Genomic DNA, 72089 nt, shown 5'->3' on the forward strand with positions numbered 1-72089 from the left:
ACGTCGGCAAGGGAGCACGGCCAAGGTGGCCGTGCGGACCCAATGAACCTCGACCTGGAGGTTGTGGTTGTCGAGGACGGCACCCTAGCATGGACCGACGTGGTCGAGCGGGAGGGGCCGATGGAGGCAGCGGCGATGCCGTCTTGGAGGAGGCGGAGCGGGTGGCACCGGAGGGGGGCCCCCGGGCGTCAGCGGACGAGGCATCGCTGGTGGTGGAGCCTCAAGCCGCTCCGCCCACCAAGCCGGCGTCAGTGCCGGGGAGGGCGCTGGAGAAGGCGCCGGCTCCAGGGGCGGCCAGCGGAGGGCACGCCCTGGCGATCAGGGCCGAAGAACACCGGGCTGCCGAGCCGCGGGCGTCACGGAGTGGGACCAGTGAGGTCCCTTTCGGACCTCTGACCCAGGAGGAGGCGGTAATGGTCGCCTTAACCCGTCGCCTGTGAGGGTGGACGGACCAGATCCAGGCCTTCGCCCAGGCCGAGGTTGAGGCAACGCATGATCTAGAGCGCGCCATCTTCGTAAGTTTCCGTCTGCACTCTATTTTTTCTTTTTCCGTTGTTTTCCTCTTCGTGGGGGCGCGTCAGTGCACCCACTGGTTGTAGCCCCCGAGATCCGGGCCAACTGCTTGGCAGTTGGGCTGAATCTTATCTTGTGCTGATTGTTTCTTCTTATAGCAACTTGACTCCTTCCGGGTCAATGAATTCAACCGGCTCCTTGAGACGCATCGGCGTCTCAAGGAGGGGCTCGCCGCCAAGGAGGAGGAGCTCCGTGTCATGAAAGGTATTTCTTCTTCACACTCTTTTTTAGTGGGGGCGTGCTAGCGCACCCACTAGGTGTATCCTCCGAGATTCGGGCCAACTGCGTGGCAGTTGGGTCGAATCTTAATACAGTACTTTGTCGCTGAGTTTTTTCTTCTGCAGCCGAGGTGCTGTCTTGGAGGACCTGGCTGATTCGGGCCAGTTTTCGCTATGACCGGCTTGTCATAGTCCAGTAAGTGCTTTTCTTTGGTTTTGTTGTTGCTGCCGGGTTGGTACTCCGGCCTCTCTTCCTTAGTAGTTTTCTTCTAACTTGCTTTTCTTCTTGACAGGGACCTTCCCGGAGAGCTCCCACTGGCGGAGGAGGATGTCCGCTTTCAGCGAGACGTGCAGGGAGTCGTGGGCTCCGGGACCGACCTGAATGTGGCCTGGACCTTCCCGGAGATCGTGACCGCCACCCAGACGGGGCTGCGGGTCCTGAGCGACCAGATGGGGCGGCTTTCTCAGGCCGGCGCGGCGATGATGGCGTCCCTCTAGACGGGTTCCATTGCGTCGGGCAGCTTCACGCGGCTGGCGCAGTGGTTGGAGGCGGGCCGGGACCGTCTTCACGAGTGGCAGGTCTCCGCTGCTCGCACCGACACAGAGATGGCGCTTCGGTTCGCGTTGTCGTGGCATCCGGACTTGGCACTGGATGCGTTGACGGGCAAATGAGCCGGCTCGGAGAGCCAGCTGCAGGCGGAGGCTGGACGGATCGCCGCCCGGGCCAGCTATATCGCCAGGTTCGCCTTCCACGACGAGTTCCAGTCGGAGCGGGCGGAGGATGGCGGCGTTGTGCTCGCTGAGGACTACGGCCTTCTTTTGGACGACCCGGAGGGTAGCTCCGAGGAGACGGGGGTCTACGCGGACGCCGAGGAGGAGGATACCGGCACCTCTGCGGACCCGGCGGCTGCGCGCTCTGGCGGAGGCGATGCCTAATTTCTTACTTGTATAAAATTTCTGTTAGGTAGCAGGTCCACCCCACCCACTGGGGGTTGATTGCGTGTAATGAATTCTGGCCTTAGGCCTGTTTAAATTTATGTTGTATGAGCTGTGTGAATGTTTGCGCCTTTGCTTCTCGTTTTTTGGAGCTGTTTTCCTGCAACTTCCTCCCTTTGGGTTTCACCCCCGCGAGTCTGACGGCCAGGTCTCTGGTCCGTGACAAGGGGTTCGACCTTTGAGAGGGACGCACAGTACTTGGGCTTTTGAAATGTTGGGCGTGAGCGAAACACCCACTGGGCCGGCTGGCGACAATCCTGCGGGCCGGGTTGGCGAGCAGCCGGTCGTGTGGTAGCTTAAAGTGGTGCAGCCGGGTCGAGCGATCCGGCGACATGCAGAAACTTCGTGGATGCCTGCGCTTTTGCTTTTCATTTTAGGGCCATTTTCTTGTAACTCTCCCTCTTTGCCCCCCCCCCCCCCCCCCGCGAGTCTGACGACCAAGGCTTTGGTTCATGACAAGGGGTTCGGTTTTTTGAAAGGAGCGTTCAATACTTTGTCTTTCAAAATGTTGAGCGCGAGCGAAACACCCACGGGGCCGGCTGGCGGCCATCCGGTGGGCCGGTTTGGCGGGCAGCCAGTCTTGCGGTAACTTAAGGCAGCGGGACCGGGTTGGGTGACCCGGCGGTTCTTGACTTAGTGTTCATGGCGTGTTGTTGCTTTTGTTCTCATGCGCTTGCCAGCCCGCAGTCGAAGCTGGATCTGCAGCTTAGGGTGAAGCGAGAAGCTATGGCGATCCAACGCGTTTGAGAACCGCTAAGAAAAAAATGGTGAGTGGCCAAGCCGGCCAACGCCCGAGCCCCCGGGTTGAGCGAATCGACCTGGCTGCCGGGTTCGGCTTAAATTTTTAAAGTGATGCGCAAATGTAGAGAAACAAAAGCTTGGTCGCAAAAGGGGCAGCTCCTGAGCGTCGTTCGGGGACCCCATAGTTTTGAGATGATTACAAAAGACGGTGGTACATACGTGTTTACAGCTAACTGTAAAATGGGAGGAGTAGCTCCGCGTTCCATGGCCGGGTTATTTCTTCGCCGGTTGTGTCTCTCTTGCGCTTGTTCGACTTGCGGGCATCGATGAGGTAGTAGGCGTTGCGATCGCATAGGGCCTTGATGACGACGAAGGGGCCCTCCCATGGAGAGGACAGCTTGTTCTGGCCCACCTGCTGCTGGACAAGTCAGACGACGAGGTCTCCCTCTCGGAAGGCGATGAGCTTGATCTTCTTGCTGTGGTAGTGCCTCAGACCTTGCTTGTAGATGGCTGAGCGAGTGAGCGCTAGGAGACGCGGTTCTTCGAGCAAGTCGATGTCGTCTTCGCGTGCTTCTTTTGCTTTGGCTTCTGTGTACATCCTGACGTGCGGCGAGTCGAACTCGACGTTGGTCGGGATGACGGCTTCTGCTCCATAGACGAGGAAGAACGGGGTGAACCCGGTCGACCGGTTAGGCGTGGTGCGGAGACTCCAGAGAACAGCCGGAACCCGTCGAGCCAGCTGCCGGGGGAACGGACGAGCGGCTCGACGAGCCGCGGCTTGATGCCAGATAGGATGAGGCCATTGGCCCGCTCGACCTGGCCGTTGGACTGCGGATGAGCAACGGAGGCCAGGTCGAGGCGGATGCCGGAGACGGAGCAGTACTGCGCGAGCGCGCCCTTGGTGAAATTGGTGCCGTTGTCCGTGATGATGCTGTTCGGCATGTCGTAGCGTACCATGATATCTTTGATAAATCGAATGGCCGTTGGACCGTCCAGCTTCTTGATCGGCCTTGCCTCCATCCACTTGGTGAATTTGTCCACCGCCACCCGTAAGTGCGTCATGGCGCCTCGATCGGTCGTCAAGGGTCCCACCATGTCGAGTCCCTAGACCGCGAAGGGCCAGGCGATCGGGATGGTCCGAAGTGCCGACGTTGGCCGGTGGTTGCGCTTGCTGAAGCGTTGGCATCGCTCGTACTTGAGGACGAGCGACTCTACATCTTCGAGGGCCGTGGGCCAGTAGAAATCATGGCGGAAAGCCTTGGCCACCAGGGACCACGAGGCGGCGTGGTGCCCGCACTCGCCCTGGTGTATGTCGAGGAGGATCTCAATGCCCTTGTCCTGCTCGACGCAGCACTGGAACACGCTGATGGAGCTACGCTTGATGAGCTCGTTGTTGATGATGTTGTAGGCGGACGCTCGGCGCTGTACTTGCCGAGCTTCGGTCTCGTCTATGGGGAGGACCTTGTTCTCCACGAACTCGGAAATGGGCAGGGCCCAGGATGGTGCCGCGACCCCGGTGAGGACGGCCATCATGACGGGTTCCGGGGTGGCAGCCCCCAAGCCGGGTTCAGTGGCCCCAGCGCTGGGTTGAGGTGTGGTCAGGATGGCTAGAGCAGCCCCCGGGCCGGGTTGAGGCGCGGCCGGGTCAGTTGGAGCAATCCCCGGGCCGGGTTGAGGCGCGGCCGGGTCGTCTGGGACATGGATGGACTCGGAGTCCGGAGACGGCTTGTGCAGGTGCTCGAGGGAGACGCTGGACGGAATGCGCTACAGGGACGAGGCAATATTGGCGAGCGTGTCGGCCGCCACATTCTCCGTGCGCGGGACGTGGAGGAACTCATAGTCCTCGAAAAATCCAGACAGCTTCTAGACGAGGAAGCGGTAGCTTGCCATGTTGGAGTCGTGGGCGTCCCACTCGTCGGAGCACTTCTGGACGACCTGGTCCGAGTCGCCGAAGCATAGGATTCGCCGGATGCCGAGTTCCTTGGCAAGCCGGAGGCCATGCACAAGGGCTTCATACTCGGTGACGTTGTTGGAGGCGGCGAAGTGGATCTGTAGTGCATACTTGAGCCGGTCGCCCTTGGGGGAGGATAGCACGATGCCGGCCCCTAGGCCGAGGCGCATCTTCGAGCCGTCGAAGTGCATGCGCTAATGCGTCGAGTCCGGCGGCGGCGGTAGGTACTGGGTCTCGGTCTAGTCAACGAGGAAGTTCGCCAAAGCTTGGGACTTGATCGTGGTGCGGGGCTCGTAGAGGATGGTGTGGCCGGCTAGCTCGAGCGCCCACTTGGCGACCCGGCTAGAGGCATCCCGGCACTCGATGATCTCGCCGAGAGGGGTCGTGCTGACCACGGTGACGACATGCTCTAGGGAGTATTGCTTCAGCTTCTTGGCGGTGAAGTATACGCCGTAACACATCTTCCGGTAGTGCGGGTAGTTCTGTTTCGAGGCGGACAACACCTCGCTCAAGTAGTAGATGGGACGTTGGACGGCTTCAACCTTGCCCTTCTCTGGTCGCTCGACCACCATCACCATGCTGACCGACCGTGAGGTCGCGGCAACATAGAGCAACAGCGGCTCCTTCTCGACCGGGGCGGCCAGGACAGGTGCGGTAGAGAGCATGCGCTTGAGATCGCGGAAGGCTTCGTCCGCCTGGTCGTTCCACTCGAACGGCATCGTCTTCTTCATAAGTTGATACAGGGGCAAGGCCCTCTCGCCCAGCCGGCTGAGAAACCGACTGACCGAGGCCAAGCAGCCGGTGAACTTCTGGGCATCGCATAGCCGAGCCGGCCTGCGCATGCGCTCGATGGCCTTGATCTTCTTCGGGTTCGCCTCAATGCCGCGCTCCGAGACGAGGAAGCCGAGTAGCTTTCCGGCCGGGACGCCAGAAACACATTTCTCTGGGTTGAGTTGGACCTTGTATTCGCGCAGGTTGGCGAAGGTTTCCTTCAAATCGTCGAGGAGCGTGAGGTGCTTCTTGGTCTTCACCACGATGTCGTCCACGTCGACGTGGATGTTGTGGCCGAGTTGCGGCAGCAGGCATTTCTGCATGCAGCGTTGGAAGGTGGCGCCGGCATTCTTCAAACCGAACGACATGGTGATGTAGCAATATGCCTCGAAAGGAATGATGAAGGACGTCTTAAGGGCGTCGCTTGGGTCTAGCTTGATCTGATGATAGCCGGAGTAAGCATCCAGGAAGGACAGGAGCTCGCACCCGGCGGTGGAGTCGATGACTTGGTCGATCCGCGAGAGGGCGAACAGGTCTTTGGGGCAGGCCTTATTCAGGCTGGTGTAATCGATACACATGCGCCAGGTCTTGTTCTTCTTCAGGACGAGGACTGGGTTGGCCAGCCACTCAAGGTGAAACACTTCCATGATGAAGCCGGCCGCCAAGAGTTTGGCGACCTCTTCACCGATGGTGCTTCTCTTCTCTTCGGAAAAGCGACACAAGGGTTGACGGACAGGCTTGGCGTCCTGGCGGACGTGGAGTTTGTGCTCGGCGTACTTCCTCGGGATACCCGGCATGTCCTTGGGGGTCCATGCAAAAATATCCCGATTCCCACGGAGGAAGTCGACGAGCTCGCCTTCCTATTTGTTGTCAAGGCAGGTGCCCATGAAAACGTACTTGCTGCAGCTGGGATTCTCCGGCTTCAGCTTCACCTTCTTGGTCTCTTTGGAGGGCTTGAACGTGGCCTCATCGGCCGGCTCCTCGGTCGGGATCTGGGTGGCCGACGCCTCCTGGTCCAAGGCGACGATTCGGTCGATTTGGTACCGCTCCTCGGCTACGACCAGCGACTCGGCTAGCTTGGCGCCGTCTTGGGCACAGTCTAGGGACTTGCGGTAGTCGCCGGTGATGGTGATGAGGCCATTTGGACCCGACAGCTTCATCTTCAGGTAGGTGTAGTGGGGGACCGCCATGAACTTGGTGAGCGCGGGCCTACCCAGCAGCGCATGGTACGCACTAGACAGGTCCACCACCTCGAACCAGATCTGCTCACGTCGGAAGTGGCTGCTGTCGCCGAACAGTACATTGAGCCGAATCCAGCCGATCGGGGAGCAGGAGAGGCCGGGAACGATGACGTGGAAGACCGTCCGGGTTGGCTCCAGGTCCTTGGCCTCGAGGCCGAGCTTGGTCATGGGGTCGTGGTAGAGAATGTTGATGCTGCTACCGCCGTCGACAAGAACCCAGGAGAACTTGCACGTGCGCCGGGGCACGACGATGGTGGGATCGAGGACGAGAGCGTAACCACCCGGGTTTGGCATGATGGTCGGGTGGTCTTCCCGGGTCCTGGTGACCGGGTTCTCCGGCCAATGCATGTACTCTGTCTTGGCTGGGACGACGGTGTTCACCTCCTGCCGAAGGAGGCGCTCGCTGTGCTTGTCGTCACCAAGGCTGGTGAAGACGACGTAGGTCGCGTTCTGGGCTGGGTAGGGGTCGTCGCGCATCGCACCGACGGCTGGAGGCGGTGGCGGCTGCCCTGCTACAGGAGCCGGAGCCGGAGGCGGTGGGATGTTGCCCCTGGCAATGCGCTTGGTGATGGCGCATTGTCGAAGCGTGTGCGTAGACGGTCTCGCGCCGCTATGGTGCTTGCAGGGAGCGTCGAGCATCTCCTCAAAACTGATGGCGGGCTGCCATGCCATTTTGCCGGTGTTCCGGTGTTTGGTGGCCGGGTCAGCCGTGGGCACCTGCTCAGCGGCCGCGACAAGTCGGTTGTCGTAGCTCTCAGCCGGTTGATCGGCTTTGCGCTTGTTCTGCTAGTTGTGCTGCTGCCGACTTCCCTCACCGGCCGACTTCGGAGGCGGCACCGGATTTGCCTTGCTGGCTTCATCCAATGCCACCTGGATCTTCATGGCGGAGTCGGCGTTGGCGTACTTGTCCGCCGTTACCATGAGCGTGGCCATAGTAGCCGGCTTGGAGCGCAAGAGCTTGTGCTTGAGGAGGGTGCCGTCTCGGCACCTATTAACGAAGTACTGGATGTCTTGAACTTCGTGGACGCCCTCGCAGCTGTTCCGGAGCTCGGTCCATTGTGCGAGGTACTCGCGGATGGTTTCCTCCGGCCCCTGCACGCACATGGCGAGCTGACTGGGGCGGCCGGCTCGCTTGTAGGTGTCGGTGAAGTTGCGCACGAAATCTTGCTCGAAGTCGACCCACGTGTTGATGCTGCCGGCCGGCAGACTGTTCAACCAGGTGCGGGCCGACCCCTGGAGCATGAGAGGCGTGTAGCGCACGGCGAGGCGGTGGTTGCCGGTGGCGGTGGTGTAGTCGGTGAGCTAGTCCTCCGGCTTCACAGTGTCGTTGTACTTGGGGGTGTCGGCGGGGAGCGTGAACCCTTTGGTGAAAGGCTCGCCCTGGATGCGTGGCCCAAGCACGCCGGTCTGACGGGGCCGGTCTCCTCCAGCTCCTGGGAGAGGGTGAGTCGGTCGAGGCGGTAACGAGCGTCGGTGTTGTCGATGTCGCGTGGGCCCAGCCGGTCAATGACCGCGCCGTAGGGGGCGGGTCGCCTGCAGCCGGACGCCGGCCGGGTTGGAGCAGGGGATCAAGGCGGCGCTGGGCCTTGGGGGCCGGCTCGTCCGCCAAGCCGCCAGCGGCTGACAAGGCAGGGTTGCGCCCGGTCCGGGTGCGGCCGGAGTGCGCCTGGCCGGGTGGTGAAGACGCCGTGTGCTGGAAATCACCGGGCCCAGCGACACGAGCGGAGCCGGATCCGGCTGGCTTAGCGAGTTGGTTGAGGCGGTCCTGCTGCGCGTTAGCCGCAGCGAGTAGGTCGTTCACCCTCTTGAGGTGATCCTGCAGCTCTTCGCCCGTGAGTTGATCCATGTCGACCGCGGCCGCCTGGGCGGTGCGCATGTTCTTCACGGGAGTCTCGAAGACGGGAGGGAGGGCGCCGAAAGCGCGCCCGATCGCACCACCCCGGGCTTGCACGTCGGCGACCCGACTCGGCTCAGGGGCGGCAGGCATGAAGCCGTAGGCGGCATTGCGCTCCAGGTGGGTGGAGTCGAGGCGACGCTGCGTGGCGACGAGTGTCTCTGTGAGGTCCAGCAGGCGCTGGCGATCGTCGTTGAGGCGAGTCTGGACCTCGGCGATGTTGGAGGCGTCAATGTCGGTGCCGATGGGAACACGGAGGCTCTGTATCATGGCACGCAGTGGGTTGGGCGAGCCGGCCCTATCCGCCATGGCCTTAGCTTCAGCGGCCTTCGTTTCCGCGCTCGACGATGAGGAGGCGTCGATGTCGGTGACGAAAACCTCCACGCAGAGGTCCATCGCGCCGGTGGGAGCGCTGTCGTTGATGGAGAGCGGGGAGTCGAAAAGGCTAAGTACCTTGCGGGGGTACTCGTCGTCCGTAGGCGCGTCGGAGATGCGCAGCATGGCGAAGGAGGCGGCGAGCACATCGATGACGTCGTCCGTCGGCGTGACGGGCTCGTCGGAGTCAGAGAAGATCCTCGTTTGAAGCATGCTCCCGTCCAGGACCTAGAGCTGCCCCACGGTGGGCACCAACTGTCATGGTCGACGCATGGCAGATGCCATGGGATGGCTAAAGAGAGGAGGAGGCTCGAGGGCACTGGTGGACTCTAGAGGCAAGGTCGGCATGAGCGAGCGCGGGACACAAGACATACCCAGGTTTGGGGCTCTCCAGAGAGATAACACCCCTAGTCCTGCCGACTGTGGTTTATGTGTAATAGTACAAAGTTGCTCCTAGAGCTGTATGGAGGGAGAAGGAGGTTTGGCCAAGGCTTAGGCTGCTCCCTCTCCTCGGGTGTTGCTTTGCTGGGTGTGTGTGATCGATTGTGTGAATGAAGTGGGTTCTGCCCGTATGCATGGGGGCTCCTGGGGGGTTTTATATGACAATCCCCCAGGGGTACAAGGGTATTACATGGCCGTAGGGCCGGGTTGTCAGTGTCCAGGAACCCGGTGCTGGGACCCGCTGGGTACCAGGGCTCACCGGGTTCTTCGAGCGCGGGCCCCATGCGCCTAGGGGGCACTGTGTGCCGTCTTGTCGATCGTCAGGGCATGGCCGGGTTGAGTCGGTTACAGTGGCGCTCCGTCAGGTCGCTGCTTGTGGGCGTCATTTGTCACGCCAGGACACTGTTGCCACGGTAGGCCTAGCAGTGGGTAGGCGTAGGGCACTGTAGCCACGCCAGCCCTAGTCAGCGGGTACGTGGAGGGCACTGTTGCCTTGTCCGACTGACCAGAGGCATGGGCGGGGTACTGTGACATTGATCATTAGCTGGCGGAGACTTGTCCATCGTATGTCTGGGAGTGGACGGCCACTGACCCTTGGCCGGGTTTGGAGAACACGCCAAGGGCGGTGCTAGCTTGTTGGAGAAGTCTTGAGTTTGGTTGTTGGGCCGAGTCGAGGAGCCTGGCCGGGTTGGCCTGCTTGCTTGGCCAGATCGAGCGACCTGGCCGAGTCGAGCAACTCGGCCAAGGTCGGGCCGGATTGAGGGGCGATGCTGGCCCCATTGTTTTTGAAAAGGATCCGGGTTCCGTTGCCTGCCTGGGGTTCATCCCCCCAACATCTCCCGAAGGTTTCATGTCGTTTGGATTTCGTTTGATATTCCTTTTATGCTAAACACTGAAATAGGCAAAAAAACAACAATTTGCACTGGGCCTTGGGTTAGTATGTTAGTCCTAAAAATAATATAGAAGTGTATAAATAATCCCATTAACATCCAAAACAGATAATATAATAGCATGGAACAATAAAAAAATATAGATATGTTGGTGACGTATCATTAGGTAGCATTCCACATCAAAAATTCTGTTTTTATCATTTACCTACTCGAGGACGAGCAGGAATTAAGCTTGGGGATGCTTGATACGTCTCCAATGTATCTATATTTTTTGATTGTTCCGTGTTATTATATTATCTGTTTTGGATGTTTTACATGCATTAATATGCTATTTTATATGATTTTTGGGACTAACCTATTAACCTAGAGCCAGTGTGAGTGCTAGTTTCTATTTTTTCTTGTTTTAGAGTTTCGCAGAAAAGGAATACCAAACGGAGTCCAAATGGAATAAAACTTTCGCCATGATTTTTCTTGGACCAGAAGACACCCAGGAGACTTGGAGTACAAGTCAGAGGAGCCTCGAGGCGGCCACAAGGGTGGAGGGCGCGCCCAGGGGGTGGGGCGTGCCCGCCGACATTGTGGGCCCCTCATAGCTTCCCTGACCTAATTCTTTCGCCTATATATACTCTTATACCCGAAAAACATCCACGGGAGCCACGAAACCACTTTTCCACCGTTGCAACCTCATGACTAGGAAAAGGGCTATAGATGATATGGCCACTAATGGCGCACCAGACATGTGGTGCGCCACTACTATATAGTAATGGCGCACCATGAGTTGGTGCGCCATTAGAGTGGTAGACACTAATGGCGCACCAGACACATGGTGCGCCATTAGTAACAATTTTTTTTCCAAAAATACTAATGGTGCACCAGAGAAGGGTGCGCCATTACTAGTTTAACTACTAATGGCGCACCACCAACGCAGTTCGCCAGTACTATTTTCTTTTGCAAAACTACTAATGGCGCACCACCAACGCAGTTCGCCAGTACTATTTTCTTTTGCAAAACTACTAATGGCGCACCTCAAGCTGGTGTGCCATTAGTAACCAGGGTTACTAATGGCGCATTTGTAGGTGGTGCGCCATTAGTAACCTGGGACCAGCTAGATATTTTGGACAGCCACACCTACACACTCACTTTCCCCACTTCATTCTCTCCACCTCCTCCTCCAAGCTTCTGTCGGCTGCCTCCTCCTCCTTGCCTCATTTGCACCATAGATTCACCAAAATTAAGTGGTGAAATTACCTTTTTTGATAGGTAAGTAAGGGGAAAGCTATCTTTATGTTGTAGATCTACTTTTTTCTCCCTAGCTCGCTCCAACAACATGCACATGCACTTTTTATGGCCTTGCTAGATCTATGTATGTTTGTGGTGTTGCATATATGTTTGTGTTTGCAGGTACCGGTATTTGAAATGCGATAGTTGCCAATATTTTGCCGGAATGTTGATTCATTTCCGTTTCGGCGAGAATTTTGGCACTATGCATTCTTTTTGGTCCTATTTTTAGGGAAAGTCATGCCAAATTTTTTCTTGGTTCTAAAATATCGTTTTGCTCTACCCCGCAGGCGACCATGGTCCGCACGATGACCGAAGGAATCGTGAATAGGTTTTTGAGCTTTGCGAAGGCCGAGATGCTTCAAAAGAACAAGATGGATATAGGATGTACATGTCGAAGATGCAAGCTGAAGAGCCTTATTGCGGACCCGGATTCCGGGCAGGTGCGGGACCACCTGCTCTTGTGTGGTTTCATGGATGGCTATCGGTGGCAAGGTGATGAAGATGAATATGAAGTCTTCCATGGGGGGCGGGCGAGAAATGAGGAAGGGAAGCAAGACAACCACCGCGGCGAGGGCGGGCGAGAAGATGAAGAATCTCCAGGACATGATCACGATGGTGATGCTGTACACAGCCATCATGTAGAAGATGCCGGACATGCTGATGAGGAAGATCAAGACGAAGGGCATGATCATGAAGATGAAGATGCCGGAGCAGACGATGATGGAGGCTGGGTGCAGGACCCTCATATTCAAGAGCTGCTTCTCAAGAAGACGGATAACGCAAGAGCTGCCGCCCGAGAGAAAGCCAAGCTGGATCAACTGGAGATAGACGCGGTTACTCCATTGTATGAAGGATGCAGGCCCGAGGATACCCGCCTGAAAGTAACGCTCATGGCTCTGGAGATGAAGGTAAAACACAAAATGACCGACACATGCTTCAACGAGAACATGTCATTCTGGCACGAACGTCTTCCCAAGGGGAACAAGTGCCCGACAAGTTTCGAGGAGGCGAAGAAAATCGTGTGTCCTCTGGATTTACCGCACGTGAAATACCATATGTGCATGAACAATTGCATCATTTATCGGGACGAGCACGCGGAGTCTACCATATGTCCGGTGTGCGGCGTCACTCGATACAAGAAGAGGAAGAAAGCTCCTCGAAAAGTGGTGTGGTACTTTCCGATCACTCCTCGTCTGCAGCGGTATTTCTCGGACCCTAAGGTAGCAAAGCTCCTGCGTTGGCATGCGGATGGGGAGGAGAAGAAGCGAGAAGATGACGGAAGTGATCCAGAGATAAATAAAAAAACAAGATGCTGAGTCACCCTAAGGATGCGAGCCAGTGGCAAGCGTTGAACTTCGAACACCCAGAATTTGGGGATGATCCAAGGAACATCGTGCTGGGTGTGAGCACCGATGGAGTCAATCCGTTTGGCGGCCATAGAAGCACACATAGCACCTGGCCTGTGTTTGTGTGGATGTACAACCTTCCCCCTGGTTGTGCATGAAGAGGAAGTACATTCACATGAGTATGCTAATTGAAGGGCCGAAACAACCAGGGAACGACATCAATCTGTATCTGGGGCAGCTGAAAGAGGAGCTAAACACGATGTGGAAAACGCCACCCAATACGTGGGACGCCACAGAGAAAGAATATTTCCCTATAAGAGTCGCACTGCTCACGACGGTGCACGACTATCTCGGTTACGGATATCTCACGGGGCAGGTGGTCCACGGATTTTCTGGATGCGTCAGGTGCATGGATGACACAACATAACACCAGCTAGATAGAGATCCCGTGTCCTCGAAAACCGTGTTCATGGGACATCGAAGGTGGCTTCGCGACGATGACCCGTGGAGAAAACGCAAGGATCTGTTCGATGGTGAAACCGAACCCCGAAGACGCCCGCGTACAAGGAGCGGCGAGGAAATAGACGAGCTGTTGAAAAATTGGAAAGATTGCCCACTGCCGGGAAAGAAGCAAAAGGCGCCAGAGCCGGGAAAGAAGCGAAAGGCGCCAGAGCCGCTGCTGATGGTATGAAAAACGAGGTCTGTTTTCTGGGACTTGCCATACTGGAAGATCCACCGTGTGCCTCACAGCCTTGATGTCATGCATATCACGAAGAACGTGTGCGAGAGTCTGCTTGGTACACTACTCAACATGCCAGAGAGGACCAAAGATGGGCCGAAAGCAAGGGCAGACTTGAAATTAATGGGCATCAGGGAGGAGCTTCACGCTAATGATGGTGATGATGAGGCGAAGCAGGACACAGAAAGTCGTTGGAAAGGCAAAAAGGCCAAGAAGACCGGAAATGACTACCCTCCCGCGTGCTGCACTCTAAGTCAGGAGGAGATCGAGCAGTTTTTCACCTGCCTTGTAGGAGTAAAACTTCCTTACGGTTACGCGGGGAAGATAAGCAGATACCTAGACCCAGCGAAGCAGAAGTTCAGCAGGATGAAGTCTCATGACTGTCACGTGCTGATGACGTAGATACTTCCAGTTGCAATCCGTGGGATCATGGACGCGCACGTCCATGAAACGCTATTTGGCCTATGCAACTTTTTCGACGTCATCTCTCGGAAGTCGGTTGGCGTGAGGCAACTCAGAAGGCTACAGGAAGAGATCGTGGTGATACTATGCGAGCTTGAGATGTACTTCCCGCCCGCATTCTTCAACGTTATGGTGCATCTGCTGGTCCATATCATGGAGGATATCATCCAACTCGGGCCGACATTCCTGCACAGCATGATGCCGTTCGAAAGGATGAATGGTGTCATCAAAGGATATGTTCGCAACATGTCACGTACAGAGGGAAACATAGCCACGGGCTTTCTGACCGAAGAGTGCATCTCCTACTGCACGAATTATCTAGGCATCGAGAACCCCGTTGGTATGCCCGTCAACAGGCACCTTGGTAGGCTCGCTGGATGGGGTCACCGTGAGGGTCGCCGCGAAATGCATGTCGACTTCGAGGGTCGACTCGCCGACTTTGAAAGAGCAAACCTAGTCGCGCTACAACACATAGATGTGGTCGATCCTTGGGTGGTAGAGCACAAAACCTTTATGGAGAAGACGTACAATGACCAAGGCCAACAGAGGATGGACGGAGATATAATCAAAGAGCACAACTCATGTTTCATGCGTTGGTTCAAGCAGAAGCTTCTGTCGTACCCTTTACATGAGGATTCTTCCGCGGAAGAACAACTCATATTCGCCTTGTCACAGGGTGCCGAGCACAACCTGATGACCTATGAGGCGTACGATATCAACGGCTACACATTCTACACCGAGGACAAGGACATGAAGAGCGATGGTTATCAGAACTCTGGGGTAACGATGGAATCATACACCGGTAACGACAATGATAGATACTACGGAAGGATCGAGGAGATCTGGGAGCTGAGCTACGCTGGAGAGAAGGTCCCAATGTTCCATGTCAGATGGGCCAAGAGCGTCCTAAAAGAAGACCGGTATTTCACCACCATGGTTATACCCGAAGCCAAATCCAAGACCGCGGGCGCAAATGTCACTGCGAAAAATGAGCCATGGGTACTGGCTTCCCAAGTGGACCAATGCTTCTTCATTACCGACCCGTCAAAGCCCAGTCGTGTTGTCGTGAGGAGAGGCAAAAGGAAGATCATCGGAATGGATGGAGTCGCCAATGAGCAAGACTTCGACAAGTACAGCGACCCGAAGATGGAACATGACGACGATGATGTAGTAGCAGCATACACCACAAGAAGAAGCAGTACCACCCTACCTAAAGGACGTCCATTCCACAGAAGAACTCCATTTGCAAAAAAGAAGGGCAAGAAGATTGTGAACAGATAGCTAGCTAAGATCGATTGTATTTAAATCGTAGTCTTCATTTCTCGATTGTATTACATGGGCACTTTTTGAACTCATGAATATTTTTAAATTTCATGGGCACTTTTTGAACTCATGAATATTTTAAAATTTCATGGGCAATTTTTGAATTCATGAATATTTTTTCAAATTTGATGATATTTGTTCATGTTCAATATGAAAAAATATTGAATATTCATGAGGACACTCGATCTCGACCCCCCTCCATCTCGATCGCTATCCCCCTCCATCTCGATATCGATCCCCCCCGCACCCTCCCCCACTAGCTCCACCACCGCCGATGACCCATCGCACCCTCCCCCGCTCCACCGCCGCCGCCGACCCACCGCACCCTCCCGGCCCGCTCCACCGCCACCGAGCACCCCCCGCACCCTCCCCCGCTCCACCGCCGCCTACGACCCACCGCACCCTCCCCCGCTCCACCGCCGCCACCGACCCCCCTCACCCTCCCCCGCTCCACCGTCACAAATGAATGCAACTAAAAATGCAAAAAAACAAATTTGATTATATTTTCAAATAAAAAATTTGATGATATTTTCAAATAATAAATTTGATGATATTTTTTTTATTCATAAATATTTTCAAATAAAAAATGTGATGATATTTTTAAAAAAATTATTACTGTTTTATAAAAAAATTATTACTGTTTCATATTCATATTCATTTTCAAAAAAATTATTAGATGCAACAAATAATAATAATAATAATTACTTATGGCGCACCTCTGGCTGGTGCACCATTGCTACGCAAAAAAAAGTTACTTATGGCGCATTGCTGGGTGGTGCGCCATTGCTATCTAAAAAAAGATTACTAATGGCGCACCGCTCGGGGGTGCACCATTGCTATCTAAAAAACATTCTAATGGTGCACCGTTAGGTGGTGCGCCATTGCTAAGCCTCCCCCACACTAAAATCCCCAATCTCTCACATTTCCCTCTAATCCCTCCCCTGCCTCATCTCACCCGCGCTCGACCACCACCGACCCCGTGCACGCCGTCCCCGGCCGTGCTCGCTGCCCCCGCCGCACCCGACCACCACCGCCCCCAACGCCCCCTCCCCGAGCCGAGCACTGCCTCCCTTGTCGTCCCCCCTCTACCTGCGCCCGCGCCCTCGACGTCCTCCCGCCCAAGCGCCCCCTCCCCCCGCGGCCCCGCCTGCGTCAACCTCGCGCTCGCCGTCCAACACCGCACGGCCTGCCCAGGAGGACCGCCACCGTCTTCCTCTTCGACTACGAGGACCCGGACGAGCTCGGACGCTAATTTCCTCCGCCTCGGCCACCATCGCCACCGCTCGACGCCGAATTCGCGCCGCCTCGACTAGCTCCGGCTACCCCAAGTCGCCCTTGACCTCCCCAGTGACCACCCGAGCCTCTTCCCCCTCTTCCCCCTCTTGATTTCCTTCTGATGTATTCTAGGGTTGGGGGTTGGAGAATTTTGGACAAGGAAAGGGGGTTGGAGAATTAAGTAGCTAGGGTTGGGGGTTTACAAGAGAAGAATCCCCAATCTCTCACTGATTGCTATGGCTGTGCAGCATTCTACTTCCAGGAATTCTCCTGATGAACCTGACATGATTTCTTGGTAGGGGTTCAGTATTCACTAGTCTACTAAGTCCAAGTATCAGTAGCATTTTCTTCTTCTTTTTCTCTGTCTATGTATAGATGTTGTAGGATCTCATTATAGAATGGATCTGGCATATGAAAATCCCTCTTAAGACTCAATGCTTACTAATCAGAAACAATTGACTGGCAATACTCTATGATCCTTGATTGAATTGAAACTGCTTAGATGGATGCTATCTTTTTCTATAGATGGATCCTCGGTCGGTCTTAGTTTGGTCTTGGCAAAGTAAGTGCAAGCAGATTTGAGGTGACTGTAGTTTGGCATCTTCAGAATTTCACAAAGGTGGATAACCTTCTAATCAGCACTCACCTATGATTAGGTACAATTAGGTACTGTCAAAAAATTCAGTTAGGTATAGTTAGCATCATGTAAGAAAATGGCCATAATTTGCCCTGATAATGATGTATTTTGTCATAAAAATATATAGTGGACTGCCATGATAATGACATGCTGCTAGTAGTTACTTCCATGAGATGTTTTATTGACATGGCACATTTGCAATGGAGTTTTATATATCTTTAGCCACTGTTCATTAACAGCAAGTCAGTTTAGTTTATAGTTGAAAGTAAGTGTGTGGTTTGAAATTTTGATCTGATTATGGCATCTAGAATTATGTCAATTTTGTTTTGTAACTAGAAGACCAAAGTGTGTTACTCACCTGGGATCTTAACTGTTGGGGGGTAGTATTGTAACTACAAGACCATGTATTTTCAGAATTGAGCTAAAGATTTGGGGGTAGTATTTCTGATTTCAGAGCACCTTTGCTGGATGTATTTTACAGTAGCTGTTGGAATCAAAACAATGCTTGTGGGTTGTCCTGTTAAGTTGAGTGAGTCATTAGAGGGCAGATAGAGTCACCCACACCAACTAATGTTTATGAAGAAGAAGAATAAACCTGCTAATGCTGTTATGCCTGTGTTCACTGCTGCTGCTGTACTTGTGATGATGTTGTACTTGTGATGATGCTACTTGTGATCTTCTGAAATGACCCATTGGCAACTTAATTACGCCAGGATAATGATTTTGCAGGTACCCCGAGAGGCCCTTGAGTTTGCCGGAATGTCGATTAACTTCCGTTTTGGCAAATTCGGGTACTCCATATGTCCTATTTTCAGCAAAGGTCATGCTGAAATTTTCCGTGAATTTTAGCATGACTTTGCTAAAAAATAGAACATATGGGGTACTTGCGACTAATGCATGGGCCGGGGTATCTTAGTACTTAATTAAGTAGGATCAACTGCCCCGCCATTCTTGCTGCATTAAACCATAGGTGGCAATAGAGCCAAGTGATTAGGCCCAACTTAGAATTCTCCTTCCCAGCTTAGCTTTTAGGGTGCCTCGGCGTCGACAAACCCTAAATGATAAAACCTTGGCTTTTAGGGTGCCTCGGTGTCGATAAGAACCTAAATGATGAAAGCTTAGGCTTTTAGGGTGCCTCGGTGTCGACAAACCCTAAATGATAAAAGCTTAGCTTTTAGGATGCCTCGGTGTCGACAAACCCTAAATGATGTGACCATGATCTTGTTGCTTGACAATAACCAACTTTTTGACCAAACTTTTTTCCTATTTAGAGCGAAACATGGCCCACAACGATGAGGCCGGCGGTTCGTGCGGCAAGCAATTCTGGGACCTGTCCTAGGAGATGGAGGAACAACCTCGCCGCTATGAGGACGCCGCGGAAGATACCGATCCTGACTATGCAACCCCTAGTGGCGTCGGGGATGACACGACTGATGGTGTCGTCGAGGATGCCACCACTGATGGTGCCACCGAGGATGCCACCACTGATGATGCCAGCGCACGCACAGATGGCAGCCAACCGAAGAGGCAACGGAAGGACCGGCGCCTGAACATGCTCCGCACCGTCAAGGAGGAATTTACTCAAGTGAACTCCGACAGGCATCCAACGACGCCCAAAGAATTAGTCAAGGGGTACTCGCTTCAGCTCGGGTGCATTCTCCGGAGCACCGTGACGCTCAACATCGAGAACCTAAGGCATAAGGACCAAGGGAATTTGTGCACCCTCCACTTCACAAAGCTGCACGAACGATACAAGTTCCCCGCTGAATTTGTAAACACATGCCTCTCAGGGAATAAAGTGAACAGTGTCGCCCTCACGATGATGAGCACGGCCCTATCTACTTGGAAAAGCGTGGTGAAGAGAATGATTGACAAAGGTGATAGTTATGAGAAGATCAAGGTGAAAAATCCTTCGATCAGCGAAGATGACTACAAGGAGTTCAAGATCAAGTGCGAGAGTAGCGCAACCTCCGAATCAAGTCAGTGGGGGAAAGAAATGCGGGAGTTGAACTTAGGGGAACGCAAACTCGGTCCCGACGGTTACAGAGTGGCGGAGCCTATATGGGACAAGGAGGACGCGGAGCGTGCCGAGCAAGGCCTACCACCCCGCTTCGAGAAATACCGTGACAAGCAGACCAGGAACTATGTCAGGGCCCGGTACAAGGAGGACCCGGTAACAAAGGAGCTTACCACGGATCCGAAGACCAGGGCGCTTGAGCTTATTCTGGCGCAAGAGACTGAAAGCAGTAGCGCGGGGTCGTCTCAGAGCACCCCTTGGGACAACACTCTAAATAGGGCGTTGAACATAATGAAAAACAAGGATAAGCTCAGTAAGCCGTCGTCAGCTGGTCATGTGGCCGGCAAAGGCTTGTCCATAAAATGGTCGTCATACTATAACGCTGGTGGGCGAAAGGAGAGAAAGACCAGGTCGGAAAGCCAGTCGCGCGAGGTTCAAGAACTCAAGGCACAAGTGGCGCATATTCTGGAGATTGTACAAGAGCAAGTGCAACAACAACTGGGATCGACGCTCACCGGCATTATGCCTACCTTGATTCATGGGCTGACGACGTGGATTGCAGGCGGCCAACAGGGGCCGCCCCCGATTCCCAGCTTCACAGCCAGCAACTCGCACAACGCACAGGCGGCGCCATTGGTGTCTCCGGCAGAGGCGGTATTGGTGTCTCCGATGTTGGCACGGGCATTGGAGCTTAATGCACCCGGGTGTATGCCGGCGGGCACCTCGGCAGCAAGCGGCCCCTCCGTCAGTTGCACGCCCGCCGTTGGCGGTGCCTCGACATTAGCCGAGCTCGATGCCATCATCACGGTGACTAATTAAGCCTCTCGGCCGAGGACTTCATCTCCTTGCCTTTGATTGGGCATCCCTGACGCCCTACATGTTTTCGCACGGCGCCGCCGATGTTCCGTGCACTCTCCTGCACTTCGTGAACGACAAGTTGGTCGATGTCGCCAAGGGCAAAATCGTTAAATCGGGCAACCCCGTGTTCCACGGTAATCCGATGCCACCCACCATGTATAGGGTTCAACTGGTTCGGGTGCTGCCAGGCTGCGACGAGTTGTTACCTCCGATTTGACCCGCCGGGGCCGACGAAGATGATCTAATGACCCTCAGCGCCTGCCTAAGCTGGCCCCTGCTTTGGCCGAAGAGCCAGATTCATTTGGGGGCGGGGGACACCACCCCAAATACAACACCGCCAGTCGTGTCAGCGCCAAGCCATGGCAAGACCGCCGCAACGCTATCGGACATGCCGGACATCCCAATGGCACATGATCTGGACGATGACGACAACGACGACGGTACGTTTACCAACGTCGATAAGTACTTTACCGAACATGGATACGGTGATGAATTCTTCGGGCCTCCTTCTCAAGAACCCAACCCTGAAAAAGACGACCGCGATCATGCTGGTACCGTGGAGAAACCAAATTGCAACAGGCGTCGTCTGGCATTCAGTTCTCAGGATACGCCTCCAGCTGCCGCCTTCACCGAGCCTCAGATAGCCGAGGTGCCAACTATTATTAGCCCCAACACACTCAAGAAGGCGGTCTGCGAGAAGAACTTGATCCCATTATAGCAGAAGAAGAAGGGACAGAAAAGAAAGAGTAACAAGGGTGCCAGCCAGCCGGCACCGAGTATGATCCATGCTCAGGATGGTCCACCTTCACCTAAGGATATCTCGAGGAGGGTGCATGTGGCGGGTAGGCCGATGCTACCGACTAATCTGCTCAATGCTGCAACCGGTGCTATGTGGAGTCTGCATGACAGTGTTCTTTCTTTGGAGAAGCGGCGTCTCTCCGAGAATGATGTGGCATACCCGGTTTTCGTGGCCAACATGCCAGAGGTCTAGGGCTTTGTGGATAACGCCATCGGGGGTACGATCGTCCTGCGGTTTGATGACATCTTCGCTATGTTTAACCTTCATCCGCTGCACTACACCTTCGTTCCACTATTTTCGCTGAGTATGGAGATGCAGATCATTAGAGACAAGACCCCAGACATCGTGATAGTCGACCCCTTCTACATGCGTGCCAAGATCTTGGGCAGCGCTGGGGACCGGAAGGTCACGAGTTCTTACCTCGAAGGCGTCATTCTGGCAAACCCGGATAAGGATAACTTCCTCGTGCCTTACTTTCCCGAGTAAGTCATCCCCTCACCACCCCGTAACATATGATTTCTTAGATTTCGATCATTCTTTTTTTTCTCTAACATTCCGTGTTTTATGCACTGACACACATTGCACACTCATCCTCTTAAGCCCGAAATATTCCATGGCCACGTATTTCGACTCGGACCGTCAGTCGAAGAAAGACTACACAAATATCAAGAAAGTTCTTGATGATGTTCTCCCCGGCTACGCTAAATCTGGAGGCACCCTCACCAGGCTAGTTCGTAGGTACGGCAAGCACGTGTTCGCCCACACTACGATGTTCCCTGCATCAAGCAGCCGCCTGGCGGTCATAAGGATGCCTACTACGCCCTCCATCACATGCGGGCAATCGTACGGGACCATAATCACCTTCTTCTACCAAATAATCTCAAAGATTGGGCCGCAAGATTGTTGGAAATCCAGGACAAGGACATCAGACAAGAATTCTTTCGCATCCAGTCGGAGTTTGCGGAAATCATCCATCAAGATGTCCTTCGTACCTCGAGGCAGTTCTACCTCAGATATCAATCGTCCAACAGTGAGATAGACACAACGCTACTAATGCAGGCTGACAACGCCCGCGATTTCATGACCATCACGAGAGACGGCGGCTTCATCCACGCTCTGGTCCCTGAGTCGAGTCGAAAGTAGTGATGCTATGTGTAGTTCTGAAACATCGATTGGCTCATGTTGTAATTAAACTTTAATGAACTTGTATGTCTCTTTGGTTTGGACAGTCGTTCAACTTAGATGTAATCGATGCTATTTACTAGTAGGACCATGAATCATGCTATTAATGTGTTGCTTTTCTCTTCCGATCCTTTTGTTGCATACTTATATATTGCTTATGTATTGTCTGTGAATTGCTACTAACGTTTTGTTTGGCTAGTGCATAGAGATGTCGTCGTATGTCATGTACAAGGGTAAGGTTCCCGGAGTCTACAACGACTAGGAGGAGTGTCGGAGACAGGTTCACCATTTCAGCGGTAACAGTTACAAAGGGTACACCACTAGGGTGGAGGCGGAAGTTAGATACGCGCGCTATCTAGCGGGAGAGAGGAGGGAGCGTTGGAGGAACCATATGAAGACCAGTTTCATCGCGATTATGCTCATCGTGATGACCGCAGCTCTCTTCTATGTGATGGTAGTTTAGATGATCGATATCGACTTGTAATGTGAAGACAAACTCGCTACTCGCGGTTTCGAGACTTGTAATGTTCTAACTTTGTTCGGTATTTTAAATTCGGAGACTAATATGATGAATTGTATTCGGAGACTAATCTTCTATTGTATTCGATGAATCTGCTGTTGCTGTGTGGTGCTAGCTATATTCTGTCCAATAATATATTTTGTAACCTGTGAAAATATCAGAAAAGAAAAAATCCCTAATATTCATACTAGTGGCGCACCACCACATAGTGCGCCATTAGTAAGACAGAGCACACTAATGGCGCATCATCCACAAGTGCGCCATTAGTATGCCAAAGCACATGGGTAAATATGGCCCCCTGGGAGGCATACTAATGGCGCACCGTGGGCTATACTAATGGCGCACTGCATGGTGTGCCATTAGTATACCAGATACTAATGGCGCACCACAGGTGCGCCATTAGTAAAAAAGTACTAATGGCGTGCTAGTAGTGGCGCACCTGTAGTGCGCCATTAGTAGGCAAAACAGGTGCGCCACTAGTAGGCCTTTTCCTAGTAGTGCCTTCTGTACCCGTGAGATCCCATCTTGGGGCCTTTTCCGGCATCCCGCCGGAGGGGGGATCGATCACGGAGGGCTTATACATCAACACCATTGCCTCTTCGATGAAGAGTGAGTAGTTTACTTCAGACCTACGGGTCCATAGCTAGTAGCTAGATGGCATCTTCTCTCTCTCTTTGATTCTCAATACAAAGTTCTCGATGTTCTTGGAGATCCGTTCGATGTAATACTCTTTTGGGGTGTGTATGCCAAGATCCAGTGAATTGTGGATTTATGATCAGCTTATCTATGAATATTATTTGAATCTCCTCTGAATTCTTATATGCACGATTTGATATCTTTGCAAATCTCTTCGAACTATCAATTTGGTTTGGCCAACTAGATTGGTTTTTCTTGCAATGGGAGAAGTGCTTAGCTTTGGGATTAATCTTGCGGTGTCCTTTCCCAGTGACAGTAGGGGCAGCCAGGCACGTATTGTATTGTTGCCATCGAGGATAACAAGATGGGGTTTTCATCATCTTGCTTGAGTTAAATCCCGCTACATCATGTCATCTTGCTTAATTTGTTACTCTGTTCTTATGAACTTAATACTCTAGATACAAGCAGGAGTTAGTCGATGTGTGGAGTAATCTCTACTATTAAAGGGGGATCAAACGTCGTGATGGTTCGACCTCCCACCCACGCATCGACAGAAGCTATCAATACGTCCTCCCACCGACGTCTCCCGCTCTCGTACAATTTCCACGCAGAAAATCCACGTTCCAAAGCAGCAAAAAACTATAAGAGGAAAAGTTGCACGTCCTCCACTTCTCCCATGATCTCAATCTACAGAGGATCTCTCCCCCGAACCCGAACCTCCCCGGCAACTGCACTCTCCCGCTCCTGCCTCTCCTATGTTGCCCATCTCATCCCCAGTCCGATCTAGGGATCAGCCTCAACCCACCCATGTCCATGGCTCGTGGCTCGGGGGGGACACCTGTGGGCCTTAGGCCATTGGAATGGCGTCGTTGTCCTTGTCCTTGCCTGGTGACTATATCGTCCATGTCCTTGGCTCCTTGCACGTGGGCACCTCGAGGACGATCCAACACGTGCTCTACCAGGACAACGCTGCAAGGGCATCGGCAGCGCATGGTAACGATGGCACGCAGTAGTCGATCAGGGCTGCAAGGGCGAGGGCCATCAGTGCAGATGCCGCGGCGGCCTCCGCTTCATCACGGCTGGGTGCGACATCGACCAACCGAGCCGTGAGAGCGTGGGCCATCGCTGTGGTGACGAACCCTAGCTCGAAGGAGGAGTCAACCACTATGAGGATTGTTCAGAATTCAGCAACACTACTCGTTCCTATAGCAGTCACAGGTTGGAGATGGAGAGATGTTTGAGAAGTGTCCTCTTGCCTCCAGTATTGTGAGGTGGTTCTTGGTGATTTCCATATTGGTCCTTCTGCAATGTATTAAGCATTGTTACTTCTTCTTGTTATTAGCTGCCATTTGAGATGCGAGGAAAAGAACAGTGGCGATGCACAACCAAAGAGTCATAGCCCAAACTCTACACATCGCCCCACAACATGATTGTAATCATCTTGTCGGCGGACGCAGCGGCGGCTGCTCCACCATGGAATCATATGAGTGAGGCCTTTTCTCCCTTTCTGAATTCTGAAACCTTGCACTTCTATGTATATATGAACTTGTTTTTACTTAGTACTATAATATTTGGAACTTTGCATTGTAAGGTATATGCACCGGTATTCAACAGATGTTCTTTGATCCATCTAATATAAAATCAACACTTTCGTTGCCCATTCCCCCCTCTTTTGGTCACACAATTCCATACAAATTCTTTTTGGTGTATCTTGCCAAACAGACCTAATTCAGGAAACAGGAACTCAATACATGTGTTGATACGAGAATTAGGACTGAGAATTATGTATAAAAATTCCTTACAGAATCTTTGTTCCATGGTATGCATATGTTTCTTTTACTTTTCGAGTACTTCTGCACCATCCATTGTCAAGTGTGATCACTCACTTCACTAATGTAGTTGCTTTCTAATCTTGATCGTTGTTTCCATTTTGGCCTGTCATCTTGTTGATAATGCAGTCAACTTTATTTCACTTTAAGCGTCGAGTCGATCATTAGATCCTTCTATCGTCTCAATGAACAAGAGAGCTAGGAAGCGATGAAAATTCCCATCTTTTTGTTGTTTATGAAATCTGTTTTTTTCTTGCTATCATTACCATGACAATGAGAGAATAGGATTTGGTGATGTTTTCCTCTCATCCATGTTAACCACTAACCCACAGCTTAGCTAGACATGGTCAACCTCTATGTCTTGTGCATAAAAATTGGATAAGTATTTAAATTGACATGAAATACACTATGAATTGCAGTTGCACGCAACTTTAAATTGACATTACATATACACTATTAATTGAAGTTGTAAGTAACTTTAGATTCACATGGCATATACATTTGTGGTCAAACATTTTCTTTAGGTAACACATTAATCTGTAGATGAATCCCATATGTCGTATTTTGTGGCCCATGGCAAATCCAAATTACATGTGGCTTCACTTATGGTGCTCATGGTGTACAGTCATAATTTTTTTCAAAGTAGTTCATTGTCATACACACTGTTCACCAAGAGAAAAAAATTGCATAAAGCGTGAGCCTGTGTGGTGATCATGCCAGCCTCGCTGCTTCTAGATAGGTGAACCTGAGCCAGTAGTGAGGCCATTCTTCTCCATTCTACTCTACTGATTTTTGGGGGTATATTTCCCCTTCCTGGGTTTCTCTTTACGTGCAATGTATTCATCCGTGTCACTGGTCTTTGTCATCTACCTATCTATAAATCTTTGATTAGTTATTTGATTTTCTACCATCCTTCGTAAACTCTCTTTGAGTTGTTCTCCTACTATGACAAATTACTACGTTGTGCTCGATTTTGAATGCAAGGGATTTGTGTGCTAATGTGCTACCATTGGTGACTCTGTTTTTGTGAGATAAAACATGAGGAAATTTTGATAAATAATGGTGGTGCGGTGCTTCCTTCTAAAACATAAAAAGATGTACTTGTCATGTTCTACAAACAAAAAAAGCTTTCTTCTTTTTTCTATACAAGCACTTATGTACCTTACATATTCTTTTCTTAGCCTAAAATTGTTGCATAGTGGAAGAGATACTGGTACATATGAGTTTATGCCTGTTATTTTATTAAAATTGGTGTGTTATTCGGTCATTTTTTAATAAAATAATGCAGTTGGAGATCTCAGCATGTGTTTCGTATTCCAGACATGCATTAATTTAGAACTTGTATACTAAGAATCACATATGCTCACTCCCTAATGGTGCCCTAAGGTCAATTTCCTATCTTTAGGGAATGTCGGTTCATTCACTTTGACGTATGCAGTTTTTGTTCGTAGAAAACATGACAATCAATATCAGTCAAGGTGTAACTGAACTTTTGTATTCATAACAGACTTTGTGCAACTCGGTTCTTTCGCTTTGATGGATGAAGTTTTTGTTTGTAGAGAACATGACAATCAGTATTAGTCTAGGTGTAACTGAACTTCTGTATTCATAATAGAATCTGTGCAGTATGTATGTAAACTAATTATTTTAAGTGTGCTCATTTTATTCAAGGATTGAGAACAATTTTTCAGAGTCTTATACATATTGTTTTGGCATGAAAATGCATATTCTGGAACAAATCTGATATGATCAGTTTAACTAGCATTGTAATTTGACCCAAGATTAAATTGGTTGGTATTGGTCAGTCACTTACAAAATCTCTATACTTGAGATAAACCTTTTTACCATCTTCCATTCCTGAATTTTTTTAGTTGTATAAGATGAAAAAAGTAGAGGCATCAATTATAAGAAAGCATCTATATTTCTGGGATGCAAAATACTAAATATTTTGATCGATCAAAAGTGCAAGTACCCTATATATTGGGTGTGTGCTTAACCTTGGTACTATGTAATATGCAAATTCATGGATTGTTTCTCTTTACATTTTATTCAAGGAACACCAAAAGTTGAAAGATCTAATCTAGATATTGGTGAGTTCTGATTCTTCAATTTTTGATTCGGTTTATTGTGGTCTTTCTACAGAAAATTTCGTCAGCACCTGAGAAAGTTGATGGTGGCATGTTTGTTTCTGGTTAAGTTTTGCTAATACTTATATTTATTTGTGCAACATGAAAGCTGCATATGAACTTCATATACTCTGCCAACTTCGTTCAGTGAGATCAAAGTATGCAATAAGTATTTTAATAATATGTGTTATTATCTCTTAAAAATTCCTAAATGTTGAATTTACTTATGATTTTTATCTTTTCTTCGAGACAATATAATGTGTGTTCTCAAATATTATTCAAAATTCTATCCTTTCAGAGGCAAATAATCCTTTGGATTTAGTAAAAACATTCCAAAGCAATATCATTGTCATTCATTTCAGTAATTCATGCATTATGGATAGCGGTAGAGGAAGAGAAAATGCTCTTCTAAGATTTTAAAGAATGTAAGCTATGCGATAGTGATGGATATATATATGTTTATATTGTGGAGCCATGAGGCATACTACCTGCCACTCGTATATAGAATTGCCTAAATTTTTTTTTTCGTGGCAACGCACGAGCATTCAGCTAGTAGCAGTAGATGTAGAATCGTTTTGATCTACTTGACATGGACATGATGCCTATATTCATGATCATTGCCTTAGATATCGTCATAACTTTGCGCTTTTCTATCAATTGCTCGGCACTAATTTGTTCACCCATCATAATAATTTCTATCTTGAAAGAAGCCATTAGTGAGACCTATGGCCCCCGGGTCTATTTTCCATCATATAAGTTTCTAATCTACAATTCTAGTTTACTATTTACTTCCCTTTGCAATCTTTTACTTTCCGCTCCATAAACCAAAAATACCAAAAATTTATTTAAACGTTTATCCATCTCTATCAGATCTCACTCTGCGAATTAACTGTGAAGGGATTGACAACCCCTTTGTCGTTGGTTGCAAGTTGGTGTTTGTTTGTGCAGGTATTCGGTGGCTTGTTGCGTAGTCTCCTACTGGATTGATACCTTGGTTCTCAAAACTGAGGGAAATACTTACGCTAATTTGCCGCATCACCCTTTCCTCTTCAAGGAAAAAACCAACACAAGCTCAAGAGGTAGCAGCCCCTAGTGGGGAGGTTGGTAGGAGTTAACCATCATGCGGCCCCGACCTTCACCCAAAGGAAGACACTCAATAATAAATCGTGCTCCAACTTGTTAGCATAACGAGAGACTATACATGCATGCTTCGGGAATCACAGACCTTGACGCCAATATTCTTACTAAACCACAATCATTCGCTAGTACCTCCCACATATTACCATCTTTATATCGCAAAACTATTGCAAGGAATTAAACTTATCATACTCAGTGATCTACATGAAAGTTTTTATTATATCCCTCTTGAATAACTATCATACTAGGGCCAATTTCATAGCCCATGCATATTGTTAGTACTATTATCAAACTCTCAAAATAATATGAGTGAAGCATGAGATTATAATTATTTGTTTAAAATATAACCATCGTCGTGTTCTAAAAGATATAAGTGAAGTACTAGAGCAACCCCCTAGCTCAAAAGATATAAGTGAAGCACAAAGAGTATTCCAAAAAAATCACGAATAAATGTGTGTCCCTCTCAAAAGGTGTGTCCAGCAAAGATGATTGTGGCAAACTAAAAAGCAAACAAATCAAAGATTCATATAATACACGACGCTCTAAGTAATTTACTGATGATTGGAAGAAGAAAGAGGGGATGCCATCCGGGGCATCCCCAAGATTAGAGTCTTGGGTGTCCTTGAATATTAGCTTGGGATGCCTTGGGCATCCCCCAGCTTAGGGTCTTGCCACTCCTTATTCCTCTATCCATCGCGATCTCACTCAAAACTTGAAAACTTCAGCACAAAAAACCCTTGGGATCCATTAGTATAACAAGCCGATCCTAAACTTTTGGTACTGTTGTAAACCTATTCAAATTTAATTATTGCATAATACCTACTATATTTTAACTTCACCATGACTTATACCCTCTGTTGGAAAAGGCAGTGCCTTGGAGGCGCTTAGGCACGCTTAGGCGCTGGGCAATGGCCAAACGCCTTGCCTAGGGCATAAATGGGAGTCTAGGCAGGGCAAACAAGAAATTGTCTACCCAGGCAAGAAATCATGCCATATTGCTCTGATATGCCAAACGCGCCACATTCCAATGCTAGTAGATGGTAGTTAACTTATTTATATGCCCTAAATTAATATTGATACACATATAATAGCCAATACACACCCTGATAGTAAAAACTATATTACCGCCTAGGTCGCGCCTAGGTCGCTTAAGCACCGCCTAGGCACTAGGCAAAAGCCAATCGCCTCGCTTACGCCTACCGCTTTTCCAACCTTGCTTATACCCCCCGATACAATCCATAGATTCATTAAAACAAGCAAACAATGCAACGAAAATAGGATCTCTCAAAAGAAGAATATTCTGTAGTGATCAGGACAAACGTAATTCTTCTGCAACTCTGAAAAATCTAAAAATTTAGGAAAAATGTGCAAAATTTGTGTAGCAATCATGTGTAAAGATATCAGAATTTTATCACACTAGTACAAATGCCCGTGCGTTGCAACGGGAAACAGAAAACTCAGTTCACTAATGAAATGGCTCACATCACCAGACATGACGACATCAACAAAGTCCTTGAAATCCTCCATGTTGTCACATGAGAAACAACATAATATTAGGAGCGTTGTACAAAGATCCTCCATCTTTGTATAATATAATAGAGAAAAGTGCAGAGTTTGTATCGCACATAGCAAGGACTCCGAGTCTGACTCCTTGTACTTTGGTGACGGGTGCTTCTGAGTCGAGCAGAAAAATAAGAGTAACGATTTATGTTGTTCTCAGAAATATATAACATATGACCAACAAAAAATGAAGAATTTTTATTGTGATTTAGACATAGTTTTTCTCGTGTGTGTTATACATAATATTTTTCTCTTGAGTTAAACAATTTCGATACGTCCAATATTGGTATTACAACATCATACCTTAGTTCTTGACGTCAACAATTCTCATATAAAGAAGTAGTTCAACTATGCCATGTGCACCTAAACAAAACACCTACCAATTCAGTTACAAACGAAGCAGTTAAACAAATTTAGACATAAAGAAGAAATTTGCCAGCTCATTAACTAATAAGCCTCGGACCATGTAGGAAAATTATGACATTTTTGGAGCATAATTAAAAATGGTCTCGGTATATGAGACGCACTAACTATTGATATTAAATTTTCTTGTCGAATGTCTTATTGTTCTTAAAAAACGTATAAGATACTTTGATTGGAATTGGATTATACTTTACTTTAACTTTAATCTTACGTCCTATTTTACTGGTTAAATTTTTATGTTTAAGCCCTACAAGCTACTTTTAAAGAATAAAATATATGTAATACTTTATTTCTTTTTTATTATTTGGCAATTAATATATAAATAAAGTTGTATTCTTTATGCATGGGAGTGTCTGCTCATGCCTTCCAACGTGATGGGCGCCACACTGTCTGATATGGGAGACCGGCCGCATATGTGATGATGATCTGATTGCATGCTATACTGTCATGTCTGCCGTGACTAATGTTGTGTAGGCCGCTCGTTAGTACATCCCATTAATTTTTTTGTAATGATCCGATTGAATAACTCAAAATCTTGATCGTCCACGATCTAAGTTTTTTTCTAGTGCAAAGACATCAAATTTTGCCTGTGCTCATGTCTTTTTGTATGTGCTCAAGTTAAACTCAATTTGCATGTTCCATAAAAAAATTGTACACATGTTTTTTTATATATTCCTGCTTTTTTTTCAAATATGGTTTCCTCCCCGGTCCGACATCGCCGTGAGCAGGGTCACCAACTACATATGCGATCTTCTCCTTCCCAGACATACCTTCACATCTTTCACAGATGGAATCCTTCCTTCTGGAGTCCTTAATCATGGTCAATCCCTTTATTTTCTTCCTCATCTTTCCGCACGCATATGGACGCTTCCTTCTCTCCTTATCTTTCACATATTGAAGCTTTCTTCTCTCATCCTAGTCATGATGGACGCAGGGTTGCCTTCTTATTTAGTTCCCTCTTTCCTTCTATATCCTTCCTCTTTCCTTCTTTGTTTTTCTAATCCCTAGTAAATTTGTACGTGCAATGCATGTTGATATTAGGTAGTGTATTAATTGCACAAAGATATTAGGTAGGATATTATTTACGTGTAATTATGTGATTAGCGCTATAATTGATATTTGGTATGATATTAACTGCACGCTAAACGCGTTGAGCGCTCACCATTGGAGCAACCTGGATCGTCGGATTGACCTGGTTTGATGGCTAAGATTAATTGGATCTGCCCCTTTGGCTCTTTTTATATTGGTATAGATTCTAGTGAATCTTAACATTTCTCCTACTGGGTGCAAAAGTTTCTATTTTTCAACAGAATCAAGTCAACTATCATCCAAATCATCCCAAAGGCTTTACTTGGCACAAACACTAATTTAAACACAAAAACACAACCATAACAGTAGCATAATTGTGTGCACACACAAAAACATAAAGGAAAAATAAAAATATAGATAACTCCTCCAAACAAGCACTATTGTTTTACGCCCCTAGCTAGGTGTAATGCATAATTTCAAGTGTTGCCATCCTTCAAATTAATTCCATAGGTGGCCCTCATAATAGATTCATATGGTGGATTAATTTTATTTTTAAGGAAGTGTTCCATTCCTTTATTTAGTGGAAATTGGAATATTATATTACCTTCTTTTATATCAATAATAGCACCTATGGTACAAAGGAAAGGCCTACCAAGCATTACAGGACAATACAGATTGCACTCAATATCAAGCACAATGAAATCAACGGGTACATAATTTATATTTGCAAGAATAAGCACGTCATTTAATTTACCCAAAGGTTTCTTAATAGTGGAATTTGCGAACTACAAATTAAGGGAACATTCATCCAAATCATGACCTAGCACATCACATAAAGATTTTGGTATAGTGGAAACGCTAGCACCCAAGTCACATAAAGCATTGCACTCATAATTTTTAATCTTTATTTTAATAATAGGTTCCCATTCATCATATAATTTCCTAGGTATTGATACCTCCAATTCTAGCTTTTCTTCTAAAGCTTTCATCATAGCTTCTATGATATGTTTAGTAAAAGCTTTATTTTGTTTGTAAGCATTGGGTGAATTTATCATGGATTGTAACAAGAAAATTCATTCAATTAAAGAACAACTATCAGAATTAAAGTCCTTGAAATCCAAAGTAGTGGGCACATCACTATTTAATGTTTTGACCTCTCCAAACCCACTTTTATCACTTTTTCATTAAGATTATCACCCTCCGAACAATTGGGGTGCCTTGTAGCTAAAGTTGAATCATCTTCAGTACCTTTTTCATCAAGTTTTATATTACTAACCAAAGATTCAGTGGGCAAGATACCAATCATTTTAATATCTTCATCATGATTACAATAAAACTGGGCGGAATCACTTTTTCTAGGAATTCTCGCTTAGCCCTCGACCTAGCAGTTCTTTCTTTACTTTCATTAATGAAGACATAAATAGCTTTAATGGACTCACCAATATCAAGCTTGGGTGAGAAAATTTTAGATTTGATATTTCCACATATGAGCAATTCTATCCATGTTTCTAGCCATATCATCAACTTTATTCAATTTTTCCTCTATCATTGTATTGAAAATCTTTTGAGAATTAATAAATTCTTTAATATTACTTTCAAGATCAGAAGGAATCCTATTATTATTATTATAAGAATTACCATATGAGTTGCTATAATTATTGGAGGAATTTCCAGGAAACAGCCTAGGATTAAAATTACCTCTATAAGCATTACTATTGAAATTATTTCAAGAAACAAAATTCACATCAACGTAATCATTATTTGGCTCAATCAAATTTGATAATGGAACGCCATTAGGATCAACATGAGCAATCTTACTAGCAACCATTTTCATAAGCGCATCCATTTTATCACTCAAAGTGTTAATTTCTTCAACAGAATTCACCTTTTTACTAGTTGGAGTTCTTTCAACATGCCATTGATAATAATTTGACATAATATTATAAAGAAGTTTTATAGCTTCTCCTAATGTGATTTCCAGAAAGTTACCCCCCATGGCGGAATCTAAAAGATTTCTAGAAACAAAGTTCAATCCCGCATATTTTTTTTGTATGATCATCCATAAGCTTAAACCATGAGTGAGGTAGTTTCTTATCATTAATTTCATTCTCTCCCAAGATTGTGCAATATGTTCATGCTCAAGTTTTTTAAAATTCATAATTTTATTTCCAAGAAAAATAATTTTTACGGGACGAAAATACTTGGCAATAAAAGTATCCTTACACTTATCCGAAGAATCAATGTTGTTTTGAGGCAAGGATGAAAACCAAGTTTTAGCGCGATCTCGTAGTGAGAACGAAAATAATTTCAATTTGACAATATCATTATCCACATCTTTTTATTTTGCATTTCACACAATCACTACCGCAGGATACTGCTAACACAACACTACGATCAGATACCCTTTGCCGAAACTGTGTACGATGCAATAATCGCAAACGGTGGTGTGAAAAACCGTAAAAAATGGTGCAAAATGTTTGCGATGGCAGAGCCATCATACACGATTCAGATTTTAGTTGCGTGTGCGATGCAGGGCACACGGTTAATCCATTCAAACTGTTTGCGATGAGGCAAAACAACAGAAACAGGCAGCTATATCAATGTGTGTGCGATGTAGGCACTACAAAAAAAGACACATCTCTGACATTTTGGGCCGAACAAAAAAAATTCTGTCATACGTATGACAGTTCTATGACGATTATTGTGATAAAAACCCGGTATCATCATAGATGTCGTGGGCTTCTACCTCTATGACAAAAAATCATGACAGAAAATGGGCTTTTCGTCCTGGGCGGGCCGGAGACGCAGCTGCATGACATTCTTTGGGCCATCCATGACGGAAAAAACCGTGGTAGAAGCGAGGGCAAGGAAAATATCGGGGTGTTCCTGGTTACGGTGGGTGGTCGGGGCCGAGCGATGCGCGTTTCTCTCGTACACGCACGCGCGTGGGTGCGAGGCATTGGGCTCTAACTGAACCCGAGCGAGGCGTTCGCCTACTGAACCCGAGCAATTGCACTGCAGGCTACGCGTTACTGAACCCGAGCGATCGATCGACGGTTGTTAACTGAACCCGATCGAGCGATTCCTTCGCTACTGCTACTAACTGAAGCCGATCGATGCTGCCTCTGGATGAACAGTGAGCGTTTCTGGGGGGTTTTGATGAACAGTTCCTGGTGGGGGTGGATGAACAGGACCCCGTGGTGTTGCCTCTGGATAAATAGGACCCCGATCGATCGAGCCGGTTGGGGCTGGATGAACAAGACCCGCGGAGGGCTGGATGAACAGGACCACCCCGTGGAGGGCTGGATGAACAGTAGACGATGGAGGGCTGGATGAACAGTAGCCCGTGGAGGGGTGGTTGAACAGGAGCCCATGTGGAGAGGGCTGGTTGAACAGTAGCCGGTGGAGTAGCGCACGGTGGAGGCTCGATGAACAGGAGCCCATGGATGAACAGTCTCAGGTGGAGGCTGGAGGAGGTCGACGGTGGATGAACAGTAGCCCATGGAGGCTGGAGGGGGTCGACGGTGGAGATGAATAGTATCCTGTGGAGTCCCGTTTTGTGGTACGCCACACCCCTCCCGATGAACAGGACCCCCGTTTCGACCGTAGCGCTCCAACACAAGTCTGTTTCCTCCATTTTGCGGTACGCCACACCCCTCCCGATCAACAGGACCCCGTTTTGACCATAGGAGGTCTGTTTCCTCCGTTTTGCGGTACGCCAGACCCCTCCCGATGAACAGGATCCCGTTTCGAACGTGGCAGGTCAAACACAAGGCCGTTTCCTCCGTTGTGCGGTACGCCAGGCCTCGTTTCCATCAGCCGTTCTGTCCAGTCCCTCCCGATGAACACGATGACGCATTCCGTTCCGACCTAGCCGGTTGGCTCCCCATGAACACGACGACGATGTTGTTTCTCCGTTCCGACCCAGCCATGTGCACGAGCCCTGGCCGTACGTATGTGCGAGTAGGCGTTTGAGACCCTACCCGTATATACGTACGTGGCCGTATTTTCTTTCTTGCACACTGGCCGCTGTACGTACGTGTACATGCTACGTGCGTGCCTCTACTATGACACGTGCGTGCCTCTACATGGACCAGTATGTACGTACATGTTCGCGACCAGAATGACAATGCTGCGTACGCTTCGACCAGCCGACTGTCAGGCACTTCCTTGCATGCGAAGATGTAGCTGGTGGGTCACAGCAGTCAGGGGGGGCGAATCGTTTTTTTTCCCGGACGTACTTCCTTGCGTGCGAAGATGTAGCTGGTGGGTCCTAGCAGTCAGGGGGGAAACATTTTTTCCGCGAAATACGGTGGCCCGTCCGGTGGGTCCCCGCTGTCAGGTGGAGGAATAATTATTTTGCGCATAATAAAGAGGCACTTCCTTGCGGCTGCCGTGGACACAGATGTCAGCCTCTCCACGTACAATACTCTTCTGATGGAAGTCGGCCGTTGACCACATTGACCATGCCGCGCCGAGAGCACCACAGCAGTGGACGAAGGCGAGGCCTAGGAAGGGGACGACGCGGAGCCGGGGAAGACACGGCAGTGGATACCCACGCGGAGAGGAGTACGAGGGTTCACTGGTTCGGCTGCGGTGTGAGGTTGCCATCACCGCAGAATAACAGGGGGTGTGGGTGAGTGGAGGGATGGTCTGACCAGCGGTGGGAGTAGTAGGGGCGGTGAGGCCTCCGCGGCAGCACAGCCGGCCACGGGAGGCAGGAGCAGGCGGCATGATCGGTGCTGCTTTGGGCGGCTGGAGCAAGAAGACGAGAGGTTGAAGAAGCACGACGGTCGTTGGATGGACATCGTACGGTCACTGCAGCTAGAATCGTTTATATTGACTAAGTTGACAAAGCCCTTGGTACGCGTCAACTTAGTAGGCCCACAGGTCAGCTTCCGGAACGGTGTGTCCCAGATGTCAAGGGGAGGAATCATTTTTTGGGCGGGTGAAGCTAGAATATCCGAGATTTTGAAGAAGAAGCACGGCATCCGTTGGATCGACATCCAACGACCACTGCTGCTAGAACTGTGTGTATACTATAAGTTGACAAAGCCTTGCATATGCGTCAACTCTTTTTCTTTGAGGGGACGCATCAACTTAGTAAGGCCATAAGTGTGTGGCAGAGAACTTATAGCCCATTTGAGATTTGTAAGAATGTCCAGCCAATTTTTCAATTCTAATGGAATTTACTACATCCCATTTACAGTTTGTTAAAAGTACAACCCATTTCAACCAACCGTTCAAAACAGAATTCAATAAAATTTCCCATATTTTGATGGGATCCGAAATATTTTTATCCTGAAATTTCTAGTCAGATTAAATACGATTTCAATATAAATTTATATTACGTAAAAATGCAACGAAACATTGTGCTCGCAACAATTAATGAAATTAAAATTTTCAATATCAAAAAATAATATTTTATAAAGTAATTACGTGTTTGGTGCATTTTTTATAGTTACTGCCCAGTTTTTATAATTACAACCCATTTATTATTTCTTAAAGCCCATTTTCTTGTTAAGCCTAATGCATCCCTCCTAGGAAAGATTTGCAGCCCAGCGGGGCGGAGAATAACAACTTGACCTTGCCTGGGTATTCCTAAAAAATAGTATAGCTAGGCTAGCCATTTTCAGCTTGAAAAAAATTAATATCTAGGCTGGATATCTGGCCTGGGCTAGACGGGCCACAGCCTGCCCAGTTAATACCTGCAGCAATGTTTTCGTTGTTGTTCAGAGAAGAAAAATTAATATCTGGGCTAAACATCGCTCAAGAAAAACTCTGCAGTGCTCACACCTCAAAAACACAAATGCTGCTCGAGCTGCTTGGTCCGAGCTGTCGGCCGCTTCTTGTGCAATTCTCTCGTTTATTGACTACATAGGTTGACAATGGTGTGGGACTGTGATGTTAGGAAACCAGGAGAAAGCAAAAAAAATTAGTTTTATATACTAATAAGGAGGCACTTGCGTACGTGCGGCTATGGCCCTCGTGGGTCCCCACTGTCATCCTCTCCAAGTAAAGTCATCTCCTTATCCTCATGTCCGTTGACCATGTTGACAATGCGAGACGGTGGTGCCACGGCGAGCGCAACAACTCGAAGGACGATGGGGAGGGCCTCGTGGGCCCTACAGATGGCCTGATACAGCGCCCGCTGCTCATTCGGGAAGCTAGGATCATAGGGCCACATGTCCGTGATGGCATTGTCGTTCGCTTGTTCACCGGTGCTTGTTGAGGAGACGAAGGTTGCAGCACAGGTCCTCCTGCGCTGGTAGCTCTTCCGCCATTAGGGGGTCGAAGTGTGGCCACACCTGCTCTATGGTGAACACGACATGAACCGGCTTGGACAGTGGTGCCGGCTCCTGGTCGGAAGCTACGTCCAACGTCTGATTGTCGTCGCTCAGCTCGTCGAGCTAGCTGGCGAGCCACCATGTCCGGCTGCTGGACCGACCCGCTGCCAAGCACGAGTCTGACTGCCCTGGCCCACCCAGACCGCCTTCCTCGCCCGTGCGCGCTTTCTGCTCGAAACAGTCAGTGCTGCCAGCCCCGCTTCCCAGTGCAGGCGATTGCTCCGCCTCCAAACGACACAAGTGCCTTCCGTCCGTCCTTCTGCCGCCCACATTAATGCGGTTGCCAAGGCGGCTACTCCGGCGCCACATGTTCGTCCCTCCACCGCCCACCATTGCTATATGAATTGCTGCGCCGACCATAGCCGCAGTCATCCGCAACCGTTCCCTTTCTCCTGTCCACACCACTACTGCCCACCATGGCTTCCTCGCACTCCAACGCTCTTCGGGACGGGCGAACGACGGACCACAAGGAGATGACAGCCATTGTTGCCGACTGGCTGGCCGGCAGGCAGCCGGAGGACGATGACGTCCCAATGGAGAACATGGTAGTCGACGATCCGACGCCAACCCCCTCCTCCGTGCCATCCTCGCTGGTGCATTGCACCATGACCATCAGCGAGGCCCATTCCCAATATATGGACACGGTGAGGCAGAAGCGTGAGGAGCAGTTCTGGGAGGTGCAGGCCGACGCCGCCTACAACCACCATCTCCTCCAGCAGAACCTTCAGGCGGAGGAGCAGATCAGCGCAGAGCGGGCCAAGCAGGAGGCGCTGCTCGACTCATACCGCTCCGCCCGCGAGGGCCGCCTCGAGCACTGGCGGTACCGCATGCGGGTGGCGGAGGCTGCGGCCGCCTACAAAGAGGGCGATGAAGTGGGCGAGGCGCTGTTTGGTGAGACCGGGGACGAGGCAGAGGACAATTCCGGCTCCGATGAGTCCCTGCTCCGCTGGCGTCGACGAGGCCCTGCTCCGCCGAGGCCACGGGGTGCCAACAACGAGGCAGAGGACACCGCCGGCTCCGCCGAGGCCCCACCCTGCCGGCAATGAGGGGGAGGATTTCCCCCACTCCGCCGAGGCACCGCCCGCCAACAACGAGACAGAGGACATCGCCGGCTCCGCTGAGGCCGCGCCACACAGAAAACGAGGAAGAGTAGAACACGGTAGGTCGCCGCCGCTCCGGTCCAAGTAAGGCCACCGCTGCTACCCTCCGATTGCTAGCACTGAGTTGTACATCATGGAGCAATTCGATGATTACAGGATGATTGAAGAGCGCTCTGTGGTTGAGAAAGCTCATGAGATACAGTCATTTGCTAGAGAACTTGAGCCCAGATGCAGGTGGGTAGCTTCGGTTAATTAATTGTACCTCCAGCGCACCCCTTCTTAGTTGAAGAATGTATGAAATGTAATGAAATCCGGCATGTTCATATGAAATCCGGCATGTTTATATGAAATCCGGCATGTTTATATGAAATCCGACCATGTATGAATGAATTTATTTCGACTAGTTCGAATTCTTGTATCACTGGCATTGGATAAACATGCAAAACAATACGTACTAGCATTATTCCCAGGGTGATCACCTCGTTTGCAGCAGTTTCACATGTACTGCCTCCGGTCCTTTCTAGTATGCATACAAGTTTTGTCTGCAGTCAAAGTATCTCTATTTTGACCAATCTTATAGAATAAAGTATGCACTTTCATAATGTGCGAAGTAAAAAGGAACAGAAGGAGTACAAAGAGTTTGAGCAGCTTTTTAGCGTTCCTGTACATTACAATCAAACACACAAGCCTGGTAATTCATAGAGAACATTCAAAACAATAGATGATTATGCATCTCAACGATTCACATGTCAGAGCCAATATTTACTTCACAACTAAAGAATAGAGAAAAAAATGGATCGACGTTGCTGACAGCAAAGGGCGTCCTATTCGAAAATATCAAACGCATGTCTTCTTGCTAAAATCAATGAGCAAAATTTGACAAGGTTGTCCCATTCCAAAATATCAAATGCCTACGATTGTGGAATGGGCAGGGTTTGCCATCATTTAGGACATTGACATGGCACCTCATGCTAAATAAACCAGCTGTTCTTCTTGTCCAGTTCCACCAAAATCAACCAAATTCACTCGGCACCTCATTTCTTGTGGTGGAAACGAATGATTCGATGTATTCATGAACATTTTGTGCAGTTCCCATTGAAATCAAGCTGAGCACCCCTGTTTGCACAAATACAAAAAAAGTGATTAGTATAAAGCAAATTGTACTATGAATTGACAGTTTAAATAGGCACCTACATGGTCCATGTAGAGCACACTTTTAGAAAAATGGAACTCACCGGAAAGAATCCTAGAACAACATTGTACTCGCGCATCACAGCAAGAAAATGGAGATTTGCTAGTCCTTTTGAGCTGAAGTTAGTTTGGTCTTGTGGGGGGTAATGTAACCATCCTTCGACTGCTCCTTCTGATGAGAAGATAGACAGGGCTTCTTCATCCTGGCATAATCGGAACTTGTCACTTCACGTACTCCATATTCTTCTTCAGAGGAGGATGATCCTGTTGTGCAAAGAAAAGAGGACAACTAAATGCTAGCATCCCTGTTTGCTCGAAAAAATGGAAAGGAAATATTTAAAACAACACAGATGAAGCACTTCTCAAGGATAATACCACTCTTTGATGACAGTATCTAAACAGTAGCACAACACCAATAGAGATGACAAAGCTCAATCATATGGATGAAATCAGTGGGCGAGTACCAACCTTTGTCAGGAGGCTTATTGTGTAGAGCATACAGATGAAGCACTTCTCCGGAACCATATGTTGCTATCTACTATGGTGGCCATGCTTACTATATACTCCTCGATTAGTTTAATGTTTCCAACATCTTCTTGTGCAGTTCCACTAAAATATATGGTATCTTCAAAGAAGATCCCTGTTTGCACAAGTAGAGATAACTGTGTATTACATTAAGAGTGGCATCAAATCAGTGGCAAAATAATTGCTCGTTCCAACCATAGCAATAAATTAAGATGCAAAACTATATCATTACTTGTGTCATCACAGTTCCAGTGCTTCATTACAGCATCGGGAGTTGATTTTTGTTTTTCTTCCACTTGTTCTTCCCCTTGATCACTTGGTTCAATAACAGACAAGCTTCGCATTCAATGTATGATTTGGCATGTCAATTAGGTTGCACAAGTATAGAACTAAACAATGACATTAATTTTCTGATGAAAGTGACAAAATACAGGCCAACAGTTGTGAAATATCCTTATCTTACCTCAATGGGATATTACGGTGCACATACAGATTGGAAGTCTTGTCTCCATTTGTGCAATTCACTAAAATCAAGCAACATTACCGTACAAGTAGCACAACATATGAAAGCACACTGCAGAATCATGTGAAAGAAGGCTAGTACTGACCTCTCATGACGCGGAATTCAAACAACTCACAAGAATAAGATCTGAACCAAATTTGCCAACACGGATAGGAAGTAAGGTCTCCTCTTGTGCAGTTCCACTAAGATCAAGCAATCAAGCAACGTTGTCGGTGTGACATTTTGGTTGAAATGAACAAAACACTCTTAAAACAAAAGTGTTTTGTGCAGTGCAACAAAAGGTCACAATGGCAACGAGGTGAAGTAGATAACCCTGTTTACATAGAGGTGCAAAGGAAACAACTAGTGGTCAATAACGGTGGATGACATAGAAGCCAACAAAAAGAAGCATCTACCTTATCTAAATGGGAAAGAAAGCAAGACAGTAGCATTTCTCAAATAGTGGCATTGATTAATATTAACAGAGAGATTATATTACCAAAAAAATTTGTTAAACATGTGATTTACTTTTAACTGTGGCATTGCATCAATTTTCTAGTGGCATTATTAGTGGGTGTTTATTACAGGACATTTTTGTGGAGGGACTAAAAAACTCTGTGTCAGACCCATCTAAACCAAACAGGAGGGACTTTTAGGGACTAAAAGTGGGCATTTGGGACTAAAGAAAGAAGACCCCGAGGGAGAGTCTTTTTGGGACTTCTTCCAACAGTTGCCCCTGCCACGCATTGCACCTTGTCTCTATTAGTTCATTACTAGGGGTAACATGGTCTTTTAACATGTCATTTAATAACCTCTAGTCCATGTTTAGTCCCTGGAACCAAGCAGGTAGGGACTAGGGAGTTTTTAACCAAACAGGGCCTTAGATTAACAACAGCTAAAGAGTTGCACGGGACAGTGGATGCACCAGCACCATGTGCATCTACCGATGTACTGGGTGATGCACAGTCTATTGCAACAAAGAACAAACAACCAAGGAGCATATTTGTGTTGGTCACAGTTTGGTTATCTTTAGACACCTTTCCCTATGTGAGCGCAGCAAATCTAGTCTTGCTCAAACTCTACAGCCCTGGCCCCCAAAACAAAAGATCGGTTCGTGAGAGATGTGCGTACTGCGTTTATCATTGTTTTCCCTTTTCGACCAACGTAGGTGCTGGATAGCCAGTCTGTACTAGTACTTTCCTGATACGTCTCCATCGTATCTATAATTTTTGATTGTTCCATGCCAATATTAAACAACTTTCATATACTTTCAGCAACTTTTTATACTATTTTTGGGACTAACATATTGATCCAGTGCCCATTGCCAGTTCCTGTTTGTTGCATGTTTTATGTTTCGCAGAATATCCATATCAAACGGAATCCAAACGAGATAAAAACGGACGGAGCTTATTTTTGGAATATTTGGAAAATTCCAGAAGAAAAATCCACGCGAGACGGTGCCCGAGGTGGCCAGGAGGCAGGGGCGCGCCCCTGACCCTCGTGGTCCACCTGTAAGGCGGTTGATGTCCTTCTTCGGCCGCAAGAAAGCTAATTTTTGGTAAAAAAAATCATGGCGAAGGTTTCGGTCCAATCGGAGTTACGGATCTCCATATATATACGAAACGGTGGAAGGGCAACAGAACAGAACGCAAAAACAGAGAGAGACAGAGAGACGGATCCAATCTCGGAGGGGCTCTCGCCCCTCCCATGCCATGGAGGCCAAGGACCAGAGGTGAAACCCTTCTCCCATCTAGGGAGGAGGACAAGGAAGAAGAAGACGAAGGGGCCCCCTCTCCCCTTCTCTTCCGGTGGCGCTGGAACGTTGCCGTGGCCATCATCATCATCACCGCGATCTACACCAACACCTCCGCCATCTTCACCAACATCTCCATCACCTTCCCCCCTCTATCTACAGTGGTCCACTCTCCTGCAACCCACTGTAGCCTCTACTTGAACATGGTGCTTTATGCTTCATATTATTATCCAATGATGTGTTGCCATCCTATGATGTCTGAGTAGATTTTCGTTGTCCTACCGGTGGTTGATGAATTGCTATGATTGATTTAATTTGCTTGTGGTTATGTTGCTGTCCTTTGGTGCCTATCATATGAGCGCGCGCGTGGATCACACCATAGGGTTAGTTGTATGTTGATAGGACTATGTATTGGAGGGCAAGAGTGACAGAAACTTCAACCTAGCATAGAAATTGATGCATACGGGATTGAAGGGGGACCAATATATCTTAATGCTATGGTTGGGTTTTACCTTAATGAATGTTAGTAGTTGCGGATGCTTGCTAATAGTTCCAATCATAAGTGCATAGAATTCCAAGTCAGGGATGACATGCTAGCAGTGGCCTCTCCCACATAAAACTTGCTATCGGTCTAGTAAAGTAGTCAATTGCTTAGGGACAATTTCGGAACTACTACCACCACTTTTCCACACTTGCTATATTTACTTTATTGCTTCTTTACTTACAAAAGCCCCTAGTTTAATTTACGTGCTCTTTATATTCTTGCAAACCTATCCAACAACACCTACAAAGTACCTCTAGTTTCATACTTGTTCTAGGTAAAGCGAACATCAAACGTGTGTAGAGTTGTATCGGTGGTCGATAGAACTTGAGGTAATATTTATTATACCTTTAGCTCCTCATTGGGTTCGACACTCTTACTTATCGAAAATTGTTGCGATCCCCTATACTTGTGGGTTATCATTTCCCCCTTCCTTTCCTCTTTGAACCATGTCCTAGATTTATGATATACAATTTTCCCCACTACTTTCCCCCATTCCTTTCCTCTTTGAACCACGTCTTAGATTCATGCGATACAACTTTCCCCACTACTTTCTCCCTTCCTTTCCTAATTGAACCACGTCCTAGATTCATGCTATACAACTTTTCCCACTACTTTCCCCCATTCCTTTCCTCTTTGAACCTCGTCCTAGATTCATGGTATACAACTTTCCCCACTACTTTCCTGTTTGATCCAACACCTAGATTCGAGTGCAGAAGCGGAAAAATCCCACATGCAGCTAGAGCAATGCATGTGGAATAAGTAAATTATACCTTAAGGTTCTTGGGGTGTGGTTCGGTGGGCGACCGGAGGCCGTTCGGCCCACACTATGTACGGCGGCGAAGAAGAAGGGGTCGGAGGCCCTCCCGTGCCTCCGCTGGGTGAAAGAGAACAGCGGCGCCGGTAGTGGATTCCCTCCCTCGCCGACGGTGACAGCGTTAAGCCTCCTTCCCTTCCCGGTGGACGGATCCTGCCGGCTCTTTGACCAGCAGTGAGGGGAGAGAGAGGCCAATGAGGTCTTGTTTAGATCTAGAGAGAGTGAGAGAGAGTGAAGAGAGCAACTACAACCAGACCAGCAATGAGGGGAGAGAGAGGCCAACGAAATCTTGTTTAGATCTGGAGAGGGTGAGAGAGTGTGAATAGAGCAACTACAAGCGCCGAGGCTCCAGCGTGTATATATATACTGGAGAGAGTGTGAAGAGTGCAAACCCTAGAAAACAAGCGTCGAGGCTGCAGCTGATCGTATATGTCCGTATCCATCCATTTTTAGTAGTCAAAGAATCCTCCTGGCATGAATTATGCTCAGGTGTAGTTATCAAACCCGATACCTGAAGTTTGATGAGCGAACAGGCTAACCAGCTACACAACCCTCCCGTTATGTTCAACGAGAGGAAAATAACCTTTTATACATTCCTGCATTTGTGTGACAAGCATGCCGTGTTTTTTGTGTGGGAGTCATCGGGATTTAAATCATAATCGTGTCATGTGGCTTTGGTGGTAAGACTATCCACAGTGGTGCAGAAATAATGCAGCCTTAGTCACCTTACCTCTCTCCACGTAGTACGTTGAGTCCCACCAGTTAGAGGGTGAAACAAACAAATTAATAAGAAAAATTAAAAGCGCCAGCGGTGTATCTTACCTCACACATCTCGCTACTGCTCGGGAACACTATCCAATTGATCCCTTTGTTCGCTCACGTACTATTTTAAGTGAATCCTTATTATAACATGCACACAATTTTGGGCACTTGTATTCGACCTAAGTCAGTGTGCCACCGTATCTCGTACGACTCCCTCCATCTAGGTGTAATAAGTCACGTTAGAAGGTGCAGCGGGACCAAGGAGCAAGCAGATTGGAGGAGAAGGACAAACTTGACCGGTCATTCCTCCAATCAAAGCCCTGATTTCTATCTCTAAACGCAACAATTAAGGATGAGGCTTGCCTGCTCCCGCGGCCTGCTCCCATCTGTGCTCCAGCATCACTCGTTTTTAAGCTAACGGCTGCTTCCCGCTTTCCTCCCCCTGTCCCTTTTTTACAGGAAAGAAAAACAAATAATTCCCGTATTTCCCTATCCCTTCCATACACAGGTCTGGACTCTAAAAAATCATGCAGAACCCATGCAATCCCAGCGGCGAAGTGAGGATACAGCTCGGCGACGAAGTGAACCATCAAAATACAGGGCATTTGTTGGGCTCATCCCACTGCCGCGGCGACGGCGGCTGCCACCAGGGAATGCTTGTTCTCGACCAGGGCCTTCGGCACGAGAAGGAGCTGCAGCTCGACATCGCACGGTTAGGGCATTGCCCCCACAACGTCCGCCTCGCCGCCGACGTCGCTGATAACAGGCATCGCCTGCTGCTCATCAACATGATATTTAACCAATTCTGCACCGCTACAAGGCGTTGTGGGTGTTCGTCAACTCCTTCTAGCCATAGCATGACATGGCTGATATGCTCCCGGGCGTCGCACCGCCGCTCATCCCCGTGGGTCTGCTCGTAAGCTCGAGAAGGAGGCCGCCACCCGTGGTGGCATGATGAAGGCGGCGGACGACTACCTCGTATGGCTGGATGCTCAGGAGTTGCGCTCTATGGTTTAGGCATCGCTCGACAGTGTCATTGTGCTGCACGCGGAGGATCTGGCCAAGATGGCGCATGGGCTCGCATCAATTGGCCTCCCTTGCCTATTGGTAGTGCACTGGTGCCGCCGGACATCAGCACGTATGCTACTTCGTCAGACGTGGCATGCTGGTGTTGCGGAGACCGAGAGACCTTGTGCCCGCGCCTGTCGAGCGCAGCCATAGAGCAACCGCAATGTCGGGTGCACCGGCGGTGATGCAACAGCTTGCTGAGACTATGGTCCTGTCGTGCGCGGCCATAGAGCACCGTCGCTTGCACGGGCAGTGGTGCAACAGCTTGATGAGACTATTGTGAACTCTTCTGTTTGTGCCAAGTTGGGAGATCTGCATGCATGCATGCACGGGCTCCGTCCTGTATACGTGCGGGAAATACACAGAAATACATGAATGTTTGCATTTTTTGTTATGGAGAAAAGGGTATGGGCGAGGAAAGTCCGTTGGATGGAAAATTAGTAGTTAGGTGCACCGATGGGAGCACGGGTCGGGAGTAGGAAAGCCTCATCTCCAAACAACTAAGAGATGTCGTTTTAGCTACCATGCAGGGCCACATATTAACTCGCATGCAAGCCACTTTGATTTCTTGACTAATCAATGCGTAGTTGCGCTCCATGCATTGGGTTTCCTGGGAAGATAACAAGGCAGAGTAAGGAGCGTTTGGTTACATTGCTTAGGCTGGTCATAGTGGTGAGTAACTTGGACTAGTAACATGCATATGTTACTAGTCTATGTTACTACTACGCGAAGTTTGCCGTCGCAAGCGAGCCGATCTGGCTCTCCTGAGCAAGCAAGGTTTTTCTAGCCCACCCAAGCTAGCTGGCCCACAAAAGCTAACATATTTTAACAGTTCCAAACGCCTAAGCTTGCCTGGCTATGCTATAAGCTGTTCTTGCTAAGGATCCAAATGCTCCCTAAGTAACAACGCTCGCTAGCAACGAGGCCAGGAGGGGATTGAGATGCGAAGTTAATGGACGACGCCTAAACATTTTGGGAATATCTGATTTCCGTAAGATGACTTAACACCTAGACGGAGGGAGTACTACTCCTCAGTCCAGGTTTGATGGAATATTCATCACCTCTTCGCTTCTTGTACCTACTCCATTTGTATCTCACTTCCTATGGCTTCGCACTCGCATGATTTTCCTATTCTATGAACCTGTGTGTGTGTGTGTGCGTGTGTGTGTGTGTGTTTAACAGCATGTGTGTGTTAGAGAGAGCGACAGATCGACCTACTCCTACAGAGAGATGGTGGGTAGTGTATGATTTTAGCCGCGAGAGTCGGTGCATCCTCTCGTTTCCGGGCGTCCGGTAGGGACATGCGGACAGCTGCCACGCCCGCTCCCGACCAGCCTGGCCCACCCAAAGCCCCTGCATCGCCCGCGTGCGCTTCCCGCCCGAAACGGTCAGCGCCGTCCACAAAATTGGTGTTGCATTCATGCCCGGGCTGAGAGGACGTGACCTCTCACTAGCGCATGCGTTGAAGGGAGAAGCGGATTCACGAGTGATGGTTGCTTCATCCGTCCAACTTACTGTTGGGTCTATGTGATTTGATGGCTCATTGGTCATTCTCACTGAGGTGGTAGGACTGCTGGATGTCCCACGCTTTCGGCGAAAGGAGGTACTACTAGATTACAATTTTCTCCATTCTTACGGCGAAGGAGTGCAAGAGCGGTGAAAACACGCAGGCTTAGTGATTGCATGGCCCACCTCACACTATCACCATATTTTCTGGACACCGTGCGACACCTAACTCTTTACATAGTACTCCCTCCATTCCTAAATATAAGTCTTTGTAGAGATTCCACTAGGTGGACTACATACGGAACAAAATGAATGAATCTACACTTAAAATGCATCTATATACATCTGTATGTGGTTCATGGTGAAATCTCTACAAAGACTTATCTTTAGGAATGGAGGAAGTACTAGTATAGTACGTACTGTAATTTATTAGCGAGATAGTACAATGCTATGAAGCTTCCAGCTTCTGTTACATGTATCTTGTGTCCAAGGTTGCCCGTTGCAACATTTCATCAAATACAAAGGAGACTAACATGCATGCTATTGCATCTCAATGATTGACAGATCATAGCAAATATGTACTCCCTCCGTTCCAAAATAAGTGTCTCAACTTTATGCAGGGGGTGTTTGTTTCCAGGGACTTTTTAGTGTAGGGACTAGAAAAAGTCCCTCTTAGAGACTTTTTAACCAAACGGGAGGGACTACTAGGGACTAAAACTTGCTTTTGGGGACTTAATGAAGAAGACTCTCTAGGAGAGTCTTTTTTGGGACTTTTCCAACAATGCCCCTCCCTGCACCCATTGCCCCGCCGCCCCATGGTGTTGTTTGGTTGTTATTTTTCTGTATACTAGGGGTAATATGGGCATTCAATAACCTCTAGGGAGGGACTAGGGACTTTTTAGTCCCTGAAAACAAACAGGGAGGGACTTTTTAAGGAGTAGGGACTTTTTAGTTGGGACTAGAAAAAGTCCTAGGACTTATGAACCAAACAGGGCTTCAATATGGACTACATACGGAGCAAAATGAGTGAATCGACACTCTAAAGTACGTCTATATACATCAGTGTTTGGAGTATGTACTAGTAGTTCATATTGAAATCTACTAAAAGACATATATATTCCAAACAATATGGTAATCTCTCTAACCAAGGTAGTAGGGACGAGGAGTAAACGGAGGGAGTAGTAAAATTTTCTCCTCATCCTGTGAGCCACCGCGCGCGTGGGCGAGAGAGCGGGCGTAAGGCGTACAATACTACTACTAGTAAGCAAGCTTCACCTCATCCTGCGAGCCACCGCGCCCGTGGGCAGGGAGACGGCGTACTAAGCAAGCTTCTCCTCGTTCTACGAGTTGACGGGACACATCAAAAGTACTCCAGCGTATAGAGCCTTTCCTCTAAGGTAGGCCCCACATGGTTTACCTCTTTTTTAACATAACGCGTCAACTCCCAATTTGTTTGTTCACCTGCGGTAGACTATCCTCCCTCCGTCTAGTGGACAACCAGTACACGTGTCAAATTACCACGTGGGCTGCCTTTTCATACAGAAATGAGCTCCACCGTGTACCCGCGCGGGTGTGGTTGGGAAAGAGACGGGAGTACGTGCGTCATGCGTGCACCTCTTCTCTTCGTGCATGTCCCCCACCTACGTGGGTGTGTGTGAGAGATACAAACCTAGACAAATGGCCTGTGCGTTCGTGAGTGTTTTTTGTTTTGGGGGGGAGGTTGATTTCGTGAATGTATTAGTGGGAATATGTATCGATGACATCTCAAACAAATTTTTGCATGCAATGTGTGTGAAATGGAGGCCTATCCATATCATATATAGAGGGTCGGGCGATCCACGAGAAGAGAGGGAGGGGTCATAGATATCGATAGATTCGAAGAGAGGATCAAGTGGGTGGGTGTGAGATCGATGAAGAGAGCTATCGAAATTGTGTGTGTGTGCAAGTCAAAGATATAGGGCGACTGACCTACCCGAACGTCGGAGGGCACAGGTCAAGTTTGTGTGTGGCAGGGAGACATGACTAGAGCGCTCGATGTATTGGTGTGTGTGGGGGGGAGGGGGTGGGGGGAGGGGTAGGCAGAGGGCTAACTATAGAGGTAGAACGACTCGTATATGTGTTGAGAAGGAGAGACCCAGCTATGTCTTGAGGGAGATTGGTCTACATCCATACATAACTGAAGGACGGGAAATAGGATGGGACAGAGAGAGAGGAGAGAGAGAGGGAGGGAGAGGGGTAGAGTGCTGGATGGGTGATGGAGTTGCTTATCGAAGATGGTGGGAGAGGCCTACTAGACAAACTGAGGGTGGAACTGCAATATTATCAATAAGAGTGGGGATGTGTTTCTATGTGTGCCTATGCGTGATAGATCTGTCGGGACGCATCCATGGATGATGAAGTGGAACCATGTGTTTGGTAAGCAAACCTAACTAGATCGGTAGATCAATTGTTGTTTGTCGGAGGAAGGGAGAGACATAACTAATGAGGTAGATTGATCGACGCGTGGGAAAAAACGAGTTATAAGGACCTAGCTAGCTACTCCCTCCGTCCACGAATAAGTGTACATCTAGCTTTTGTACTAAGTCAAACATTAAATTTTTTGACAACTTTATAGAAAAGAGTAGTAGTATATATGACATCAAATTGATATATTATGGAAGTACATTTCAAAACGAATCTATCAATACTAATTTAGTGTCATAAATGCTGCTACGTTTCCCTATAAAGTTGGTCAAAGTTTTAAAACTTTGACTTAGGACAAAACCTAGATGTACACTTATTCACGGACGGAGGGAGTATATGTATAGCGGGAGATCGGTCGGTGTACGTCCATTTGTTAGAGGCAAATAAGGCTCGGCGAGACAGATAGACAGAGAGAATAGAGCTAGGAGGTGGTGCGAGAGGCCCAGCTACTAGCTAGATAGGGGGAGGAGTGTGCGGTTGTGAGATCGATGAAAAGAGGGGTGAGAGTTTACACGTGTGTGGGACCGTATGAGAGACACGAGGCAAGGACACATAAAGGAGATTGAAGGTGCGTGTGTATGTTGTAGGCAGACATTGTTGGAGAGGTTTATTGATCGGTGTGTGTCGGAAAGGAGTTGTGGAGACTGTGGGAGAACGACCTAAAGAAAAAAATGAATGTGCGCGATGGATAGAATGCTGAGGGAGGGGGGCGTGTGCATGCATGAGAGAAAGTTAGTGGTAGCTACAAAGGTTAGAGGATTGTGTGGGTGTAAGAGACTACCAAAGATCATAATTTGATATGAAAGTGGATTCATATATTTGAATAGGAGATCATAGTGTTTTAAACATATGCATGCATGAATATAGCGGTGATACGCGTGTTGTGGTTTTGCACATGTTATACCATAATGTGATAATGCATGGCGTTTGCAACTCACAGCTAAATGTCGAACAATCTAAACCATACTATACATCGAACAATCTCACATTTTATTTGAAGTTGTGATAATGTGTGGCGTTTGCAGCTTACAACTAAATATCAAACAATCTAAACAGTACTATATATCGAACATTCTCACATTTTATTTGAATTTGTGGTAATGTGTGGTGTTTGCAACTCACATCTAAATACTTGTAGGCGTAGGGGGCGGGGCACCATACATAATGTGATAAACACATTATACATATGAGACATGGTTTAGATTATGAAGATCTAGCTAGAGCTTGAAATGTACTATGATTTGAAATCAACATAAAGTGGATTCAAAAAATCGAGTTCGAGTTCATATAGTACACATAGTTCATATGTAACTCGAGACTAATCATCTGGTGTGCTGTGAAGATAATACACAAATGATGGTTTCACTTGACAATAATGATGATTGTAGATCTTATTAAAATAGAGAAATGAATTCAAATGCTTTGACTTCACAACAATCATTATTGTAGATCTTATTCAAATAGAGAAACGAATTCAAATTTTGTTCATATTGAAGCGGTAGTATATACGTTTGGAATGCACCAAAACGTTCATTTGAGTAGTAGGTTGCATGCATTATACACGTAGTGAAATATTTTAATTGAACATCACATGAATTCAAAGTTTTGAATGACATTTGTAGTGCGAATTGATTTGGTACAGTACACGTTAGGCTTGTCTGGAAATTTCAATCCGCGCCTTGTTAGCCCGAAATATTTAAGATATATCTTTGTCTTGTTGTGCTCTGACAACACCCTCCATCTCAACCCGCGCCTTGCTATTCCAAAATTACAACGCGTGCGAAAACTCCCACCTCCTGTGAAATCCCAACACGTGAAATGCCCGTGATACCCTTGAACCAAAAGAACCGCCTCAAACGGTGGGGGTACTTCCGTAACTTACCCCACATTTCAGACAAGCGCGTCCCTAAGCCATGGTTCCCCACTCCCATCCCATCCGTCCACCCATTCATACACCGAGGCCGGGAAAATCCGCGAAGCCCCACACCCTCCTCCGTCTGCCACCCAGCCGGAGCCTCTTCCCCGATGACGTCGTCCACAACAACACCTCGGCGTCCCTCATCCACCGTACCGGATGAGGATCTGTCGTCGATAAGGTCGTCCCGCCAGTTCAGCCACCCCATCCTCCACCTCCAAGGAGCTGCCCCGACGTCCCCCTCGTCTTTCGCGCCACCTCCATTCCCACACCGCCGTCTTCACCTGCACCACCAGAAGAGCAACATCATCACCGTTTCCTCGGATGAAGCTGCGGACTAATCGGTGCCACCAAAGAGGTTGTACACTAATCGCCGCCTTTTCTTCTTGATTCGATCTCACGGTGCTGCCGGCGCTCTGTCCCGAGCCGACACGGCACGGCTCCATCCACGGCGGCATCACCGGTCACTTCCTCCACGGTGTCACTCCCGCGGCGGCGACATCCACATCAGTAAGAGTTGTTGTTGCTTTAGCTCTCGCTCGCGCTGCTTCTCTGCTCTTGCTCTCGGTCCCCTGCCTTGTCTGCTCTTGCTCTTGCTCGCGCTGCTGCTCTCGCTATTGCTCTTGCTTGCGATGCTGCTCCGGTTTAGCTACACTTCAGTCGACTGAATCGACTTTTGGGTCAGTCGATTTTCAAGGGGTGGGGGGACTCGCCGGAGTTAAGGAAGAACCAGCCGCAGCAGGGAGGGGGGCTCGCCGGAGAGGTACCCCACTATCTATCTTAGGGTTCAAGGTGGGGGCGGTGGTCGCCGGCGGTGGTGGGGCGATGGCGTGGGGATCGCTGGAGAAAAAGCTCGGCATGGGGGGCCTAGAGGGATGGCCGGGCAGCGGCAGACCGGCGATGGGGAGTGTTCTCGGGGCGGGCGGGGCGGCGCACCGCCGGCTGCGGGCGGCGGGGGGCGACTGTTTGGCCGGTGGTGGCTGGCGGCTCAGGGGGGTGGAGGTTGAAGATGAACTGCAGGCCCTTGATTTCGTATCCAATGGCTGCAAAATCGACTGACCAGAGATGAAAAAGTCAGTCGACTCACGTGTAGCCTCACCTCTAGTGCGTTCAGTTTCAACAGTAAAATTCAGTTTCGATAGCAAAATTCAGTTTCAACAGTTAAGTTAAGTTTTGACAGTTAAATTCAGTTTCGACAGTTAAGTTCAGAGATGAGCGGTTGATGTATTTTACATCTAGCACTTTGTGGTTATGTATTTTACGTCATCTATTGGAGATGCTATTAGAATTCCACTCAGGTTAATGTTGTCTCTCTTGTCATGCTTCAGCCTCGGCGTCGTACAACTCACCGGAGCTGCTCCAACGACGAAACCCTCCATCACAGCAGATCAGTACCTCGGGCTCCATCTCCAGACGCCTAAGATCTTCTTCCCCTCCTCCGATAGCCAAGTCAGCCGGAGCATCCTCACCGGCCAACCCAATCACACTGAGATCGACATGGCTTCGCCAAAGAGATTGTACACTTGTTGCATCTCTTTTTTACTCTACATGTTATATATATTGTCCACTGAGCACACGGAGTAACAGGAAATTCTATTATTTTATCCCACTATATGACAAGCAGTGAGGTACCAGGAAACTTAGCTATCCATGATGGACTCTCTTGAACGCCATCATTATTTATCTCTGCGCATTTGAGTTGTGCATTTGTCGATGGCCCTGGGAGCTGAGCTAGTAGGGCAATGGCCTGGGTCCAAAGTAATAGAAGTAGCACAAAAACATTTTTAGTGTAGTCTTTTCCTTGCTCAAGCCTGCCTACTAGAATCGCCAGTGCTTGAAAGGAAAAGTAAATGAAAAACATAGGAATTGGAAAGTTTCCTATGGTACTACTTTTCATGAATTTGGTGCAAAGGAATGGAGCAAAGGAAAACTGTAGGATTTGTTCCTTTAGTGTCTCCTTGAAAGAAAAACTGTAGGAATTTTAATTTCCACTTGTCCTCCTTTTCAAATTCCTATTCATGAAGCACAAGACTAAGAGATAGTAGCATAATAGCATTATAACCGTACATTTTCTTGTGGTTTGACTTAATATCACCATGTTTCTTTGCATCCTGTGTTCTTCCAATTCTTGTGAACCAAACACCCAGATTGGCAGAAATCCTGTGTTTTTAAATTCTTTGTTTTGCACGTGCATTCCTATCCTATTCCTGTCTATTTCATATCCCTGCATTGTTAGAATCCTCAAATTCAAACAAGCCCTTACACAACTACTTCTGTTACAGATATGTTTCAAAGAAAACCTTGTGTGGTTTGTCCTACTCCTACGGTGCTGTGTTCCACCCCAGCTCAGCTACTCCAATGACGGAAGGGTTCACCACAGCAGGGATCCGCTCTCCAGACTGTCTTTCGCCGCCTCAGATCTTCTTCCCCGCCGCCGGCAGCCATGACAACTGCATTACCATCATCAACCAAGCAGATGACCTTGAGGACTATATGGGTCCGCAAGAGAGGTCGCACTCTTCCATGTCTTCTTACGTTATGCATCGCTTAGTATGATGACATGCTACTTTATCATTGTGTTCACCTATTAGACACCGAGACGGGTCCAAACTTATGCTGAAACTTGAGTTCTTAGATGGTTGTGGGGTACATATTGGGGCAGCAATCAGTACTATTTGTCTACTATCTGGTTAATCTCGGGTGTCTACTATGAGTTTCATGTTGGGTGCAAACAAACATTAAAGGAGCCATTATCTGTATTTTTTAACTAAAGCTATTATCTGCCTGCTATCATTGGTTTTGGGTCTATCCACAGTTTGCTACCATCACTTTGGATTCGTGCATGCACTCCTTACATAATCTCACTATGTTTTATTCCTATGCATGTCAGTTATTGTACACAATGGAACTGAACATGTAGAGTAAAAGAGACGAGCCTTGCATGGCAATAAAATTTCATGCAGACGTCGCTCCATGGTGGGTGCAAAGGCAGCCCCCCTCCACCCATTTCGGATCGTAATCAAGAGGAAGATAATTGTTCTGAGGGGGATTCAGAAGCAGAAGACCACTCCTATTTACCCCATGAGGTCTTCACTCTAACTTGGCATGCTGATGTTGGTAATATCATGCATATGGTGCCTTGCATTGCTTACTCTATACATCAAAGATGCCATCTGCTTAGTTTAGACATGCTTTGTGTCAGCGCCATCTGTTTAGTTTCTTTATCGTATATGTGAATCATGCAATGCCATCTTGTTTAGCCATGCATCATATATGTGAATTTTGCAATGCCACCCTGGTTAGCTAGTCATCTTATATGTGAATTATATCATGACATCATTTTTTATTACATTCTAAATTTGTCAACAATTTTAGTACATTCAATTACTCTTCCTGTGCATCGGCCATTCGGCACGGTCATGGAAAAATATGGAGTGGAAACAAGGTCTTCAGAGCAGACAATGCTATCTGACGAAGCGCATGTCTTGCTGGTTATAGATAGCTCCTCGGAGGAGGATTCAGATACATATGAGCAGTCCTCCCCCCCCCTGAGGTGCATGCTCTAACTTGGTAGGGTTATGTTGCTCATATCGTGCGTATGGTATCTTGCATTGCTATGTCATTTGCTTAGTTTAGACATGCTTTGTGTGAATGCCACCTGTTTAGTGTCTAATTACCATATATGTGAATTATGCAATGCCATCTTGTTGCAAGACATTATATATGTGAATTATGCAATGCTATCTTGTTGCAAGGCATTATATATGTGAAATATGCAATGCCATGCTGTTTAGCCAAGCGTCATATATGTGAATTATATCATGTCATCCTTTTTTGTATTTCTCATTGCTTTTGTCGACAATGTTTGTATATTCAACTGCTCTTCATGTGCATCAGCCATTTGAATTGGTGATGGAGAAATCTGGAGTGAAAACAAGGTCTTCAGAGCAGACAATGCTACCTGCTGAAGCAGATATCTTCCTGGTTACAGATAGCTCTTCAGAGGAGGATTCAGAGGCAGATGACCAGTCCTGTTATCCCCCCGAGGTGTATGCTCAAACTTGGCAGGGTTATATTACTCATATCATGCATATGTTGTATTGCAATGCTTAGTTTTTACATCATATACACGATATTGGATGCCATCTCCTTAGTTGACACATCATATATGCGATTGCCCTCTGCTCACTTCCTTAGTATATAAATCATATATTTGAATTATATCATGCCATGATGTTTACATAGACAGCATGTATCTGAATTATGGCATGCCAACCCATTTTCTGAAGACATAATATAGTTATATCATCTCATCATGTTTACATAGTCATCATATTTTGAATTATGTCATTCTATCCGTGAATTATATCATGCCATCATGTTTCCATCGACGGCATGTTTGTGATTTATGGCATGCAAACCACTTTAATAGACACATCGTATAGTTATATCATGTCATCCTATTTACATAGTCATCATATTTTGAAGTATGTCATTCTATCATGTTTAGTTAGCCATCATACATGTGAAATTGTGTCATGCTATCCTATTTAATTAGCCATCATATATGTGAAATTATGTCCTGCTATTCTGTTTGGTTAGACCACATAAATGTGAATTATTTCCTGCCCTGTTTTCTTCCCTACTATCCATTGCACCTGTCTATCTTACAATGTCTGTACATTCAATTACTTTTCTTGTTTATCTGCCATTTCAATTGGAGGGGGTGATGGCAGTATCTGTGGGAGTAAAAACATGGTCTTTAGAAAAGATCGTGCTACATGTCAACGGAGATAGAACCACAGTTGTACTTGCCCGAGAACCAGCCCCACCACACATAACCCAGACTCACGCAGATTGTACCCCTACCTAGTTGGACAGAGAACCAGCTACATCGCTTCTAACCCCAACCCCAGCACATAGTAACCGAGTTCCCATTGACACAGCACCGTCTCCACCACAAAGCACCCAAACACGAGCAGTTAGTAAGGCAACTACAGTGCCCAAAGCACAAGGACCACCACTCCAAACCCCAAGTCAACGCTTAAAGCAGAAGAATAATTGTTCTCAGGTCAGGTTTCGTGGCTATGGTTCATACTACTTTGCTCTTGCATCACTGTATTTACTCATACAAACTAATTTCAAATTTGAAGGATGCAACTGAAACTCCAATGGCGCAGCAGGTATGTTCTAAACCTATTTCTTTAATGTGTTTTTTGTTGTAACTTGCTCTATGTTGATTTCAGTTTCAACTGAATAAACAATTATGTTCTCATGACATGCACATTACAAGTGTTGTTATTGCCGTGTAGTTTCCCACACTTATATTATGTCTATGCCGCTTTGTCTTAAATAGATATGATTCAAACTGTATCTATCTTGATTTGGCAACATAAACTAGAATGATATAGACCATACAGTGACCATACTACATAGATATATGTTTGTTTCATGATGTTATCCTCTCCACCTTACTACTGAACTGGTTTACCAAAATGAGTTTCATATACTACATTGTAAACCTGTGATGTGTTTGTTTGTTTCTCTTTTAGAACGCGGATAAAATATTGGAGAAGAGTACCCCGTTATGCAATGGTAAAGGAAGTAATGCGGATAAGGTTCAAGATAGTGAGACATCCCTGTTGGTCTCCAAGAAAGCTGATAAAAACTATATTGAAGACACTGAGACAACCCCAAAGTCTTGTCTTGATGTAGTGTTCAAGTTACTGGCTACTACTGCAGGCACCAGCTCTTCGAACTCGCTGCCTGAATCAGTTCGGCTTCTTGAGTCTCAACTTCAAGTTGAAAGACATCGATCAGATGTTATGTGACAGGAAGCCGAAGGACTGAGGAAGTCCCTGCAGAATTCAGATGCATACTTTCTGGTGCAATAGCAAGTGCTGCAGGATTTAAGTGCCAAACAAGAGAAAGTTAATAAGCTTGCTAAGGATCTTGCCGGCATTATGGGTACCCAGGATATTGTTTCTTGAGCTCTTCTAAAGTGGTTTCAGTTCTGGACTTGTTTTGTTGCGGCGTTTATATGCTGCTTTGTTCCCTATATTTGCACTGGTGGCGAACCTTGATGCTCAATGGATGTAATATGTGTAATAGCCGTGATAGCCTAGCGTAAGTTGCTTGCTAATTTATTTCCTTATTGTCTTGTTTATTTGTTTTCTTGTAGTCATTGCAGTTCTTTTTCTGCGGTTTGCTAGTGGCCGCAATAACCTATTTTTTATAACTAGGCCACAATAACCACGGGCTACATATTTACTGTAGTTAACATGGGCCTCCTACGGGCCGTAGAAACAATGGGCCTTCTACGGGGTGTAGAAACAATGGGCCTTATACGGGTCGTAGACACAATGGGCCTTCTACGGGTTGTATATTCAATGGGCCTTCTCCGGGCCGTATGATCGGTTGGCCAAACATGGGCCAATAACAGACCACATTTTGGCCGTAAATGGGCTAGAGTTGAAATCGTCCGTTCATGGGCCGACCATAACGGGTCGTCATTAATTGGTCGTATTTGATGACGCTATGAAAACGGCTCAACGTATTAACGGGCCATAAACGGGCCGACTGTAACCACGGGCTGAATTTGGCCCACAAGCAGAAAATGACAGTAACGGGCCATAAGTAAACGAATGCTGGAAATGAGCCCAAGAATAAATGGGCCCTGAGAAGGCCGAAAGATAACATGGGCTGGAAACGGCCCAATGGAATATTGGGTCGTTAATGGGTATAAAGTGATACACTATTCATTACGGGCCAGTTTCACCACGTGTCGTTAATGGGTATAAAGTGATACACTGTTCATTATGGGCCAGTTTTACCACGGGCTGTAATGGGCCGAGAGTTACTAAGGGCCTCATATGGGTCGAAAGACATCATGGGCCATACATGGGCCGGAAGTTAAAACGGGCTGGAATTATATTGGACGGCCCAGATGACGCTAATGGGCCTAATTCGAATAGGTCATAAACGGGCCCAGGGTTAGCAGGCTGTAAATGGGCTATATGCGAACAGGCCGTTAACAGGCTTGCCGTGGGCCGGCCCGCCACCTTTTGACCAAGTCAAACGGGTCGGCCTTTTCACAGGAATGGGCCTCTGTTGGGCCGTGCCATGTGTCGACGTATCATAGGCGCTTTAGGTCCAATGAGTGGATGACATCTGTCCCAACAGTGAGCCGACACGTGTTTCCTCCAGCCAATGATGATTTTACACATGGAAAATCCCCATTGGTCGGGGCTGTTAACGGGTTATCGAATCCAAAACTGGACCCGATAGCTTAACGGTGTTCCGTTACGGTGGATGCCACGTGTCGGTCACCCTTGACGAAAGCACTTCTTTGACGCAGGATTTATCGTCATGGAAGTGGACATTTCCGTGATGATAATTTTGGTAATGTCATGGAACACTTCTACGACAGCACAGGTATGACTATCTTGATTCTGTCATAAAATTGTCATGGATGTACATGCATGACAGAAAAACGTGACCTACTGTGACAAACACGTATCATCACGGAAGTGTATTTTTTTGTAGTGAGGACACATGGTTAATCCATTCGAACTGTTTGCGATGAGGTAGAACTACAGAAATGGGCAGCCATATCAATGTGTGTGCGATATATGGCATACGGTTCACTCGGATGAACTGTTTTTGATTAGGGAACACAACAGAAACGGTTCAACTTAACAAGATGTGTGTGATATGCGGCATATAGTTAACATGGATGAATTGTTTGCGATGAGCCAAAATAACACAAACGAGTCGTGTAAACAAGATGTGTGTGATACGTAGAAAATAGCCGACTCGGATGAACTGTTTGTGATGAGATATTAGAACACAGACGGTCAATACAGTTACTTCGTGTGCAATTTTGTGTGTACAAAAAACTTTGAAAAATGCAAACTAGTTGCTTGCGGTGGCTAGGAGTATTGCACACGATGCGTCTGCGAGTACTCGTGTGCTATGATTAGTATGTTACACATACATTTCCTTATGTTAACATGTGTGTGAATTTGCAATATGGACAGTTAATATGCAAATTTCCTTCTGGACATCGGGCACACGCTTAAACTCAATGAACTATGTACGATAATACTTTCCATGAAAATTTATGAACTTGGGTAACAGCATTTGAGTAACATATATATAGTGGTTACACTATTCAACAAAAGGAGGATCTTCGTAACACGGTTTTGACAACCATATGGTCCATATCTACATACTTAACATAGTAACAACTATCACATTTTAAGAGGCTAAGATCCAACAACCATATGGTCCATATCTACATACTTAACATATATAGTAACATCTCGCACATTTTAAGAGGCTGAGGGCCAACAACCACAACTATCCACTGGAAGCAGCTTGATCACGACGACTCGGCACCTCGTCAATGAAAAGGAAGGGCCCTCATGTGCCTTGGTAGAGCAAGAGTAGAACAGTGTATCCAATTTCCCAATATGGATGCATTCCCACGAGAAGCAAGAACTTGTTAATTTGAATGGTTCCATTTCTGCGGGAAATGCAGTACCTTGCAATCACTTTGGCGTTATTAGCAGGCACAAGTGTAATTCGACCACGCCGGGAAATCAATCTAGGAACTGCTACAGGGGGAAATTTCTGTTGACATGTAGAATAAAAAACAATTATAACATCTTGTTGAAGATATATATAGTTTATGAGCATCAACATTAAAATAAGACTTTTTACCAGCGTTTTGTGCACACAATTGGTCTTGTTCAGTGCGCGCATGCTACCTCTTGAGCACTGCGTTGGTTTTCCCTTGAAGAGGAAAGGGTGATGCAGTACAGTAGCATAAGTATTTCCCTCAGTTTTTGAGAACCAAGGTATCAATCCAGTAGGAGATCACGCTTGAGTCCCACGCACCTACACAAACAAATAAGAACCTCGCAACCAACGCGATAAAGGGGTTGTCAATCCCTTCACGGTCACTTACGAGAGTGAGATCTGATAGATATGATAAGATAATATTTTTGGTATTTTATGATAAAGAGAAATAAAGATGCAAAGTAAAATAAATGGCAATAAAAACAGCTAAGTGTTGGAAGATTAATATGATGGAAGATAGACCCGAGGGCCATATGTTTCACTAGTGGCTTCTCTCAAGAGCATAAGTATTACGGTGGGTAAACGAATTACTGTCGAGCAATTGATAGAATTGAGCATAGTTATGAGAATATCTAGTTATGATCATCTATATAGGCATCACGTCCGTGACAAGTTGACCGAAATGATTCTGCATCTACTACTATTACTCCACACATCGACCGCTATCCAGCATGCATCTAGAGTATTAAGTTCATAAGAACAGAGTAATGCTTTAAGTAAGATGACATGATGTAGAGGGATAAACTCATGCAATATGATATAAACCCCATCTTTTTATCCTCGATGGCAACAATACAATACGTGCCTTGCTGCCCCTGCTGTCACTGGGAAAGGACACCGCAAGATTGAACCCAAAGCTAAGCACTTCTCCCATTGCAAGAAAGATCAATCTAGTAGGCCAAACCAAACTGATAATTCGAAGAGACTTGCAAAGATAACCAATCATACATAAAAGAATTTAAAGGAGATTCAAATATTATTCATAGATAAACTTGATCATAAACCCACAATTCATTGGATCTCGACAAACACACCGCAAAAGAAGATTACATCGAATAGATCTCCAAGAAGATCGAGGAGAACTTTGTATTGAGATCCAAAGAGAGAGAATAAGCCATCTAGCTAATAATTATGGACCCGAAGGTCCAAAGTAAACTACTCACACATCACCGGAGAGGCCATGGAGTTGATGTAGAGGCCCTCCATGATCAATGCCCCCTCCGGCGGAGCTCCAGAAAAGGCCCCAAGATGGGATCTCTCGGGTACAGAAGGTTGCAGCAGTGGAATTAGGTTTTTGTGGTGCTCCTGGATGTTTGCGGGGTACAAGGACTTATATAGGCAGAAGAAGTAGGTCGGTGGAGCAACGAGGGGGCCACGAGGGGGGAGGGCGCGCCCAGGCGGTAGGCACGCCCCCTGCCTCGTGGCCTCCTCGTTTGTTTCTTGACGCCCACTCCAAGTCTCCTGGATCATGTTTGTTGAGAAAATCACGTTCCCGAAGGTTTCATTTCGTTTGGACTTCATTTGATATTCCTTTTCTGCGAAACACAGAAATAGGAAAAAAACAGCAATTTGGGTTGGGCCTCCGATTAATAGGTTAGTCCCAAAAATAATATAAAAGTGTAAAATAAAGCCCATTAACATCCAAAACAGATAATATAATAGCATGGAACAATCAAAAATTATAGATACGTTGGAGACGTATCAAGCATCCCCAAGCTTAATTCCTGCTCGTCCTCGAGTAGGTAAATGATAAAAACAGAATTTTTGATGTGGAATGCTTCCTAAAATATTTCTCAATGTAATTTTTCTTTATTGTGGCATGAACTTTCAGATCCAAAAGATTCAAGATAAAAGTTTAATATTGACATAAAAATAATAATACTTCAAGCATACTAACTAAGCAATCATGTCTTCTCAAAATAACATGGCCAAAGAAAGTTCATCCCTACAAAATCATACAGTTTTGTCATGCTCCATTTTCGTCACACAATAATGCTCTCATCATGCACAACCCCGATGACAAGCCACGCAATTGTTTCACACTTCAGTAATCTCAAACTTTTTCAACTTTCACGCAATACATGAGCGTGAGCCATGGATATAGCACTATGGGTGGAATAGAATATAATGAAGGGGGTTATGTGGAGAAGACAAAAAGGAGAAAGTCTCACATCGACGCAGCTAATCAATGGGCTAGGGAGATGCCCATCAATTGATGTCAATGCAAGGAGTAGGGATTGCCATGCAACGGATGCACTAGAGCTATAAATGTATGAAAGCTCAACAAAAGAAACTAAGTGGGTGTGCATCCAACTTGCTTGCTCACGAAGACCTAGGGCACTTGAGGAGGCACATTGTTGTAATATACAAGCCAAGTTCTATAATGAAAAGTTCCCACTAGTATATGAAAATGACAAAACAAGAGACTCTCTATCATAAAGATCATGGTGCTACTTTGAAGCACAAGTGTGGAAGAATGATAGTAGCATTGCCCCTTTTTATTCTCTTTTTTGGGGGCCTTCTTTTTTATTTTTTGGCCTTTCTATTTTTTTTCTTTTTGGGACAATGCTCTATTAATGATGATCATCACACTTCTATTTATTTACAACTCAATGATTACAACTCGAAACTAGAACAAGATATGACTCTATATGAATGCCTCCGGTGGTGTACCAGGATGTGCAATGACTCATGAGTGACATGTATGAAAAAATTATGAATGGTGGCTTTGCCACAAATGCGATGTCAACTACATGATCATGCAAGGCAATATGACAAGGGATTTTTGTATTCGTGCCCCTAGTTGGGTCACGCTCGACTGATTTGCCCCTATTTTTTCAACAATTGTTGTTTTGCCCAACTCACTTCACTCGCCTTGTGTTTTTGCCCTTCCGGGGCGGTTCCGACCAGTGAGCAGTCGCCACGTGGTGAACCGTGATTGGTCGGAACCGCCCTGGAAGGGCAAAAACACAAGGCGAGTGAAGTGAGCTGGGAAAAACCGCAATTGTTGAAAAAATAGGGGCAAATCAGTCGAGCGTGACCCAACTAGGGGCACGAATACAATTGTTCCATATGACAATGATGATGCGTGTCATAATAAATGGAATGGTGGAAAGTTGCATGGCAATATATCTCCGAATGGCTATGGAAATGCCATGATAGGTAGGTATGGTGGCTATTTTGGGGAAGATATAAGGAGGTTTATGTGTGATAGAGCATATCGTATCATGGGATTTGGATGCACCGGCGAAGTTTGCACCAACTCTCAAGGTGAGAAAGGGCATTGCACGGTACCGAAGAGGCTAGCAATGATGGAAGGGTGAGAGTGCGTATAATCCATGGACTCAACATTAGTCATAAAGAACTCACATACTTATTGCAAAAATCTACAAGTCATCAAAAACCAAGTATTACGCGCATGCTCCTAGAGGGATAGATTGGTAGGAAAATACCATCGCTCGTCCCCGACCGCCACTCATAAGGAAGACAATCAAATAACACCTCATGTTTCAAATTTGTTATACAACGTTTACCATATGCGCATGCTACCGGACTTGCAGACTTCAACACAAGTATTTCTCAAATTCACAACTACTCAACTAGCACAACTTTGATATCACTATCTCCATATCACAAAACAATCATCAAGTATCAAACTTCTCTTAGTATTCAATGCACTTATATGAAAGTTTTTATTATGCCTAAAAGCAAATTGCCATGTTGTTCTAAAGGACTCTCAAAATAATATAAGTGAAACATGAGAGATCAATTATTTCTATAAAATAAAACCACCGCCGTGCTCTAAAAGATATAAGTGAAGCACTAGAGCAAAAACTATATAGCTCAAAAGATATAAGTGAAGCACATATAATAAAAACTATATAGTTGAAAAGATATAAGTGAAGCACATAGAGTATTCTAATAAATTCCAATTCATGCGTGTCTCTCTCAAAAGGTTTGTACAGAAAGGATGATTATGGTAAACTAAAAAGAAAAGAATCAAATCATACAAGACGCTCCAAGCAAAACACATATCATGTGGCGAATAAAAATATAACTCCAAGTAAAGTTACCGATGAACGAAGACGAAAGAGGGGATGCCTTCCGGGGCACCCCCAAGCTTAGGCTTTTTGGTGTACTTGTATTTTACCTTGGTGTGCCATGGGCATCCCCAAGCTTAGGCTCTTGCCACTCCTTGTTCCATAATCCATCAAATATTTTCCCAAAACTTGAAAACTTCACAACACAAAACTTAAAAGAAAATCTTCGTGAGCTCCGTTAGTAAAAGAAAACAAACCACCACTTCAAGGTACTGTAATGAAATCATTCTTGATTTATATTGGTGTTAAACCTACTGTATTCCAACTTCTCTATGGTTTATAAACTCTTTTACTAACCATAGATTCATCAAAATAAGCAAACAACACACGAAAAACAGAATATGTCAAAAACAGAACAGTCTGTAGTAATCTGTAGGTTTCGAATACTTTTGGAACCCCAAAAATTCTAAAATAAATTTCTGGACTTGAGTAATTTATCTATTAATCATCTTCAAAAAGAATTAACTAAATAGCACTCTCCAGCAAAAAATGGCAGCAATTCTCGTGAGCGCTAAAGTTTCTGTTTTTTACAGCAAGATCAAAAAGACTTTCCCCAAGTCTTCCCAACGGTTCTACTTAGCACAAACACTAATTAAACACAAAAAACACAACCAGAACATAGGCTAGATAAATTATTTATTACTAAACAGTAGAAAAAAGCAAGGAATAAAAATAAAATTGGGTTGCCTCCCAACAAGCGCTATCGTTTAACGCCCCTAGCTAGGCGTAAAAGCAAGGATAGATCTAGGTATTGCCATCTTTGGTAGGCAATCCATAAGTGGCTCTCATTATAGATTCATATGGTAATTTAATTTTCTTTCTAGGGAAGTGTTCCATGCCTTTCCTTAACGGAAATTGGAATCTAATATTCGCTTCCTTCATATCAATAATTGCACCGATTGTTCTAAGGAAAGGTCTACCAAGAATAATAGGACATGAAGGATTGCAATCTATGTCAAGAACAATGAAATATACGGGCATATAGTTCCTATTTGCAACAATAAGAAAATAATTAATTATTCACATAGGTTTCTTAATAGTGGAATCCGCAAGGTGCAAGTTAAAAGAACAATCATCAAATTCACGGAATCCTAGCAAATCACATAAAGTTTTCGGAATCGTGGAAACACTAGCACCCAAATCACACAAAGCATAGCATTCATGATTTTTAATTTTAATTTTAATAGTAGGTTCCCACTCATCATAAAGTTTTCTAGGGATAGAAACTTCCAACTCAAGTTTTTCTTCATAAGATTGCATCAAAGCATCAACGATATGTTTAGTAAAAGCTTTATTTTGACTATAAGCATGAGGAGAATTTAGCACGGATCGCAACAAGGAAATACAATCTATCAAAGAGCAATTATCATAATTAAATTCCTTGAAATTCAAAATAGTGGGTTCATTGATATCTAAAGTTTTGACCTCTTCAATCCCACTTTTACCAATTTTTGCATCAAGATCTAAAAACTCTGAATTTTTGGAACGCCTTCTAGGTAAAGGTGGCTCATCTTCAGTCTCATCATTATCAAGATTCATATTGCAAAACAAAGATTTAATAGGAGACACATCAATAACTTTTAGATCTTCATCTTTATTTTAATAGAAACTAGAAGAACATGCTTTCACAAAGCAATCTTTCCTAGCACACATCCTAGCGGTTCTCTCTTTGCACTCATCAATGGAAATTCTCATGGCTTTGAGAGACTCATTGATATCATGCTTAGGTGGAATATATCTAAGTTTAAAACAATCAACATCAAGAGAAATTCTATCAACGTTCCTAGCCAATTCATCAACCTTAAGCAATTTTTCTTCAAGCAAAGCATTGAAATTCTTTTGCGAATTCATAAACTCCTTAACACTAGTCTCAAATTCAGAGGGCGTCTTATTAAAATTTCCATAAGAATTGTTGTAGGAATTACCATAATTATTAGAGGAATTACTAGGGAACGGCCTACGATTAAAGTTTCCTCTATACCCATTGTTACCAAAATTATTCCTACCAACAAAATTCACATCCATAGATTCATTATTATTCTCAATCAAGGTAGACAATGGCACATCATTAGAATTAGAGGAAACACTCTTATTAGCAAACAATTTCATAAGTTCATCCATATTTCCACTCAAGACATTAATTTCTTCTATCACATGCACTTTTTTATTATTAGATCTTTTGGTGTGCCATTGATAATAATTAACCATAATATTATCTAGGAGTTTAGTAGCTTCTCCTAAAGTAATTTCCATAAAAGTGCCTCCTGCGGCCGAATCTAAAAGATTTCTAGAAGCAAAATTCAATCCGGCATAAAAAATTTGTATCATCCAAAGATTCAAACCATGTGTAGGGCAATTACGTATCATTAATTTCATCCTCTCCCAAGCTTGTGCAACATGTTCATGATCAAGTTGCTTAAAATTCATAATATCATTTCTAAGAGAGATGATTTTAGCGGGAGGAAAATACTTAGAGATAAAAGCATCTTTGCAATTATTCCATGAATCAATACTATTTTTAGGCAAAGACAAAAACCAAGCTTTAGCACAATCTCTAAGGGAAAAAGGAAATAGCTTAAATTTAACAATATCATTGTCCACATCTTTCTTCTTTTGCATATCACTCAAATCAACAAAGCTATTTAGATGGGTAGCGGCATCTTCACTAGGAAGGCCGGTGAATTGATCTTTCATGACAAGATTCAACAAAGCAGCATTAATTTCACAAGATTCGACATCGGTAAGAGGAGAAATCGGAGTGCTAAGAAAATCATTGTTGTTGGTATTGGCAAAGTCACACAATTTAGTATTGTCTTGAGCCATCGTGACAAGCAAGTAATCCAACACACGAGCAAACAAGAAGCGAGCGAAAAAGAGGCAAGCAGAAAAAGAGAGGGTGAATAAAACTGTAACACCCTCGATGCGACTATAACTCCCACGTGTCGAGGCACGACTTAGAGGCATAATCGCATTGAAGGCATATGTCGCAAGTTAGGCAATCTTCACAACATCCCATGTAATATAAAGCATAAAGGGGAGATAACATAGTTGGCTTACACTCGCCACGTCAATCAAATACATAAATAACATCACATCAACCAAACACTCATGGCCCGACTACGGCGCCAAAATAAAAGAGAACCCAACATGCGACACGGTCCCAATCACCCCCAACTGGGCACCACTACTGATCATCAGGAAAGGAAACATAGTAACGTTGAGAGTCCTCGTCGAACTCCCACTTGAGCTCAAGCGCGTCTCCTGGAGCGGAATCATCAGGCCCTGCATCTGGTGTAATAGTAATCTGTGAGCCACAGGGACTCAGCAATCTCGCACCCTCGCGATCAAGACTATTTAAGCTTATAGGTAAGGCAAGGTAAAAATATGTGGAACTGCAGCAAGTGACTAGCAAATATGGTGGCTAAATTATTCGCAAAAGAGAGCGAGAAGAGGAGGCAAAGCGCGAGCGAGAAACTAGAGAGCAACCTACGCAAACATTACTCCAACACCGTGTCCACTTCCCGGACTCCGCCGAGAAGAGGCCATCACGGTAACACGCTCAGTTGATTCATTTTAATTAAGTTAAGGGTAAAGTTATCTACAACCGAACATTAACAAATTCCCATCTGCCCATAACCTCGGGCACGGCTTTCGAAAGTTCAAATCCCTGCAGGGGAGTCCCAACTTAGCCCATGACATGCTCTCACGGTCAACGAAGGAATAGACCTCCTCCCAAGACGTTCCGGTCAGACTCGGTATCTCGGTTATTCAAGACACTTCGACAGGTTAAAACAAGACCAGCAACACCGCCCGAATGTGCCGATAAATCCCGATAGGAGCTGCACATATCTCATTCTCAAGGCACACTCAGATGAGCCAGACGTCGGGTAGGCCAGCCCAGAGTTGCCCCTGGTAGCCCCGGACATCGCTTAGTTGGACCAACACTCAGAGGAGCACTGGCCCGGGGGGGTAAAATAAGATGACCCTTGAGTCTGCAGAACCCAAGGGAAAGAAAAGGCTAGGTGGCGAATGGTAAAACCAAGGTTGGACATTGTTGGAAAAGCTTTAATCAAGGCGAACTATCAAGGGGTTCCCATTATAACCCAACCGCGTAAGGAACGCAAAATCCGGGAACATAACACCGATATGACGGAAACTAGGGCGGCAAGAGTGGAACAAAACACTAGGAGAGAGGCTGAGCCTTCCACCCTTTACCAAGTATATAGATGCATTAAGATAACAAGATAATATAATGATATCCCAACAAGTAAATAAAATGTTCCACACAAGGAACGGCCTTCAATCTTCACCTGCAACTAGCAACGCTATAAGAGGGGCTGAACAAAGCGGTAACATAGCCAATCAACGGTTGGCTAGGACAAGGTGGGTTAGAGGTTTGACATGGCAATTTGGGAGGCTTGAAAGCAAATGGTAGGCATCATAGCATTGGCATAGCAAAAGAGCGAGCAAACTAGCATAGCAAAGATAGTAGTGATTTCGACGGTATGATCATCTTGCCTGCACAGTTGTCAGAGTTGACTGGATCCTCGAAAGCAAACTCAACAGGCTCCTCATTAGCGAACTCGTCTCCCGGTTCTACCCAAACAAGACAAACAAGCAACAAGGACACAATCAACCACGTGCAAGGAACAAACACGATGATGCAAGGATGGTATGCTATGCGGGATGCGATGCGGGATGCAAAATGCAAGATATGACAAGGAATGCATGAACCTGGCCTCAACATGGAAATCCAAGTGTGCCACTGGAAAGATGAGATTAAATCGCTTAAAAACGATATAAAGAACGCCGGAATCGGAGTTACGGTTTGGAAATGGCAAGCGATTCAAATATGACACCAGTCTGCGATTTACAGCAAGTAGCCATCTAAATGCAATGAAATGAACATGCTACAGCAGCCAAAGATGACAACAAAATACATGGCAGGGATTCATTCAAGATGCTTAACAAAAGTCTAGCACTTATCTACGGCCAATTCATCCATTAACAGGTTCAAACAAGCATGGCAAAAATGCAAATGGCAAACAGATCTCAGACTTAGTGAAATTAACACTTGTCTGGAATTTCAGATCAGGTAGCACTATTCGGAGCAACAAAACTATACGCTACAGGACCTGAACATGGCAAAGTAAAGCATGGCACGGAGCTACTCAAAGAGCTTAACAAAAGTCCCTTAGTGACCTTGAGCCAAAAGGGGTCAGAAAATACAATTGCAAGCATGTGAACATAGCAAAAACATAATCAGTTTTCTGACTTACAGAAAACTGGCACATGCTGAAACATAACTCAAGTAGGCATGTTTACGAGCTCTATGCACTCACTAAGGAGCAAGTCATGACAAGAAAAGCATACATCCATCAAGAAGGCACAAAATGCAAGCTAGACATGGCAATTACAATAGCATAGCATGCACGGATCAACTACAACATCATCGGCAAAATTGCAAACAAGTTGACAATCTGCCCAGATTCACAAAGTAGCAAAAGTAGAGCTCGATTGACTCAAGCTAGGGTGCTCCATAATTACAAACAAAGAAATGGATGGATAGAGCACTACAAGATTAACAAAACATCCTTACTGATCATCCTCAAAAGAGACACGGATCACTAGGAAACAACATGAACATATGGCATCATGAGATAAACAGGTCAAGGACTTAGTGGAAATGCTAAGTCCCTGAAAACAGAATTACCAAGTGCACCACTTTGCAAGCTTACACTAGTCACCACACACATCACAAAAAAATACAAGGGTTGCACCTCTAGAAAGATGACAAAACCCTTAACAAAACATATGTAGAGCATCAGGGCATATCATGCACACATAAATCATGGCAAAAATGACAAAAACCTAAATGGAGTAGCAAATCTGACAATTAACTCAAGTAGCCCTCTTCTAACAGCATTTCGGGCATCAAGATGAACTCAAATGAAAATGATGCAATGGAATGAAATGATGTACTCTCTGAGATGAACATTTCGATATGCTATATGCATGAATCGGAGCTACGGATGCAAAGTTATGGGGCCGAGAACAGGAGCATATGGATCTGAGATTTCGGGACTTAGACGAAAAAATCTACCCCGAGATAAAAGTCAACTCCGGCGAGAAGAGGCTGGATCCTCCGTCTCCGGCGAGGGCGAGGCTCGAGCGCGGCGGGGGGAGGCCGGGGAGCGGCCGGACTCCGGCGGGGCGGCCGCATCTGGCTCCGGGAGATGCGGGGCGGCGCGGCCGCGGATCCGAGGCGGCGGCGGCGCGGTAGCGAGGCGGCGGCGACCGGCGCGAGGCGGCGGCGATGGCGCGTGGTGGCGGGGCGGCCGGTGACGGGGAAGGCGCGAGCGGGCGAGGGAGACGAGGCCTGGGTGGCGGCGGCGGATCCCGGGCCGCGGGGGCCGGCCACGGGCCGAGCGGGCCCGCACGGGGTGCGGCGGCGATGTGGGGCGCCCGCGCCCCGTGGCGCGCCCCGGTTGGCAGCGGCAATTTGTCTGGGGGGCGGACGTGTCCGGCGTGACAGAAGACGGATCTAGGGTTTCGGGGGGGAGAAGAAGAAGAAAAACGGAGGGGTCTTTAAATAGGCATAGGAGGAGGTAGGAGAGTCCAAATGAGGTGCGGTTTTCGGCCACGTGATCGTGATCGAACGCTCTAGATGATGGAGCAGAGTTTGGTGCGTTTTGGGCCAAAATGGAGGGGTGTTGGGCTGCAACACACACGAGGCCTTTTCGGTCCCTCGGTTAACCGTTGGAGTATCAAACGAAGTCCAAATGATACGAAACTTGATGGGCGGTCTACCGGTAGTAAACCAAGCCCGCTTGGCAAGTATCGCTCCAATCCGGAAATGCTTAATCTCCACACACGAAAGAAAGCTAGAAATGACCACCGGAGGAGAACGAAGCGACGGAATGCAAAACGGACAACGGGAAAAATGCTCAAATGCATGAGACAAACATTTATGCAAATGCAATGCACATGATGACATGATATGAGATGCATGACAACGGCAACAACACACGGAGAAAAAAACCCGAACCCGAGAAAATAAATTAACTTAATGCCGAAAACGGCAAGAGTTGGAGTACAAATTGGGAAAGTTACATCCGGGGTGTTACAACACTCCACCACTGCGAAAGGATCTCGTCCCGAGATCTAGGACTGAAAGAACGCCGGGTACTCAGAACGGAGGTGATCCTCGCGTTCCCAGGTAGCTTCACGGTCGGAATGGTGTGACCACTTGACTTTGAGAAATTTGATTGACTTGTTGCGAGTCTTGCGTTCAGTCTCTTCAAGAATAGCAACTGGGTGCTCACGATAGGAGAGATCTTCTTGGAGCTCAATGTCCTCGAAGTTGACGGTGCGGTCAGGAGTCTTGAAGCACTTTCGGAGCTGAGAGACCTGGAACACGTCATGAACATTTGCAAAGTTTGAAGGAAGCTCGAGTTGATAGGCGAGGTCGCCTCTCTTGCTGACAATCTTGAAAGGTCCCACGTATCCGGGGGCAAGCTTCCCTTTGATACCGAAGCGACGAGTACCTTTCATAGGAGAGATGCGGAGGTAAACATGATCTCCGA

General features: G+C 46.7%; 2 protein-coding genes across 2 annotated transcripts; both read right to left on the reverse strand.

The window, feature by feature from the left end:
* Nucleotides 1–2955: 2955 nt before the first annotated feature.
* Nucleotides 2956–3590, reverse strand: LOC147978885 (uncharacterized). The gene is made up of 2 exons (XM_087514930.1): nucleotides 3215–3590; nucleotides 2956–3173 (listed from the first exon to the last, which is right to left on the reverse strand). Exons 1-2 carry the CDS (start codon nucleotides 3588–3590, stop codon nucleotides 2956–2958), a joined length of 594 nt encoding a protein of 197 aa, XP_087371056.1.
* A 42-nt stretch (nucleotides 3591–3632) lies between these two features.
* LOC147978886 (uncharacterized) lies at nucleotides 3633–4058 on the reverse strand. The gene has a single exon (XM_087514931.1). It carries the CDS (start codon nucleotides 4056–4058, stop codon nucleotides 3633–3635), a length of 426 nt encoding a protein of 141 aa, XP_087371057.1.
* Nucleotides 4059–72089: the final 68031 nt, after the last annotated feature.

The sequence above is a fragment of the Triticum urartu genome, chromosome 3A (genome assembly GCF_056163025.1).
Source record: "Triticum urartu cultivar PI428250 chromosome 3A, HENAU_Tu73, whole genome shotgun sequence".
Lineage (NCBI taxonomy): Eukaryota > Viridiplantae > Streptophyta > Magnoliopsida > Poales > Poaceae > Triticum > Triticum urartu.

Excerpts from the sequence above, each read along its gene's own strand:
- LOC147978885 (XM_087514930.1), bottom strand. The coding sequence starts at position 3,590 with ATGACGCACTTACGGGTGGCGGTGGACAAATTCACCAAGTGGATGGAG. Across the intron at positions 3,174-3,214 it reads CTCCGCACCACGCCTAACCG|AAGCCGTCATCCCGACCAAC; the intron begins GTCGACCGGGTT and ends TCTATGGAGCAG.
- LOC147978886 (XM_087514931.1), bottom strand. The coding sequence starts at position 4,058 with ATGGCCGTCCTCACCGGGGTCGCGGCACCATCCTGGGCCCTGCCCATT.